The sequence below is a fragment of the Macrotis lagotis genome, chromosome X (assembly GCF_037893015.1).
Source record: "Macrotis lagotis isolate mMagLag1 chromosome X, bilby.v1.9.chrom.fasta, whole genome shotgun sequence".
In the NCBI taxonomy this organism is placed as follows: Eukaryota; Metazoa; Chordata; class Mammalia; order Peramelemorphia; family Peramelidae; genus Macrotis; species Macrotis lagotis.
The window spans coordinates 527532065-527593012 of NC_133666.1; the positions used below are offsets into that span (position 1 = coordinate 527532065).

Here is a 60948-nt window from a genome sequence, read left to right on the forward strand (position 1 = left end):
CATGATTAAATCTCAGCTCCTATGGTTAAATCAACTCAGTTTTGTCCAAATCCCCTTCTATCTGCAATGTCTCTTCTCACCCTATCCCGTGGACCAGATTTCTGGACCAGGCAGCTTCAGTAATCTCTCACTACTTCTCTACATCAAAGCCTAATGTCAAGTCCTTTGCCAGGCAGAGTTTGTACAGAACTCCTGGGTCTTTTGGAATTTAACCTGAAAATCTTAGAAACAAAAGCTTCCAGAATTTTGGAGCTCTAAGAGGATTCACCATCTTAACATCATTGTTTTCCATGATAATGATATCCTAGTGAATAGTGAGCAGGTTTTGAAGCCACTGTGATCCTGGACAAGTTACCCACAACTTGGAATGTTAGACTGCCCTCTAATGTGTTAAGTGGCTTAGAACATACTGACCTGCATAGGTAGAGGACATTTCCTTAATGTTTGTCTTCCTCAAAGATGACCATGATGTCACGGAGGTGATTCATGACAATCACATAATTTACATGTGAATAAGGGGGTGCTGTGTTAAGTCACCAACCTCACTTTCTCTTCTGGAGTCAACTGGGTCCAGTGGCTAGATATGAATCAGGACGACTGGAGATGGCCCTTGATGCAAGGCAATCAGGGTTAAGTGACTTGCTCAAGTTTACACAGCTAGTAAGTATCAAGTGTCTGAGGCTTTATTTGAACTCCCATCCTCCTGACTTCAAGGCCAGTGCTGTGACCACCACACCATCTAGCTGTCCCAAAGAACCAATGAAATCTGAAACAGTCACTTTCCTATCCTCTATTAAACACATTTGAGAGAAAACCAATTTTTAGATCAATGCAGGACAAAAAGGAACTGTTAAGAGCATCACTTTGTAACACTAAAATTGCCCAGATTAAACTTTCCCACCATGAGTAAATTCAAAAAACAGCTCTTCTTCAAGATCTGACATGAATTTGCCTTTGAGGAGCTCAGGGTATTTATCTTAATAATATTGTTTATCTAGCCAGCATCTTGAATTTTTATCCCCAAACATTTTTATACTTGAATCACTCTTTTATTCATATTTATAATATAATTTTGTCATGAAGGATTTTTCAGGCTTTGTATTCCAGTTTTTGCACATGATTTAGTACTTAGAAAATAGTAACTATTCAGCATGCCATGAGAAAAATATGATCTTTCAAGTTTCCTGAAATCGTAGGGAATATAAAGTTTGAATACAGTTGTCCCAAAGTTGTTTGAGAGCTTTAAGTCTCTGTGAAAAACGGCATCTTTATCACTATAAAAATTCATTTTCTCAGTCTCTGATAAATGATTAATCTAAGTGGTGTTTTAGTAGTACTAAATGGGGTTTCTTTTATAAAAATCAATAAGTAGACTTATTTAGACAATTTAGGTGCTCAGACATGACTAGCTTCTTGGGCAGAGGGATTTGTCCAAGGTCTCTGTCCATCAAAGCAATACTAATATTTATATTGTTTACAAAGGGCTTTCCATATTCATCTTATTTGAGTCTCAAAAACCACCCTTCAAGATAGATGATGATGCTGATGTTTATCCTTCATTCTTGAAGAAGACCATGATATCAGGGAGGGTGAACATGAATTGGATTTGAGTGAGGGAGTGCTATGCTAAGTCAACAACCTCACTTTCTCCTTCAGAGCCATCTGGGTCCAGTGGCTAGATAGAATCAGGATGACTGGAGATGGCCCTGGAGGCAGTCAGGGTTAAGTGACCTTACCCAAGGTCACACAGTAAGTGTCAGGTATCTGAGGACAGATTTGAACTCAGGTCTTCCTGACTCCAGGTCTGGTATTCTATCCACTGTACCACCTAGCTGCTCTATATCTGTGCCAAATGGTGATCTTTTCTAGGAGAGGGTAGGAAGGAAGGAAGGAAGAGAGATAGTTTAGAACTTAAAATGTAACAAAATAAATTTAATTTTTTGAAAAAAGTCTCTTATCCAATGACATAGCTGACTTGATTATTTGGAAATTATCGATCTAATTTAATCAAATAGCTGACTTTTTCTCTTCTCTCATCTTTCTTGCCTTTTGTTATCATCTCATTAACTGAGAATAAAGAAATCTCACATTTAATTTCACTACTCATTGGCAGCTTTTAAAGAAGAGATAGAGGGGGTGGCTAGATGGTGTACTGGATAGAGCACCGGCCCTGGAGTCAGGAGTACCTGAGTTCAAATCCGGCCTCAGACACTTAATGATTACCTAGCTGTGTGGCCTTGGGCAAGCCACTTAACCCCATTGCCTAGCAAAAACCTAAAGAGAGAGAGAGAGAGAGAGAGAAACTAAGCCCATTTGAAACAGCATATGTCAGATATGTGATGTTCTGACTATCCACTGTCATTAATAATTTTTAAAACTTAATTATTATTGAACTAGTCTAACCATTCTTGAAAACAACTTAGAACTAAAAAGCTCTAAAAGTTTTGCCTAGTCACTACTAGGTTTGTATCCCCAAAGAAATTTTTTCAAAAAGAGAGAGGAAATGGATCTATATCTACAAAGATATTTATAATAACTCTTTTTGTGGTGACAAAGAATTAGAAAGTTGAGGGATACCCATGAATTTGAGGAGTGGCAGAACAAGTAATGGTATATGAATGTGGTGGAATTAAGAAATGATGAAGAGGATGGTTTTAGAGAAACCTAGGAATACATGTGTAAACTCATGCAAATTGAACTGAGCAGAATCAGTATAATTTATATGATAATGACATTGTAAAGATATGCAACTTTCAAAGAAAATCTGATGAACAAGATTCCAGAGGATTCATAATGAATTATGCTGCCCACTTCCTATAGAGAGGTAATGGACTTAGGATGCAGTTTGAGATATAACCCTATTGGACATGGCCAATATTAGAATTTGTTTTCCTTGATTATACATATTTATAAGAGGGACTTTATTTTTTTATTATTTTCTATTTGAGGTAGGAGAAAGTAGGCTGTAAGGGAGAGGAAAATAGGAGAGAGTGAATGTAGACCTTCATGAAAGTAAAATAAAATTTAACTAAGAAAAAAATCTCAAGCTTATAGGTTTCTAATTCCAACCCTACCACATTTAATTTGTTGAGATACTTATATACTGCATACTTTAAGGATCTATGATTTCATCATAGTCCCTGAACAGAAGAGCATTGAGTAGTTACCTGAGATGCTGGGATACCCCAATGGTTACTGAACTATTCATCAACATAATAGACAATCCATGAGCAGGCCCTTAATATACTCTACTAAGCACTCCTAAGAGCACAAGTACCCCTTTACAACATGAAGAGAATTTGAGTAGAAGTTATTGATATACAATCATACTGTAGTTATAAGTATAATCTGTAAGAAATTAGATCAGTTACACAATCTGTACTTTAAAAAATTTAGTCAGCAACTATAATGATCTTAGTAGTATATAAATCCAAAATATATCTTATATTCTTTAAAACTGTAACCTATTAAGAAATAATTCATATTTAGGGGTGGCTAGGTGGTGCAGTGAATAGAACACTGGCCCTGGAGTCAGGAGTACCTGAGTTCAAATCCTGCCTCAGACACTTAATAATTACCTAATGATGTGGCCTTGGGCAAGCCAATTAACCCCATTGCCTCACAAAAAAAAAAAAAGGAAGAAAGAAACAATTCATATTTAGCTGTGTTTTCAAAAAGAAGCTTAGGGTGTTCATTAAAGAAATATATTACGACTCTGCAGTGACCAACACTTTTTTGCTGGAAATAAAAATAAAAGCAGAAAATAAGGTGGTTGTTACCCTTGAGGAGTGTACAATCTAATTAAAGAAACAATACATACATACATACATATACAAAGGAACTAGAGGAATACAAAAGTTATCTCTTTGAAAGTATGATATGTTATTTTTTGTGGTTTATGTATGACAAGAATGAAAGAAATGAAGTAAAATATATAAATGTTTAATATGTTTAAATCATTTCCATTTGGAAGTTAAGAGACTAGGTAGGCAATCTATACTAGTTGCTCTGGGGCCTTAGTTTCCTCATCTATATAGTGAGCATTTTGGACTATATAATCTCTAAGGTATTGTCCAACTACAAACACCATAGTCTATACACAGAATATTATATACAACATGTTATTTCATTTATGAGGAAAATGAAGCTCAACTCCTTATCATCACAACCAAGACAAGAATCACCCCTCCTGATTTCTAGTCTCATGTCCTTTCCAGTACAACATACTGTCTCCTACAGTAGAAATTTCCTCATTATTGAATTTTGATGGAATATCAAATACTAACAACACCCAATTTCACTGAGGTTAATGTAGGTTGATGAGTTAATCTTGATGAGTTATCCAAGTTTCTCTATTTTATTACTTTCCCATCTGGTCATTTTTCTTTTATTTAAGGTAATGGGGTTTAAGTGACTTCCCCAAGGTCACACAGCTAGGCAATTATTAAGTGTCTGAGGCTGAATTTGAACTCAAGTCTTCCTGACTCCAGGGTGGGCACTCTATCCACTGTGGTCATTTTTCTGCTCTTTGGTGTTTCTATTAGCTGATAATTAGATGAAACTCAAATCAATTTTGCTTCTTGTTAGTAGGTACTGATAGAAAAGGAGGGTGGGGTAAAAAACTTTACCATTAAGTTTCCATATTACAAGTTACATGACCCAGCCATGCTTTCAATATGCCCAGTTGCTTGCATAAAAAGTCAGTGAGCTCTTCAGTAGTCTGCCTTTGATAGTTAAAAAAAAATAGATATTGAGAAATACTGACTTTTTTTTTCTTTCCTTTATAGATAGACAGTATCTTACAAGTAAAGCAAAAAGACTTAAAGTCACCAAAACTGAAGATTAAATATCACCAGTCATACAGCTATCCCGTGAACAGACTGGTTCCAAAGTGAAATGCCTGAATGATAGATGTAATATGATGTATTAAAGTTAATGTAAGACAGAATATGGAGAAAATTGTTCATGTTTTTTTTCCATTTTATTTCAGTGGGGACTTGTGGATAGTCTCTTGTTTTTTGTTTTGTTTTCACCTGTTTGTTTTTGCAAGGCAATGGGGTTAAGTGGCTTGCCCAATATCACACAGCTAGGTAATTATTAAGTGTCTAAGGTCAAATGTGAACTCAGGTCCTCCTGACTCCAGGGCCAGTGCTCTATCCACTGCGCCACCTAGCTGCCCCCATATGGATAAGCTCTGAAACACAGACTCCATCTTAGTGTGAGCTTTTATGTAGTAAGTTCTTTTTCATCCCAAGTTGTACTTGCCCAATTCACACTGAATAATACCAAAATAGTCATTGTTGGGGTTCTAATAGTAAAGTTGGAGAAGAGTTTGAAAAATCACTGTCACTTTTTTTCCCTATGGTCTTCTTCTCTCGGTACCAACCCCCCCCCCAAATAAATACCATATCTGAAATTCAGTGACTGAAAAATGTTAACAACTCCTCCAGTTAATCAGCAAGCCTTTCAATATACCACAGATTATACAAGATGCCTGTCATTTAGTTGAATGTGAGCTGCTAAGTCTGATCAGAAGTTGAGAAATGGCCCATTTGTTTTCCCTCCCCTTCTTTTCCTCCCCTATCCCTACTAGAGAGAGGAAAAAGGGGAAGGGGCAAAATGAAGAAAGAATAGAAGGAACAATAGAAAAGGGAAGAAGGAAGAAATGGAGGAAAAGAAGCAAAATTCACTTTTATATTATTCCATTATAAGAAGATGGGCAGTATTCAGCAGTCCTCTGGAATCATTTCATTGATCAGAGTTCTTAGGCCTTTCAGAATTATTCATTTTTTCAATATTGTATAAATTGGTTCTGTTCACTCTGCTATGCTATGTATGTTCATACATGTCTTCCCAGGTCTCTATGAAACCATCTCCATATCCTACAGCACAATTTTGTTTGCTCTACATTTTTGAAGAAAACCTATAATAGTACAGATAATGGCTTGGATGTGAATTGGATTTAAGTGAGGCAGAATTGCACAAAGTCATCAGACTCACTCTTTCTGAATCATCATAGTTGAGTGCCAGGACAAAAATCAAGATGACTGGTCATGGCCCAGGATACAGTGAATGACCTTGGTGTTTTCAATGGCCAACCAAGCTATAAACTCTCTATAGTTACTGTTTCAACCATTGAAACAAAATGTTCTTAAGCTGCTGTTTCCACTGAGGGAAGTCTTCATATGCTTGAAGTAGACATCACTCTAACTCACCAACATGTATGAACCCTGTGTGTTATCTTCAATAATATCCCATTATGATGTTGTTATACTGTGATATTCAAATGGTTTGCCATTTTCTTCTCCAGCTTCTTTTACAGATGAGGAAACTGAGGCAAGCAAGGTTAAGTGTCTTGTCCTGGGTCACATAGCTAGATTTGAACTCAGGAAGATGAATCTTCTTAATTCTAAGCCTATTGTTCTATCCACTCTATCAAGATGATGAGTCTTTTTAATACCAAGCCTAGGGGTGGCTAGGTGGCACAATGGATAAAGCACCGGCCTTGGAGTCAGGAGTACCTGGGTTCAAATCCGGTCTCAGACACTTAATAATCATCTAGCTGTGTGGCCTTGGGGCAAGCCACTTAACCCTGGTTTGCCTTGCAAAAACCTAAAAAAAAAAATACCAAGCCTATAACATACCAATCAAACTAGCAAAGAATTGTAGGCCTAGAAAAAAACATAATTTGGTCAAAAGACCATCAATGGAATCACTAGGGAAAAAATAGGATGGGTGCCTAAGCAGTACCAGATCTCAAACTATACCTCAAAAGTTGTAATTGTCAAAACAATCGTGTACAGGGTAACAAAAAGTATGATCAGTGGGACAGATTAGGCATACCATATATAAAATCAAGAGCACAGTAACCTAGTGTTTTGAATTCAAAAATTGCTAGGAAAATGAGAGCAGTCCAGCAGAAATTAAGCTTAGATCAACACTTTACCTTCCACACATTTTAAATGAACATGTGACATTACTATTATTGATCATACTATTAAAAAATTAAAAGAGCATATAGACCTCACAGCTGTAGGTATTAAATTGCCTACAGGTAATTATAAAAGATAATTTAAGATTACATGAAACTAAAAAGATTTTATATAAAAATAATGGACATAGGATAAGAAGGGAAGTGATCAAGTGTGTAAAAAATTTCTCTGATAAGGTTTTAGTATCTAAGTTATGTAAGCAATAAATATAAGACCAATAACCATCCCCCTAATAGATGACTAGTCAAAGGATATGAACAGACAGTTATCAAAAGAATTGCAAAATAGTCACAATGACAAGAAAGAATGCTCCCAATTACTGATAAGAGAAACGTTCATCAAAACAATCTTGAAGTTTCTCCTCCCACCTGAAAATTGGCAAAGATAGCAAAAAAAATTACAATATCCTGTGTTGGTTGGGTTATGAAATAAAAGGCATGCTAATAATTTTGTTAACAGAACCATGAAATGGTTCAATTCTTTTTGAAAGCAATTAGGATTTATGCAAATAATGCCCCTTGAACCAGAATCTATCATTAGGCTTCTATCATTAGGAAAATATCAATAGGTTCCCATATATATATATACTAAAAATATACCAGCATTTTCTGTGATAGCAAAGAATTGGAAATAAGGTAGATGTCCATTGACTAGAAAATGGCTAAGCAAATTGTGCTACATTAATACAAGAAATGATTTTATAAATACTGATGAGCATAAAAGTTTTTCATGAACTGAGCAAAGCACAAAAAAGAAAATATATGTAGTAACTAATAAATGAAAAGAATAACCACACAAACAAAAAATCAAAAGTGAATGTAACAAAACTATAAAGCAAATGAATACAAGAAGACAGCCCCAACTCACCATTCATGAAAGTGGTAGGTACTATACATTGCACATTTTTGGACTTTTTTCAATGTATTGATTGGTTGTGCTAATTTCTTTCCTCTAAAAAAAATTGTTAGGGGGGCAGAGCCAAGAAGGCAGCATGAAGTTAGCATTTCCCAGGAACTCCTTGCCCAGGAAACTCCAAAAGCCATCAAATTATGACTCTAGCCAAAATTTAGAGGGGGCAGAACCCACAGAAAGACTGAGTGATACATTTTTCCAGTCCAAGATAACTTAGAAGTTCTGCAGGAAAGGTGTTTCACCAGGACCAGGGTTGGAAAAAGCCCCGGTCATGCAGCCTGGGAACAGCTTGAAGGGGTGGGGAGAGAATTTGGCTAGACCAGAATGAGTGTGGAGTGAAGAGCACTGGCTGTAGAACCTGCAGCGAGAATCAGGAGAAACCAGCCTACACCTTCAGAACAGCCCACAGACAGTAAAGGGGCCAGGGGAGAAGGCAGAAATATCTCTGCTCTCCCTGGGGGCAAGACTCTGCTGTTTGCCCACACTCAGATTCAGATGGGAGTTTGGACTTCCATACTAAGATAGCCCAGCAGGGCTCCTCCTTACAGCTCCAGGGAAGAGGGTAGTGCTGTGGTCATCTTCATATTAAAGCACAGGCAAGAAAGCATAAGACCTTGGAGGAATAAATGTCCCAGTGGGGTGTCCCCCCCCCAAAAAAAATCCCAAAGCCTTGGAAGTGCTGTAAATTAGTCTTGGGCTGAGGAAATGAATAAACAGAAAAAAAGAAGAATCTGACCATAGAGAATTATTAATCCCATGGAAGACCAAAACACATACTCAGATGACAACAAAAATAGAAGCTTCTATATCCAAAACCTCCAAGAGAAATAGAAAATGGGCTCAGACTATAGATGAGCTCAAAAAAGACTTTGAAAAGCAATTAAGAGAGGTGGAGGAAAAATAGGGAGGAGAAATGAAAGTGATGCAGAAAAATCATGAAAACCAAATCAACATCTTGGTGAAAGAAATACAAAAAAATACTGAAGAAAATAATATGTTAAAAACCAGTTTAGGTCAAATGGAAAAAAGCAAAACAAAAGGCAAATGAGGAGAAGAATGGCTTAAAAAGCAGAATTGGCCAACTGGAAAAGGACATAAAAAAGCCCTCTAAAGAAAACTCCTTCAAATGCAGAATGGAACTAAAGGATTTGCAAGAAATCAGGAAGAAATAAAACTCTTCCAAAAAAAAAGCCAAAAATTAGAAGAAAATGTGAAATCGGAAAAATAACCAACCTCAAAAACAGATCCAGAAGAAATAATTTGAAAATTATTGGGTTACCTGAAAGTCACAACCAGGAAAAGAGCCTAGACTTCATTTTTCAAGAAATAATATAGCAAAATTGCCCTGAGATTCTAGAAGCAGAGGGTAAAATAGAAATTGAGGGAATTCACCAGTCACCTTCTGAAAGACATCCCAAAAGAAAAACTTCCAGGAATACCATAGTCAAATTCCAAAACTACCAAATCAAAGAGAAAATTCTAAAAGCTGCCAGAAACAAACAATTCAACTACCGAGGCTCTATAGTCAGGATTACACAGGATCTGGCAGCATCTACATTAAGAGCTTGTAGGGATTGGAATATGATATTCCAGAAGGCAAAAGATCTTGGTTTACAACCAAGAATCAACTACCCAGCAAAACTGAACATCCTCATTCAGGGGAAAAGATGGACTTTCAATGAAATGGGATTTTCAAACTTTCCTATTGAAACAAACAGAGCTGAACAGAAAGTTTGATCTCCAAGTACAGGACTCTGGTGAAACATAGAGGGGGTGGATAAAAAGGACTAACTATGAGGAACTTAATGAAACAAAGCAGGAAACTGGAGGGGAAAAATCTTTGCAGCAAGTTTCTCTGATGAAAATCTTATTTCTAAGACATATTGGAAATGGAGTTATAGTTACAAGAATAAGAGCCAATCTTCCATTGATAAACAGTCAAAGGACACAAATAACCAGAGGAAGAAATCAAAGCTATCGATAGCCATATGGGGGGGGGGATGTTCTAAATCATTAATTGGAAAATTGGATTGGCAAATTATGGGTAGTTTTAATGGGTTACCCAAATTAGCTAAGGAGAAAAAAGAAGTAAGATAAAGTTAGCAGGGCGATGAAAAAAACAGGAACTCTCTGCACTGCTAGAAGAGCTTGTGACCCAGCCCAACCATTTTGGAAAGCAAGTTATAACTAGACTGAAAAGAGTTTTAAACTGTACCTAAAACTTTGATTGAGAAATACAACTACTGGTCTAAACTCCAAAGAGATCAAAGAAAGAGAAAAAAGGGACTCATATGTACAAATATAGCAACTCTTTTTGTGGTAGCAAAAAACTGGGAATTGAAGGGATACCCATCAATGGGAAAAATGGCTTAACAAAATGGTAAATGGAATACTGTTGTTACAAGAAATTATAAAGGGGATTGTTCCAGCAAAACCTAAAGACTTGTATGAAATGATACAAAGTGAAGTGAGAAAAACCAGGATAACAATTCATACAATAACAGCAATCCTGTAAAGATAATCAACTCTGAAAGAATTAGTAAATGATAAACACAGTATCAACTACAATTTCAGAGGACTCAGGATGAAACATGATATCTACTCCAGATAAAGAGCTAACAAACTCAGTGCAAATTGAAGCTATTTTCTTCTTTTTCTGTCTCTGTCTTTCTCTCTCTTTCTCCCTCCCTTCTCTGTCTATATGTGTGTCTTTTTATCTTGACTAATGAAATAATTGGTTTTGTATAACTATACATATTTGTAGTTGATTTTGTGTTTCTTGCTTTCTCCATAAGTGGAAGGATGGGGCAGTGGCAAGGAAGAAAATTCAAAATACAAAATAGAATTTAAAAAAAGTGTACCACTATGCCCATTTTCCTGTCTCTCCACATTTTCTTTTTTTGCCGGGGAGGGGGGTATTGTCAACTTTGCCAATCTATTTGGTGGGATGTGGAATTTTGGAATTTTCTAATTATTATTAATTTATAACTTTTTTTACCGAGTTATAGATTACTTGATTTCTTCAAAAACTACCTTTTGATATCATTAGAATATCATTTGGGGATAGTTATTCTTTTTTTTCTTTTTTTTAGTAGGGGATAGTTATTCTTATGAACATGAGTAAATACTGTATACATCTTAAAATCGAGACAGTTGACCAAGCAACTTGCTACAAAGATTTTCCATTTGTTTTTGCCTTCTAATTTTAGCTGTATTAGAGTTATCTGTCTAATTTTTTTATGTAATCAAAATTGCCTAATTTATCTTTTGACCCCCCCAATCCTTCAGGACTGAATGACCCTCCCAGTTGATTTTTAATACTACTTTCTTGAATGGCCCTTTATTTAAAATAATTTTATTACATTGTGTCCAGCAATTTTAATTTAATTTAATCTTTAATATGTTTTTTCATGTGTTTGTGAGATTCATATGTCCTAAAACATGATTAGTTTGGGTAAAGGTACCATGTCCAAATATTCCCATTCAGTATACCAGAAAACTATTTTGTGTAATTATTTTAAAATTCTAATCAGATCCTTGTCTTTTTTGTTAGTTTTGGTTAGATTGTCTAGTTCTGAGAAGGGCATACTGAGATTTCCCCCGCCATTATAGAATATATGTATATTATATGAATATATAGTATGAAATTAATTCTCTATTTTCCCTTCAACAAAATATAGTAATCCTATTTATCTTTTTTAATTTTACTTTTGCTGATTTTTAGTTTGAAATTAAAGCAGTTCCAGCTGAGACATAAATTTTGCTTCAATCCTTATTTTTAATCAGTGTCACTTTTAAGTAAGTTTCTTGTAAACAACATTTTACTGGATTCAGCTTTCTAATCCATTTTGTTATCCTCTTCTCATTTTATAAATGAATTCATCCCACTTTCAGTTATGATTACTAACTGTTAACTTCCCTCCATCCATTGTTAAACTTTTTTCTTTGCTTTGCTTTTGGTTCTTTCTTTATCCTTTCTTTCTTTCATTATAATCTCTCCAAATTTAGGATTCGTTTTGCTTAAATTCTCTCCCTGAATCTATCTGGCCTTTTACCCCTTTCCTGTTCCTTCCTATCTCTAAAATGAGGTGTATGTGTTCCTACACCAAAATTGGAATGTGTTTTCTGCATTTTTCATAATAGTTCAGAGGAAAATGAGTTATAGACTTCTATTTGTGCACCCCAATTATGTGAGATAACCTTTCATATACTCCTTTCCTTTTTACTCTAGATAATTCTTCCTTTACAGTTTTTTTCATCAGTTCCTTTCCTGTTCTTACCCTTTTGTGGATCCAGATGAATCATGTTACTATTTTTTCTAGCTCACTAAAGTAGTTATTTGGTAGTTTGATGGTATGGCATTGAATAAGTAATTTAATTTGGTTAGAATTGTCATTTTGAATATATATTAGCTTGACCTAACCATGAGCAGTTGACATTTTCCAATTATTTAGATCAGATTTTATTTGGGTGAGCAATCTCTGGGTTTCTCTTGGGAATGTAGATTCCCAAGTATTTAATGTTGTCTATAGTTATTTTAAGTGGAATTTCTCTTTCTATCTATCTCTATCTCTTACACTTGGGCTTTGTTGTTCATATATATGGGAATGCTGATGATTTATGTGGGTTTATTTTATATTCTACTACTTTGCTGAATTTGTTAATTATTTCAAGAGTTTTTTTAGATAATTTTCTCAGGTTTTCTAGGTATACCATCATATCATCTACAAAGAGTGAATGTTTTGCTTCTTTATTGCCAATTCTGATTCCTTCAATTTCTTTTTCTTCTCTCATTACTCTAGCTAGCATTTCTAATATTATATTGAATAGTAATGGTCATAATGGACATCCTTGTTTCACCCCCTGAATATTCCAATATTTTATTGGAAATGCTCTGAGTGTATTCCCATTACATATAATTTTTGTTGATGATTTTAGATAGATACTATTTTTATTTTAAGGAAAACTCCATTTATTCCTAAACTTTCTAGTGTTTATAATAGGAATGGATGTTGTATTTTATCAAGGGCTTTTTCAACATCTATTGAGATTATCATATGATTTCTTTTGGTTTTGCTATTGATATGTTTAATTATGTTGAGTATTTTCCTAATGTTGAACCATCCCTACCTACCTGGTATAAATCTTACCTGATTATGGTGTATTATTCTAATAAAGGAAGGTGGCCTAGTTCTACAATTCTAAAACTGTACTATAAAGTTTCAGTCATTAAAACTGCCTGGTACTGGTTAAGAAATAGAGTAATGGATCAGTGGATTAAGCCACAGTTCAGCAATCTAATATTTGACAAACTCAAAGACATCAGCTTCTGGGATAAGAACTCACTATTTGACAAAAATTGTTGGGAAAACTGAAAAATAGTATGGAAAAAACTGAGCATAGATTCACATCTCATAACCTATACCAAAATAAGATCAACATGGGTACAGGATTTAGACACAAAGGGTGAAACCACAGACCAATTAACAGATCTATGAATCTATGGAAAGGGGAGAGATTTATGATTAAACAAGAAACAGAGAACAATATAAAATGGATGACTTGACTATATTAAATTAAAAAGGTTTTACACTAATAAAATCCATGCTGCCAAAATTAAAAGGAAATCAGAAAGCTGGGAAACAACCTTCACAACTAGGAGTTTTGATAAAGATCTCATATCTAAAATATATAGAGAACTGCATCAAATTTTGAGGTCATAAATCATTACCCATTTGATAAATGGCCAAAGGATATGGACAGACAGTTTTCAAATGAAGAAATTAAAGCTATATATAATCATATGAAAAATATTCCAAATCATTATTTATTAGAGAAATGCAAAATAATACAACAATAAAATATCATCTCACCCCTATCAGACTGACCAAGATAAGAAAAAGGGAAAATGCTCGATGCTGGAGAGGTTGTGGGAGGATTGGGACATTGATGCATTGTTGGTGGAGCTGTGAATGGATCCAACCTTTCTGGAGAGCAATATGGAACTATGCCCAAAAAGCAAAAAAACTATTCATACCCTTTGACGCAGTAATTCCAATTCTAGGTCTATATCCAGAAGAAATTATTAAAAAAGGGGGGGAGTCTTACATATTCAAAAATATTCATAGCAACTCTTTTTGGAGTGGCAAAGAATGGAAATTGAGGGGATGCCCATCAATTAAGGGATGGCTAAACAAGTTATGGAATGTGAATACTATGGAATACTATTGTTCTATAAGAAACCACAAATGGTCAAACTCTAGAGAAGCATGGAATGATTTACAGAATCTGATGCTGAGCAAAGGGAGTAGAACCAAGAGAATAATGTACACATTAACAACACTGCGAGATGAACAGCCTTGATGGAAGCAACTCCTCTCAGCAGTTCAGAAAGCTAGGACAACTGTATTAAATGGACTATGGAAAATGTTATCTTCATCCAGAGGAAGAAAAACAAAACAAAACAAAACACACTCACACATAAAATCAATCCTTCAGAATCTGATGAACACTTTATAAAAATTACCTCTTATGTATCTTTCCTTAATCCTAATTTCTCATACCAAAAATAACTAAATCTGTAAATGTGTTTATCAAAAATATATATGTACAATCCTAACCTAACTGCCTCTGGGGGGAGGGGAGTGAGAAGGGAGGGTGGAAGAAAATTTTATAACTTAAAAATATACATGTGAATAAGGATAAAAATAAATAAAAACCAAAAAAAAGATAAAAGATTCTTCCCACTTTATCCTTTTCTTTCTTCCGAGTATTATCAAAACAAAACTATTCCTATGGCCTCTATCTCATTTGACTCCCTCTAAGACCCCTGATCACATTAGAATTCAGACACTTTAATTCCCCTAAACCTGATTAGAATGTTAAACTCCATTTTGGGGTTTTCTTGGCATAGATACTAGAGCAGTTTACCATTCCTTTCTCCTTTTTATAGATGAGGAAGCTGAGGCAAATAGGGTTAAGTAATTTACCCAAGATCACACAGCCAGTAAGTGCCTTAGGCCAAATTTAAATTTAAGATGAAGAGTGTTCTTGACTCCAGGCCAGACACTCCATCTATTGCACAATCTATCTACCCTAGAATCTAAACTGTCTACCTTGTAAAGTGACTGACTGTTCACTTGAATTTACCTTTTCCTTTTCTCTTGACTTCTCTGTTTATATTTCAAAGTCCCTACTCAATTCTAATATTTTTTAATAGATTGGCCTGGAATCCTCTATTTTTTAAATATCTTCTAATCTTAATCCTGTACTAAATCAGGATAGAGTTAATGAATTCTAAAGATCCAATGTACTATAATGTAGTTAGTGTTTAATCAGGTATTCCTTCAAATCTAGAGTTTTTAATTAAATATTCCCATCAATCATCACTGGTTTCACTCACATCTGAAGAATTTCCCATTTGGGACTTCCAGAATTTATATGTTGACAAATCCTCTGACCAGGCTAAAGTCACATCCATCCTACCATAAGATATCGAAGTGAGTCTTTTTTTTTTTTTGCAAGACAATAGGGTTATGTGGCTTGCCCAAGGCCACACAGCTAGGTAATTAGAAAGTGTCTGAGGCCAGATTTGGACTCAGGTACCCCTGACTCCAGGGCCAGTGCTCTATCCACTGTGCCACCTAGCCGCCCCCAAAAAGTGAGTCTTAATGAATTGGAAATTGAAAGGATGCCCATCAGTTGGGGAATGGTTGAACAAACTGTGGTATACAAATGTAATGAAATATTATTGTTCTGTAAGAAATCATGAATGGAAAGCATTCAGAACTGATGTTGAGTAAAGTGAACAGAACCAGAATAATTGTACACATTGACAGTAACATTGTGTGATTATCAACTAGCTCTTCTCAGCGTACAATCATCAAGGAGAATTCTTGTGATGGAAAATAATACCCACTTCCAGAGAAGAACTATAGTCTGAATGCATATGAAAACATAATATTTTCAATTTTTAAAATTTGTTTTATTTTTTTTACCTCTCATGGTTCCACCCCTTTTGTTCTGAGTATTCTTTCATAACATGACTAATATGGAAAAGTTTAACATAGTTGTTGTACATGTATTCTTATATCAAATTATTCACTGTCAAGGGGAGGGGGGAGAGAGAGAGAGAGAGAATATGGAACGCAAAACCTTACAGAAAAATTAATGTTGAAAACTTTCTTTGAATGTAGTTGGAAAAACAAATATTTTTTTAAAGGTCTTTATTGTAGTTCAATTTTGAACTACATTGTATCTGTTAACCAAAAATAAGCCTTGTAACATTTACACATTAGCTGATGAACTTTTTGATGGCCATAAATATAAATAGTTGTTTCGTAAGTTGCATCAATTATGATCAGCGCTGGCTAAATAAAGGGAGGATATTCTTAGGAAGATCATTACATATTCTTCCTGAGTCTATCATCATTTCTTAGTATTCAGTGTCCTTAAATTTTTAATAGTAAACACAATCTTAGCATTTTTTTCTTAGGCTTTTGCAAGGCAATGGGGTTAACCAGTGGCTTGCCCAAGGTCACACAGCTAGGTAATTATTGAGTGTCAGAGACTGGATTTGAACTCGGGTCCTCCTGACTCCAGGGCCAGTGCTCTATTCATTGCGCCACCTAGCTGCCCCAATTTTAGCACTTTGAAGGGATTTTTTTTTAAATAGAATTAGACAGAAAGAAACTTGAAAAATTCCAAATCTGAAAGTGAATTCCATCCATCTCATAATGAAAATGTTTTCTAATAAGTTGCATAAGTCATACACTAAATAGGGAGAGGATTCTGGGAAACCAGCAGTGTGGGTCAGAAAAACTGTTGGCTCTCCAAATTTCCTTGACAAAAAATGTCAGAACATCACTTTGGAGGGAATGTAAAGTTGTAAAAATAAACAAATTTAGGGTTAAGCAGTTGAAGAAAACTTCAAAAAGTCCCCAGGAAAATCGCTAGGACTTCCAGAAGTCAAGATTCAGCCTAAGTGAAGTGCAAACATCTCCAGGCAATCTCTGTTGAATTAACAAACAACAAGCCCTGAAGCCAACTAGTTTGGAAGGTAGCCTCAGACTTAGAAACTGTCATCACATGAACTTCATGAGAATCTGATGACTGAATAGAAGATTGAAGGATCTTCCACTGTCAAGGGATGCCAAGCACAACTGTGTTAATCAGATCTGTCCCAGGCTGTGTGTGTATGGGGCGGGTGGGGGGGTGGGAGCTAGCCCATACCTGGTGAGAGCAGCAGCAGTGAGAACTTGCAAGAGAGCACAGTCTGGTTTCAGTTCCAGGGGAGAAAGGACAGCTGTAGTGTGTAGCCACCTGAACTTTTGTGGGACAGTGTGACTTGGGGCCCTAGTCATGGCTTAGGAGTTGTTAGGAGAAACTAAGGTTGAACTCTGGGACAGACCTCAGAAAATAAAAGTAAGAAGGACCTGAGACTTGGGACATCATTCCCCATACCTCGGGACTATTACTTAATTACACTACTAGTTTCTAAAAATGAGATAAAACAAAAAATAAATAAAAATGAATAAGGAAAGAAGGAACCCCACCAAAGACAGTTATTATGGAAGTAGAGAAGATGTGAGTTCATATTCAAAGAATAATAATGCAGCAAGAGAAGTCATTCCATTTTCAATGAGAAATGTCAAATGGTCCTAAACCCAAAGAGTTCTTGGAAAAATTTAAAAAGGACCTTAAGGGGCAGCTAGGTGGCATAGTGGATAAAGCACCAGCCTTGGAGCCAGGAGTATCTGGGTTCGAATCCAGTCTCAGACACTTAATAATTACCTAGCTGTGTGGCCTTGGGCAAGTCACTTAACCCAGTTTGCCTTGCAAAAAATAAACTAAAAAAAAAAAATTAAAAAAAAATTACCTAGCTATGTGGCCTTGGGCAAGCCACTTAACTCCATTTGCCTTGCAAAAAAAAAAAAAAGAACAGTTAAAAAAATGAAATGAGAGATCAAGAAAAATTAGAAAAAAAAATAAGAGCAATCCAAAAAAGCAAAATGAAAAAAAAAACTTAAGAAAACTAGAATTGAGTAAAAGAAAGGTAATGACATTCTTGTACACCAAGAAATAATAAAACAATTAAAAGAATGAAAAAATAGAAGAGAAGGTGAAACATCTCTCAGAAAAACAACTGGTCTGAAAATTAGAACAAGGATAAATAATATAAGAATAGTTAGACTATCTGAAAATCATTATTATTTAAAAAATTTCAAATAGCAGAATATATAACAATATAATAAAACAAGAAATTATAAAGGAAAATTGCCTTGAAGTTTTACAACAGGGCAAAGCAGAAATAGAAAAAAATCCACCAATCACCACCTGAAAGAAATCCCAGGAGTAAAATTTACAGGAATATCATGGCCAAGTTTCAAAGCTCCTAGGATAAGGAGAAAAATATTAAAGGCAATAAGAAAAAAGTCAATTCTTAAAAATATTTATTTATTTAACATATTTCCATATTAGTAATATTTTGAAAGAGGGATTAGAACCAAGAGGGAAAGAAATGACAGAAAGAAAAAAATTTTTTTTAAATTTTTTAAGTGAATATAGTATCATTTGCTCTAGGATCAGACTGTGTAGTGTTCTCTGTAGTCTGTTTGGCAAGCACATGTTTGCATTCTAACAACGTGGCCAGTCCATTGTAGTTGTACTTTCTGTAGTAATGTTTGAATGTTTGGCAGTTTAGCTCAAGAAAAGACCCCAGTGCCTGATGATCTTCAGAATCATCCAGAAAAACAAAAAACAAAAGAATACTATTAAACATAGAGCAAAATATAATGATAATATTTTGTCCTTCATTCTTGAAGAAGACCATGACATCAGGGAGGTAGTACAGTGGATAGAGCACTGGCCTTGACGTCAGGAGGAAGGGAGTTTAATTCATTCTCAGACCCTTGATCCTCACTAACTGTGTGACCTTGGACAAGTCACTTAACCCTAATTCCCTTGCATCCTGGGCCATCTCCTGCATCCCTAGGCACTCTGGAGGAGAAAGTGAGGTTGGTGACTTAGCACAGCACCGCCCCCACTCAAATCCAATTCATATATTTGTCATGGCATCACCTCCCTGATAGCATAATCTTCTTCAAAAATGAAAGAAAAAACATTATCATAGCAGCAGCATCAGAACAAAACATACTATTTTCACTTTTTTAAATTTTTAAAAATTTTTCAATCTTATTGGTTTTTCCCTTTGGTTCTAATTCCACTTTCAGAACATAACTAAGATGGAAATTTGTTAACCTGGCCTTCATTTGCCTCCTTGCTATTTACCTGTAAAATCTGGACAGTCTACCAGTGCCATGCCAGGAAACTGAATTTCCTGTAGCTCATGATTTCTTACAGAACAATAATACTCTATAATGACCATATACCATAATTTGTTCATCCATTGCCCAACTGATGGGCATTCTCTCAATTCTCATTTTTACAAAAAGAGTTGCTGCTAGTGGGGAAGCTAGGTGGCGCAGTATATAGAACACTGGCCCTGGAGTCAGAAGAACCTGAGTTCAAATCTGACCTCAAGGGGCGGCTAGGTGGCAGTGGATAAAGCACAGGCCCTGTAGTCAGGAGTACCTGGGTTCATATCCGGTCTCAGACACTTAATAATTACCTAGCTGTGTGGCCATGGGCAAGCCACTTAACCCCATTTGCCTTGCAAAAACCTAAAAAAAAAATAAAATTGGCCTCAGATGCTTAAACCCTCCAATGCCTTAAAAAAATAAAATTTAAGAAATAAAAAAAGTTACTATTCTAAATATGTTTGTACATATGGGTTAAAAAAAAGTCAATTTAAATATCATGGAGCTATAATCAGGATTACACAAGACCTAGCAGCTACTATGTTGAAGGACCATAGGCCCTGAAATAGTATATTTTATAGAGCAAAACAATTGGGGTTATGACCAAGGGTAACTAATCTAGAAAAGTTAACTATAATCATGAAAAAAATAAATTGAGTGCTTGTGGGTCATTCACAGACCAGAGCACAGACCAGAAGTATAGTAAAGACATACTCCATAGAGCATAGCATCTTAGAAGAACTGAAAACCCCCAGACCCCTACAACTAGCTCTGAAAATAGGGTAAAAAAAACCTAAAGTTACCCTGGAGACAAAACCCAACTTTAGCATAAAATTAACAATCAAGAAATAAGTTGGAAAATGAGCAAATAATAGCAAATTGGACCAGAGAAAGTTACTATGGAAGATACAAACACAAATTCAAAAGAAGACAACAAGACAAAATTGCTACATCCAAATCCTCAAAGAAAAATGTGAATTGGCCTCAGGACCAAAAAAGAATTCCTAGAAGAGCTCAATAAGGATTTTCAGACTCAAATAATAAAGACAGAGGAAAAATTGAGAAAAGAAATGAGAGTGATATAAGAAAATCATGAAAAAAGAGTCAACAGCTCATTAAAGGAGGCACACGCACGCGCGTGCACACACACACACACACACACACACAATATATATATATATATATATATATATATATATATATATATATAAAGAAATAACACTTTAAAAACAGAATAGGCCAAATGGAAAAAGATATACAAAAAAAAAAATCACTGACGAGAAGAATGTCCTACAAAGCAAAAATTGGACAAATAGAAAAAGTAAAAGAATTCACTGAAGAAAAGAATTCCTTATAAAGTAAAATCAACCAAATGGAAAAGGAGGTTAAAAAGCTTACCAAAGAAAATAATTCCTTAAAAATCATAATTGAGTAGATGGAAGCTAATGACTCCATAAGATATCAAGAAACAAGAAAGCAAAACCCCCAAAAATTAGAATATAGAAGAAAATGTGAAATATCTTATTGGAAAAGCAACTGACTTAGAAAGCAGATTCAGTAGAGATAATTTAAAAATTGTTGTACTACCTGAAAGCCATCATCAAACAAGAACCAGGACATCTTACTTCAAGGAATTATCAAGGAAAATTGCCTGATATGCTAGAACCAATAGAAATTTAAAGAATGCATCAATAACTTTCAGTCAGAGATTCCCGAATGAAAACTCCCAGGAATATTATAGCCAAATTCTAGAGCTCCCAGATCAAGGAGAAAATATTGTTAAGCAGCCAAAAATAAACAATTAAATATCATGGAGTCACAGTCAGAATAATGCAAACTTTAGTAGCTTCTATGTTAAAGAATCAGAGGGAAATGTTATCTTATTATATAATTTTGCTATCTCTTTTTCTTCATGTTTCTTCATTAAGGAAATGATTTCTCTCTCATCACATTCAACTTAGATCAATGCATACCATGGAAACAATGTAAAGACTAACAGACTGGGGTGGCTAGGTGGTGTAGTGGATAAAGCACCGGCCTTGGAGTCAGGAGTACCTGGGTTCAAATCCGGTCTCAGACACTTAATAATTACCTAGCTGTGTGGCCTTGGGCAAGCCACTTAACCCCCATTTGCCTTGGAAAAACCTTAAAAAAAAAAAAGACTAATAGACTGCCTTCTGTAGGGGAGAGAAGCAAGATTAAGGGGAAAATTGTAAAATTCAAAATAAAAAAAAAATCTTTCTTAAAAAAAAGAATTAGAGGACTTGGAATATGATATTCCAGAGGGCAAAAGAATTAGGATTACAACCAAGAATTATCTACTCAGCAAAACTGAGTATAATCCTTCAGGGGAAAACACAGTAGGGGGGGGGGGTGGGTTCAAGAATTCCCAATGAAAAGATCAGAGTTGAAAAGAAAATGTGACTTTCAAATGCAACACTCAAGAGAAGCACAAAGAGGTACAGGAAAGAGAAATCATAAGGGATTCAATAAGGTTAAAATGTTTACATTCCTATATGGGAAGATAATACTTGAAATTCCTAAGAATTTATCATTATCAGGACAGTTAGAAGGAATGTACATTGACAGAGGTCATGGGTATAATTCAAAAATGATGGGATGATGTCTGAAAAAAATTGAGAGAAGGGAAAATAGAACTGGTCAATTATCTGACATAAAAGAGGCATGAAAGAACATTTACAGTGAAGGAGAAGAAGATGAGGGAGATGGAGAGGAGGAACAATATTATTGCCAACCTTATTCTCATTGGAAATGGTTTCAAGAGGGAATAACACACACACTCAGTTTGGTATAGAAAGCTATCTTTCCACGTACAAAATTAGGAGGAGAATGGAGATAAGAGAAGGAGGAAGGATACTGATAAAAAGGGTGAATTGGGGGAAGTAAAAGTAAGAAACAAAATATTTTTGAGCATGGACAGGGTGAAAGGAGAGAGAGAGTAAAATAAAAAGGGAAAACAGGATGAAGGGAAACATACTATAATCATAAGTATGAAAAACTGGTTACAGCAAGTTTCTCTGATAAAGGTCTTGTTATAAAAAATAATAGCCATTCTCCAAAAAATAAATCATCAAAGAATATGAAAAGGCAATTTTCAAATGAAGTGATCAAAACTATCTATAATCACATTTAAAAAATGCTCTAGGGAAATCTGGGACACTAATACATTGTTGGTGGAGCTGTGAACTCATCCAACCTTTCTGGAGAGTGATTTGGAATTATGCTCAAAAGGCAACAAAAATACCACTACTGGGCCTATACCTGAAGAGATTATGAAAAAGGGTAAAAACATCACCTGTATAAAAATGTTCATGGCCGCTCTGTTTGTGGTAGCAAAGAAATAGAAACTGAGGGAATGTCCATCAATTGGGGAATGGCTGAACAAACTGTGATGTATGCATGTGATGGAACACTATTGTTCTATTAGAAACCAGCAGGGATGGGAATTCAGGGAAGCCTGAAAGGATTTGCATGAATTGATGCTGAGCGAGATGAGCAGAACCAGAAGAACATTGTACAACCTAATAGCAACATGGGAATGATGATCAACCTTAATGGACTTGCTCATACTAACAGGGCAACAATTAGGCACAATTTTGGGATATCTGTGATGGAGAATGCTATCTGTATCCTGAGAAAGAATTGTGGAGTTTGAACAAAGACCAAAGACTACCTTTAATTTAAAAAAAAAAAAGGTGTCTTATGTAATTCTGCTGTAACTCATTCTATATGTTTCTTCCTTAAGGATATGATTTCTCTCTCATCACATTGAACTTAGATCAATGCATACTATGGGAATGATGTAAAGACTAACTGCCTTCTGTAGGGGGTGGGGGCAGGGAAGCAAGATTGTAAATAAAACCTTTCTGAACTTTAAAAAAATGCTCTAAATCATTATTGAATATAGAAATACAAATTTAAAAACTCTGAATTACTACCCTACACATATCAGATTGGTTAATATGGCAGAAAAGGAAAATGACAAATGTTGGAAAGGATGTGGAAAAATTGAGGTATTAATGCATTGTTGATAGAGTTGTGAACTGATTCAACAATTCTGGAGAAAAATTTGGAACTATGTCTACAGGATTATGAGTACCCTCTGACCTGTATCCCAAAGAGATAAAAACAAATAGGATCTATTTGAACAAAAATATTTATAGTTCTTTTTATGGTGGCCAATAATTGGAAATTGAGGGAATGCTCATCAATTGGGGAGTAGTTGAACAAATTGTAGTATATGATTGTGATGGAATATTATTACTATATGCAATGATAAGCAGGATGTTATCAGAAAAACCTGGAAAGACTTATGAGAACTGATGCAAAGTAAAATGAGCAGAACCAAAAGAACATTGCACATAGAAACAGCAATATCGTAAGATGATCAACTGTAAGTGATTTAGCTATTTTTAGCAATAGCAATCCAAGACAATTTTAAAGGACTTATGAAGAAAATGCTATTTTTGAGAGAAAAAACTGATGGTGTCTAAATGCAGATGGAAGTATACTTTTTTAAACTTTATTTTTCTTGGAGGTTTTTTCCTTGGTCTGTTTTCTTTCACATGACTATTATGGAAATATGTTTTGCATGACTGCACCTGTATAGCCTATACCAAATTGCTTGCTTTCTCAATGAGAGGGGAAGGAGAGAATTTGGAACCCAAAAATTTAAAAATATAAAATAATAAAAAAAAAATTTAATTTTAAAAAATAGAAAAACTGAGGGAAACTAAAATATTAAATATATATATATATATTTTTTAAATAAGCTTAGACTCCTTAGCTTCTTTCAAGACTACATTCAAAAGGCAACATTTGTATCAGTTTTTTCCCCAGTTCTCTTCTGATGGTACTTTCCAATCCTTCCATCTACTATATATCTATCTCATATAAACCTATTTATCTATATGCTGTCTCCCCTGTTAGACTGTAAAATCCTTAAGTTTAGGGAACTCTGTTGTGTTTTGTTATCTCCAGTGCTCAGCACAGTGACTGCCCCCCCCAATAAACATTTAATAAATACTTGATGATTTCACTGATTGAGGAAGGAGGCTGATAACATTCAATGTGTAAGAACTGGGGTTCAGTTTTGATGTCTTGGGAAGAGGAAAAGATTTACAACTTGATGTGAAGAATGAAAAAAATTAGTCAAAGTTGGACAGCCTTAAGAGACTTGAGGTTAAATGTTAATGGAGGGGCAGCTAGGTGGCACAGTGGATAAAGCACCGGCCCTGGAGTCAGGAGTACCTGGGTTCAAATCCAGTCTCAGACACTTAATAATTACCTAGCTGTGTGGCCTTGGGCAAGCCACTTAACCCCTAAAAAAAAACCTAAAAACCTAAAAAAAAAATGTTAATGGATGCATAGTTTCATTAAGTTGGGAGCTCCTTTTGAAGTAAGGGAAATATTGGATAGAGAAATGTTTTAAGCCAGTTTTAGTTAAAGTAGAAAAGATATACCCCCAGGGACTATTAACCAGGTTGCTCCTTTAACACAGTCCCAAAAATGCAAGCTTGGAGACCTACTAGTTGAGTGGAATATTCCCAATAAAACCATTTTAGGGTTAATATTCCTAGGGAAGTCCTCTCAGGGTTAAGAAATATTAAAGAAAGAAAAAACTATTATTCTTAAACTATTTCTAGAAGAAAGCCCCTTGTACTCCAAACAGGTAACTCACTCTCCTAACTATTGATACTGACTACTAGAAGGATAGTAGACTTTTTCCCATAAGAAAAGCCTTGCATTCCAAAGCTCATAAGACTCCTCTTGTTTGATGATGATGTTCCTAGACCTTGTGTTCCAAGACAAGTTACATTACTTCAATAAGATAGTTATAATCCTGAAGATTATTCTCACCATCTGGATGGTAAGGTAATATTTTATGAAAACCTTTCATTCTTTTCTTAGTTGCTGGGGTAGATTTTCACAAGTAGAATGTAACTCTGAAGACTAACCAATGAGTTGACAGAGGGGGACAATAGGGAGGAAGAGGGGATTGCATTAGGCTATATTATCTTTCTTGATTGTCAATTGGGGACAGTTCCTTGATTGTCACTATCTTTGTGAGACTTAAGAGTGTGCCCTTTTCTCGAGAAAAGTCAAAATAAACTTTTTTTTTTTGCTCAGAGGAGTTCCTATATTTTTTTAAGTGGATTTTTATCCCACATATAGTGAAGAGTCTTCTTTTAATATGCCAGCAATAAAGGGAAAAGGAATTAATTTCCTAGAATGCTAATTCTTATTGGGAGAAGAAACACTCCAGTTCCAGTGTGGTCATGTGTACCTATGGGGGAGAATAACTGTGTCCAGTGATTGAGGGAATATAGGCATGAAATGAACATTTTCTGTGGGGTTGGGATCACATGGATCAGAGAAAGAAGAGGAAGCTATATACTATGTTGGGAATTTTTAATTTCCTTTTATTAATTTTTATTACTGAGTTCAGGGCCATTCCTTCTTCAACTTTGAGTTAACTAAGTCTGTCTTCTATTAATACTAATTTCATCTGACCAAAATTTTTCCCATGGGATATGAAAATTTACTTAAAACTTTAAACATTCATTAGATAAAAAGTCAAAGGAAGAATTTTACTTCTGATTCCTTGACAAGTAAATCTTCCCCATCAGTCAACCTATTTGTGAACAGTATAAATGTAATTTAATCTATAACTTGACTTGGAGTCTATTTAACTAGATTTGTTTCTGCATGAGATTATGGTTCTGTTTAACCAAGTTTACAAGATTCCAGTATGTAAAAGAATTATCTCCCTGTCACTATAATATTTTTTCCTATAAGAGATCTTATTAGAATTATAATCTTTGTTTAGGCTTAATGTCTGAATCTATGCTTAAGCATAAAAAAAATCTAGGTTTTTTTTTTACTTCTATAATTTCTGCATTGTTGTAATGTATTTTTTCAGCAGTTGCCTACCATGAAGTCAGAAAGAAATGCTTTCTTCCATACAATAGAAATGGGAATAACTAGAGAGGTGATAAGCAATGGCCATCAGAAACCATTAGGAGCAATTTCTAGTCTTTTCAAAGGCTTGAGCCTTTTATTTCAGTTTCAGAGCATACTGGCCCATGTTTTCTCTAATGAATTTTATTTCTTAAAATACTTTGGGAAGAGAGGGAAGGAAAAGAAAATTGAAATTGTTCTTGCTGAAAATGTGTTGAGATCATTTCCTATTGCTTTACTCTTATTTAAAGATGCTACTTGCCAGTTGTTAGCATGATGTATACTTAGAGAAAAATTAACTTTAAAATCTCCCATTTTTTAACTAGATGGGGAAAAAGTCAGAGAAATTATATACTGTTTGAAATTCTTGTAGAATGGGAGTTCAAGGAGATACAGAACTAGTTGGGCCATAGATATATCTTGCATTACTCAACAAATCTTAGGTGCATATTGTGTGCAAGGTCCAGTATTAGACCAAAATTAAATAAATCTCAAATCTTATTCAGTGGAATATTCCCTCTTAAGAGTTAATATTCCGGGGGCAGCTGGGTGGTGCAGTGGATAGAGCACCCCAGCCCTGGAGTCAGGAGGACCTGAGTTCAAATGCGACCTGAGACACTTAATAATTACCTAGCTGTGTAGCCTTGGGCAAGCCACTTAACCCCACTGCCTTGCAAAAACCTAAAAAAAAAATACCTTAACATTCCTAGTGAAGTCCTCTCAGGGTTAAAAATCATTAAAACAAAGACAATTACCCTTAAACTATTCTTAGAAGAGGGAGAGAGGCCTTGCATTCTTAGTCAGACACCCTCCCGATTCTGTTAGGGTGGGAAATAGAAGAGACCTTGCAATCTTAGTTAGCCACCTATTGGATAATAGACTGTGAGAACAGTAGCCTGGCTTCTCTTGATAAGTACTAAACTAAGAAGATAGTAGAGTCCCTTAGAAGACCTTACATACTCAGTCATTGATTCATTTAACAAAAGTTCATTAGACATCTTCTGATACCCTCACCATCTGGATGGTGAGGTAATATTTTAGAAAAACCTTTTATTCTTCTCTTTGTTGCTGGATAGATTTTTCATGTAAAGATTGTAACTCTGAAAACCTTAACCCATCAGGTTGTTAGAGAGGGGGCTAGGGAGGGGGGGAATCGAGGTAGGCCCTATAATCTTGCTTGACTGTCACCTGGAACAGCTCCTTGATCTTTGCTACCTTTGTGAGACTCGGAGTATGCCCTTTTCTGGAGAAAAGCCAAAATAAACTTTCCTTTTTTTTTTTGCTCGGAGGAGTCTCTCTATTTTTTTTTAAGTGGATTTTTATCCACACTATCTACTAGTTGTTGTTTTAATCTGGCAATTTGTGTAAAGTGCTTTCTAAACCTTCATGTGTTCAAGATGAGAATTAGGGCTGGGGACTGGGTCTGTGAAGGAGGACATCCTCACTCTCAAGAGTTCTTACCCCAGGCTCCTTCCACCAGCAATGAAGGCCCGCAACTTCTCTGAAGCCCAATTGTAAGGGCGCCCACAAGTTAAATGCCAGCTCAGGGTCATGGCCAGGCTGGGTCAGAAATAAAACTGGGCTCAGGCTTGGTTCAGGGCTTCGGCAGCTGCTTTACAGCTATTGCTCATCTTCATCATTTTCTTCTTCCATGGTTCCTGCTAGGCTTTAAGAAGCTTCCACAGGGGAGGGAAATGCTGTAGCCGCGCCTTGCACGCCCCCAGGGCTGTGTGCGCTGAAGTAATGGCTACAAACTCGGGTCGTGTTGGTTCAACCACACACGTTAAGTCGCGCCAGAGCGCCGGGTCACCAAGGGCCCAACAGAAAATGGCGAACCGAGCCGGAGGAGGCGCAGCCGGGAGCGGGCCGCTCACCTCGGGGAGGGAACACGTCACTTTCCAGCCCGTCACGTGGCCGCTCCCAGCCCCACCCCCAGCCCCGGGCTTCCCCGGCCACGTTCACCGCGGAGCTAGCGACGGGGAGGCGGGGCCGCGTCCCCGTGGACGCGTGCGTGCGTGCCCCGCCCACTTCGGGGCCCGGATGAGGAGTATCGCCATTACCGCCGAAGCCGCCGTGAGAGCCTGCGGAGGCGAGAGAGCCCTCCGGCTGCACCATGAGATTCCTCCCGCGGTTGGCCCTGCTGGTGCTGCTCGTCTTCCCCTCCGCGCTGCTGCTCGGGGGCGGCCCCGGAGGTAGGTCGGCGGAGGGGCCGGAGGCCTAGGACGGGGGGCGAGAGGGGCGGCGCGCGGGGGCCGCCGGTCTGCGCCCCTTCCTCCCCTCCCCCCGCGGCAGCCCCGGCACGGGGGCCGGGGGGCACGAGGAGGCCCGGCGGCGGGGCGCTGGCGGGCCCGCGGCTGGCGGAGCGCAGCCGCGCCGCCCCTCGGCCGGCTCTCCCCGCCCCCACGCGCGGCGCCGGCCCTGGGCTGACGTGTCACTTCTGCTCCGGGGGCCGCTTCATTCATTCCCGGGGTCCGGGTCTCTCGGCGCCCGGGCGGCCCCGCGCGGGGGGCGGCGCAGCCTTTTTCCCGGGAATCTTAACCTTCTCACTCGCCCGGTGACGGGTTTTCCTTACCAGCCCCTTCGTCTCCAAAAAAGCGACGTTTTCCCCTTCTTCTGCCCCCGAGCCGCGTTGGGCCGGGCCATGCTGGTGTGAGGTGGTGTAGCCCTGATCCCTCAGTCACTTCACATGTCATCTCAAAACCACTTGTGGACTACTGACCTCAGGTCCAATTAAATAAGAGACCCTGGACTCTGAAACTTAGAAGAGGTTGTGAAAGATGCTTTAATAACGGCCAAAGCAATGAAGGGGATGGAAAGAGGAATCTGTGAGAGCAAGGCACAAAGTCGCTTGTGGTAGTGGAAAGAGCATCCTGAAACCTGGATTCTCAACCTTCTATAGAACCGTGGACAGGTCGCTTCATTTTTCACTTTGTTTCCTCTGTCAGAAGAGGGGTGTTCTCTGAGGTTCTCTACAACTCTAAAAATCCAATTCCAAGAGAATGTCTTGATTGAATTTTAATGATATAATCCCACGTTTTGCAAAGAAAGTAAATTGACAGATTTTGACACAATGTGTGGAAAGATCACCTTCTAAGAGAACTTAATCTTTTTCAGCTGTGGGTTATAAGAAAAAAATTGTTTGCCTTAAGAGCTGCTTACAGCTCTCCTTTCTTTCTACCTCTTAAAGATAGCTTAATACAAAATTCTGATTCTGACCTTTTACTTTGGGTTTTAATCTTTCTACAAAAATTGACATTGGAGTCATACTTGGATTCTCTTCCTCCCTCCTCCCACACAGGGTTATATTTCTCAAACATTTTCTTAATTTTTTTTGCAGACAATTGTTAACTGAGATTTTTTTTTATCAAAGTGTTGTATCAGTAAATTTATGTGATTTAAAATCTTAAGTTAAACTGAAATGAATAAAAAGTCTTCATTTTTTAAGGGTGCTTCATTTTAAATTATTATGACATACCACCGGTTTGAAAATCCGAGTACTTTTGTTTCATAGAGTACTGTTCTTTCCATTTTGCAAAGTTTTTGACTGCCATCAACATTTACATAGAATCCAAACTCAGGATATAAGAGACTATATATGTGTTTTATACATATTTCTGTGTGTGTCTACACGTAACACTTTTCATCCTGGACTTTACAACATGTATTTTTGCTTCCCTTTCCTATGTTTTTTAAACTGAATTGCCACATCATCCTTTCCTCAGATCATTGGTATATTCGTATACTGTCATCCTAGAAATTGTAATCAGGGTCTGTTTTTAGAAAATCATGTGTCAACTTAGAAGTTTCTTTGTATTTAAATTTTTTAGATAGAAAATCACCATTGTTTTACTTTTTTTGCCTTCTAACTTTAATCTGAGCTTTCCTCATTTTCTTGTTTAAGTATCTTTAAAATTTTACATTGAAACTCAGAGCAAACAGAAATAACAAATCTTTTTTCTCTGTTTACTTGCTTTTACTATGACCACTATATTTTTCACAATGTAAAAAGTGTTTTACATGCATAAGTGTTCTTTTTTGACTGATGTGATTCTTTCAAACAATATGGTAGCAAACTCTTGAGTGTCTTGCCCTTAGATGCACCTTTAAAAACACTTTTTGTTTACATTGTTAGGGTCATTTGCTGTAGCCCAAGATGCTACAGAGGATGAAGAAGCACTGGAAGATACAATAGTTGAAGATGAAGATGATGAAGCAGAAATTGAGGAAGATGAGCCAACAGATTTGGTTAGTAATAGATTGTATTTGTACCTTGAGCACATGGTTTTTTGGGAAGCACTTGATAAAACTTGTTATAAATTGATTACAAGTTCATAATTTTGAGAATCTAATTATGTGGGTTATAAAACAATGTCTTGCTTTGACCATCAGATTTGAAGTTGACAGATCTTAGAAATCCTCTTGTCATTTGTAGTATTAGGGGTTCTAGATGGTAGATTTGGATTCTCCTGCAACAGACAAATTTACGGTAGTAAGAACCCTAGGATGGAACTCAGATGCACTCTACCAGTTTTTCCTTTTGTAGGTGATAATTTATCTCTTTTTCACTTCCTACTATAAATACAGATTTTTTTTCAGAGTTAGAAAGGAACCTCAGGAGTCATCTAGTCAGACCTAGGCTTTAAAAAGGAATTCCCATTCATTTAGCAGTCACTCTGCATTTGTTTTCATGGGTACTTTTTGTAAAGGGGAACCTACCATCTGGTTCTGGAGTCAGAGAACCCTGCATGACCAGAATCAAATCATTTAACTTCCCTGGGCTTCATCTGTTAAATGATGAGGTTAGACTCAAGAGCCTCAATGGTTCCTTCTAGTTTCAACTTTAGATCAGTCATCTTTTAACTTCCCTAACAAACTGAATAGCTCCAAGCTTTTCTTTATATCCAACTTAAATTTGTCTCCTTGCTACTTCTGCTCAATACTGCTCGTTCTGTCCTCTCCAAAAAAGATGAGCAGGAGAACAAATCTAAATTTTATGAACTCTGTCATGTCATTGTGCCTTCTCCATTTCAAAATGTCCCTATTTTCTGCAACTGATAGGGAATATGGATTCAAGACCCTTTTATAATTCTGATTGCCTTCCTCTATATGATCTCCAGTTTATCAGTGTCCTTGCTATATTAAGGTACCCTAAACTAGTTCCCTTCTCCCCTTCCATATCTTGGTTCCTCTAAAGTCAAGAAACAACACAGACTAGAATAACAAATTAAAAGAAGTCTTAAAGGAAGCCAATCCTGAGTAACTGTAATAATCAATCTTGGTCCTGAAGAACAAATGATTAACATGTCTTTCTCCTCTCAGGAAGAACAGAATATAGCATATTTTATCAGATGCAGTTATTGTAGCTATGTTTTGTTTGACTACTTTTCTTTGTTAGGCAAGAAGGAAAGGGATTCATATATATCCTGAAATAACTGATAAAAACAAAAGCAATCAGTTTTTTTAAAAACTTAACATGAAATAATGTAAAATTTTACATTTAGAAAACATCATTATCATTCCATTACACATTAATCTTGAATCTGCAGTGTTTCAGACTTCATGTTTTCATATGTAGATGAAGGACACTGGCTTCCATTCTAACAAAAACTTTCTTCTCTCTTCCTATTTATATTCTACTGATTTCACTTATTGTTACTTGAATTTTAAGACTAATAATTAATTTTTTTGCATTTCCCAATCTAATTGGATAGGTTATTTGTTTTAATGTAGTCCATTCATTTCTTTATTGGTTCTGGTGATGAATTTATGCTATTTTAATTTTTTTTAAAAATATCAGTTTCAGATGGGTAAACCTGATGAGAATAGAGAAGCAGTCATAATGATTGACAAATAATATACTGAAATACTATTTAATGAAGATTTGGTTTCCTTTTTTTCTCAAGTAAAAGAGAGAAGAGATCTACTGATAGATGATTGGTTTCCATGTCCTATTCAAGAGCATGACCAATTCATTAATCACCCTAACTTTGACATCCTTTGTCACTCAGCCCAAGAAATAGGTACAGTTTTCCCTTCAACATTGCAGAGGTTAGGGGATGAGACAGATCTAGAAAATCCATGTAAAATCTGAACTCTGTAGCAGTAAACCCTTCCCTCATTTTCCCTTAGGACATCATTTAAGGACTGAACTTTTTTCTCATTTTGCCAAAAGTGTATTGTAATGTTTTTCACAGTCCTGCATTTCTGAGTTTCTAAACATTTTGTATCATCTGCAGCTTCTGCAAAATCCCCCCCCCAATTTTTCATTTGATTTCTTATCTCAGCCTAAGATATATCAAAACCTTCATGTGGAAAGTCATGATGTAGAATGGATAACTAGTACTAAAATCAGACAGCATGACATATCCATGTACTTTAACTATAAAATAATAAAGCAAGCTTATAATGCTCAAAATGACTTCCAGTTTCTTCAGGATCGCTAATCCTAGGAATTTTCTTGAGTCATGTATATGTTAAATTGTTTCTATATAACTACTAAGTACTAGAAATATGACTTCAAACCCAGTACTCTAGCCATCTGCTTCTAATAATAATAACAATGCTGTTCTACTAAGAGGAAATGGAAGGTAGAGGTTAGAGTGTTAAACTTGAAGTTAGGTAGTCTTCCAACTTTTGAATTCTACTCATCATTTAAAAAAATAACTTAATTACCTCTGTCAATTATGTTTTTCCCAATCTTTCCTTCCTCAGTCCAACAAATCTATTTACTGTGACCCAAGATAAATCACTTCTTCATACCTCAGATTCCTCATCAATAATTTTATTGATTTCCCTGATTTTAGTTTTTCTGTTTATCTTTCCTACTCCTGCCAGATAAATATTTCTAAAACATAGGCTCAACTAGGCCATTCCACTGATCAAGAGGGACTCCCTCTTGCCTTTAGGGTAAAATAGAAATTTAAAGCCCTTAACAAACTGGCTTTAAACCATCTTTCTAAGTTTACTTCCCAGTATTCTGCCTAACATTCTATGCTCTGGCCAAACTAACTTACTTGTTATGCACTTCTGTGCCTTTTCATAAGCTATCTTTCCTGCTTGGAGCATTACCTCACAGAACTTCTGCATCTTTTGAAATCTGTTTCTGCTATCTGCTGTCACCAAGCATTTGTTAAGTACTTATATGTGTAGGGTAAGCCCTGGGAATACAAATACAATAAAAAAGAAAGACAATCCATGCCTCAAAGAGTTTACATTTTAAAGGGGGAAGATAACCTAAGAGAGCAAGGAAGCTAGAAAAGGGGGCCAGAGGAGTTGCAGTCTGGTGGGGCTTGAAGAGATAGCTAACTTGAGTGCCCTCCTTAAGTAGAGGTTCTCTATGAATTCAGGGGCTGAAATGATGATAATCCAGAATGAAGAGGTTGCTGGAGCAAGATGGAGAAGTCCAAAGGAGTGCAGTCTGATGGAAAATGAAGAAATAATTGGGCACTTTCCTTAAATGGAGATTCTAAAACATTCCTTCAATTAGAATGAGGGGTCCCAAGGACAGACAGTACCCAAAGGTATTACCTGTTGCCCCTAGTTGTTAGTGTTCCCCCTATTTCTGAAATAACTTTTTATATATCTTGTATCCCCCCAGTAGAATAAAAACTCTCTGAAGGCAGGGGACTAATGCTTTTTTGTATTTGTTTGGTTGTTCTTCATGACCACATTTGGGATTTTCCTTGGCAAAGATACTGGAATGGTTTGCTGTTTTCTTCAACTCATTTTACAGATGGGGAAACATGGGCAGATAGGGTTAGGTGATGTACCCAGGCACAAGGCTAGTAAATATTTGAGGCCAGATTTAAACCTAGATGTTCCTGATTATGGACCTGTTTTTTTTTTTATCTACTGTGCCAACTAGCTGCCCTTTTATATTTATATTCTTAGTACCTAGCTTAGTGTTTCAATACAGCAGCTGCTTAAATGATTGTTATATTGAATCTGTATAAGTAGGGATGTTAGCACATCACAAATGAATTGATAGAAAGAACTCTGCAAATCTTGTGGCACTAAATAAATGCCAGCTGTTATTCTTCAAGGACACAAAGTAAACTATAAAGCAAAAATTTTAACCCCAGTCTGTAGTCTTAAAGCCCATTATTCTTTACTTCATTCTGATTACATTTCCTTATAATGATTTCTTAAATAGTAATCCTCACAGAGAAGAATTTGTTTAGAATCAGTTAGAAAGAAGAAATAGTTAGGCATCTGATATGCCTAGTCACTTCTTATTCTTTTGATGATAGAATAAAAGCCAGGAAGATTGTGTCAGTAATATGACTTTTTTGTATATAATATAACCCTTTTTAATATTCTTAGGCAGAAGAAAAAGAAGACGACCTCTCTGGTGAACCTGAAGCTTCACCAAGTGCAGATACAACCATCTTATTTGTAAAAGGAGAAGGTAAAATAAATATTTTTCAGCACAACAAATAAAAATATTACTCAGTAATCATCATAAGTAGGGAGCAGAGCTAGATGTAGAAGTCTATTTAAAGCAGAGGTAGTAAACCTTTCCAAGGGCCAAAACTTAAAAAGTAGCCTGTTATACTTGGCCAAACAGTTAATTAATTCATCCGTAAAAAGCTGCCTAGATTTACTGAATTTCAAGTCCTGTTTGCAGTTTCCATGGCAGCATCAGACCATGGTTTTTTCCCCATCCCTGATTTAAAGAACGACATATAGAACTTTAAAAGGAAAAATAAACTGAAGAAAAAAAACACAGAAAAAACCTATTTGACCTAGGAATTAAATGCCTGTAAGCATTTTCAAAGATTCTCTTTTCAGAAATTTTCAAATTGTTGTATTATAGTATTGTATAATATTTTATGTAAAATATTGAGAAATATTGTTTTGCAGTTTAGCTCTCAATTGGATCAGTGCCTCCATAAGTGAAAGTTGCAAGATTATCTTAAAAGTGATTATTTTTAAGCATGGATTTCTGAAAATTTCTCTTTCGTGCTGGTGTACTTTTTTGCTTCATCTAATTGTAAGATGATAATGATGATGTTTGTCCTTCATCCTTGAAGAATATTATGACACCCAAGGGGGTGATGTCAGGACAAGCACATGAATTGGATTTCAGTGAGATGGTGCTGTGATAAGTCACCAGCCTTACTTTCTCCTCCAGAACCATCTGGGTCCAGTGGCCAGATATGAATCCAAACAACTAGAGAGGACACCAGATACAAGGAAATCAAGGTTAAATGACTTGCCCAAGTTCACACACATTTGTCTAGGGCCAAAATTCAAACTCCTGTCCTCCTGACTCTAAGGCCAGTGTGCTATCCTCTGTGCCACCTAACTGCCCTTCTATTTGTAAGAGTATTAATTTGAAGGAAGGATTTGTTTTTCCACTCGTTTTGTAATTTTTCCTTTTGGCTTTTTTATTTTACATTTTTATCACTCAAGGTCTTGACAATACTTTTGGTTATTATAACTTGCCCTCACGTGTTTGTCATGGTATCACCTCTCTTATGACATAGTCTTCGAGAATGAAGGACAAATATCATCGTCGGATATGTAAAAATAAAACTTCCCCTTGTCCTCAAGAAACTTACATTCTACTGTAGTAGGTGATAAAACATGTTCACAAGTGGAGGTAGTGCTTAGGGTGCTGTTAGTATTTACGCCAGCTTCCAGATCATATATTCATAACTGAGATTTGACTTCTATAAATGTAGAGAAGTGTAATTTTTAAGGTTGGAATTGTGTGTTTTAGACTTTAATTTTATATCTTGTTGAAAGCTAACTTATCTTCATATTCTTTTGGTAGATTTCCAGCAAAATAACATTGTGATGTTCCTGGTAGGCTTTACAAACAAGGGCACAGAAGACTTTATTGTTGAATCCCTAGATGCCTCATTCCGCTATCCTCAGGATTACCAGTTTTATATCCAGAATTTTTACAGCTCTTCCTCTGAACACCGTAGTGCCACCGCAGAGGCAGGCAACATTTGAGTACTCTTTCATCCCTGCAGAGCCCATGGGTGGGCGACCATTTGGTCTAGTCATCAATCTGAACTACAAAGATTTAAATGTAAGAGCTACTTATGCTTCTCCCCCCCCCCCCCATTTGAAGTCATAACCCAAGTGAGGAATGACATTTTGCTTGATAAATAGTCATTCTGGATCATAGGCCACTCATTAATTGGTGAATTATCCAAGATTTCCTTCTTCTCTAGTCCCCTACTTTTAGGCTGTTTTTACAATTTATTATAACTTTTACTTATCTCAAAAGTTTTTTTAAACATGAATTTCCAGTGCACTGGGAACAGAGAAGCCTAACATACATAAATCTTGATGTCTTTTGGTTCACATTATATGTATATTATATGTTAAGCAACAGAATAGAACTGATAACCTAGAATTCTAGCATTCAACATTAACCTAAAGGATTATGTCAGGTTTTTTTTTTTCCTGCCTTCAAATCAAAACTTATAACCTTTAAAAATAGACAGGTGTCTTATAATACTTAATGAGACATTTAGTGTCTCATACCCTTAATAGTGTTATCTTTTCATCTATAAAATTACAGAATAAGATGATACCCAATCTGCGGATATAATTTTTATCCAGTTCAAAGATCTTCAAAACAGATAAAAAACAATATTTTTTTCACATCTGAGACTTGTTGATTGGCAAATAGTTTCATGTAGTAGTATAGAGTACTATTCTTCATTTTACAGTATTTTAGGGAAAAGTGGTCATTAAATTATCTTTGTTAATGGATTTTAAAAGATCTCTAAATTACTTTTATGTTTCTGAGTTGGATATGAGTTAAATATGAGGAAGTAGAAGCATACCCTTTATAAAGTTGTCCCAACAATAATGTCATTTGCCCAAGAGGAAATCAGAAATCATATTGTTGGTATTGACCTGAGCTAGTCCTAGTCCTAGACCCATGAGTACCCTTATAACATTGTTTTGCCTGAATCAGTTAATTCTATTAAACCAGGTTTGATGGTATTCTTGTTAAATTGGACAAATATGATCTTTGATGCATGAAACCTGATGCTAAAGTGACTTAAGTGTCTCATTGATAACATTTTCACTAAAGAAAGTTATTCGTTTTGAAGTGATTAATTTCTAATCTTTTGCCATATAGAAGATAAATTTGAAAATTTCCTTTCCTTTTTTAAATGATATGTTGCTATTAAACCCTCTATTTTTCTCTTCACTTAAGAGGGAAAGAAATTAATATGATGAAAAATGTTGTACTGACAGTTTTTTAATTATGTCTCTCTTCTCCTTTTCACTAGTGTTGTCATTCCTTCATTTTCTTTTTCCTTTGGTTCTCAAAGAGGCAATATTAGCAGTGGTACAAGTATCTTTATTATAAGTGAAATAGAGGAGAGATACTACATTGTAGTATGTGTGATTCTTCAGTAACAATCATTTGATTTTTTGAATTGTATTTTTTTGGGTGGGTTTTTTTTTTTTTGCAAGGCAAATGGGGTTAAGTGGCTCGCCCAACTTAGGTAATTATTAAGTGAGGTCGGATTTGAACTCAGGTTTTCCTGATTTCAGGACCAGTGTGCTCTATCCACTGCACCATCTAGCTGGCCTATAGTCCTTTAATTTTTTAAAAAATATTTAGTAGTTTATTTTTTCCAGTTACATATAAAATCACTTTTTTAAGATTTATCTTTAATTTATGAGTTCCAAATCTCTCACTCCCTCATTAAGAAGTCAAGCAATTTTATATAGATTATATGTGTATGTAAAGCATATTTTCATATTCATGTAGTAAAAGAAACTCACTCCCCCCAAAACAAAAAAATCCAAGAAAAATAAAGTAAAAAAGTATGCTTCAATCTATATGCAGACTCCATCAGCTCTTTCTCTGGGGTTGGATAACATTTTTCATTATAACTTGTTGTCTTGGATCCTTGTATTGTTAAGAAAAGCTAAGTCATTCACAGTTGATTTTTCTTACAATATTGCTGTTACTGTATACAATGTTCTCCTGGTTGTATTCATTTCACTTTGTATTAGTTCATTAAAGTCTTTTACAGGCCAAAAACCCATCCTGCTCCTCATTTCTTGTGGCACAATAGTGTTTTATCGCAGTCAAACCACAACTTGTTCATTCCTCAATTGATGGACAATTTTTCGATTTCCAATTTTTGCCAATTGGTGGTAATTTTAAACTAATGAATTACAATTAAAATTTGTTTGTATCAGTCCTGCTGGCTACGTATATTGTCCTCATCAATTATGAGAATGCTTTAAGATCATCTAATGTGACTTTTAAATGGATTTTAAAATCTCTTTGAAACTTTCCTCATTTCAACTTTTCATGTTTTAATAGGGCAACGTGTTCCAAGATGCTGTCTTCAATCAAACAGTTACAATTATTGAAAGAGAAGATGGGTTGGATGGAGAAACGTAAGAGAGAGTTGTGATAAAAATAAATCATAGGATCATAAATCTAAAGCTGGAAGGGACCTTGGAGGTTATCTAGCCCAGCCTAAACTGAATTGCAGAAAAGTTGAAGTGACTTGTCCTGTTTCACCCTAGTAGTAAATGAAGAGTCGGAGTGAATCCAGGAACCTTTCTGTTGTACCATGCATTCACTCCTGATAGGCAGTTTTTCCTAAATATGTTTCTTAGGTGGCCATGTCATTCCCAAAATGATAGAGGCAATATGTTTTACTTAGGGAAATTCAGACTGCTTAGTTAAAATGAGAGAGAATGTAATCTTTATAGTTGAAGTAAAGCCTTGATTCAATTTTATTTCTGTATATTTCATGTATGTGCTGCAAAAAAACTTAGTTTATAAGGAAACTTATGATTTACTTTGAAACACATGCTTAATATTTCAATATTACTATGAATTGGGGATTCATGTAGCTTAAAAAGACACACTATCTTATGAAGAGCAAGGAAGTTGGCCAGCTTGTCTTCATGCATAATTTCCTGGAGATGTCATAAAATAATTTATTAAACCTTCGTAACACCTTTTTATAAATAAAAAAACAGACTTGTGATTTCAGTGGTATAGATAACTTCTTGTAGGGGGAAAATCCTTTGCCTATGTATATTATATTTTCTTGTAGTTTGGGGGTTTTAGACAGTTGTCTTAGAATACGGAGATCTATTCAGGGTTACATGGTCAGTATATGTCAATTTAATTGAATTCTTTAAAATTCCATTTCTGGACAGCTAGGTAGTGAATAGAGCACAACCATTGAGTCAGGAAGACCTGAGTTCAAATCCAACTTCAGACACTTAATTATATAGCTGTGTGACCTTGGGCAAGTCACTTAACCCCATTGCCTTGCAAAAACCAAAAAAAAAAATTTCCATTTCTTTTTCATAAAGTTACATAGAGGATTTATGGCATGTATCAAAATATAATAGCAACCATCTGCATTTATGATAATTCCTTGTGCTTTTTTTTTCCTTCCTTAAAATAAGGATCTTTATGTATATGTTCCTTGCTGGACTTGGACTACTAGTTGTAGTTGGGCTTCATCAGCTTCTCGAATCTAGGAAGGTAAGAAATTGCTCTCTTCCAGATTGTTAAAGTCATGAAAATCACTTAATCGTGAGTTATAATAACTTGATACTTTATGTTATTTATGAGAAAAATCTTTTTTTATGTGGTCTGCTTATTGAAATTGAAGATTTTCTTAGATTTTTGTAATGAAATGGATAGTTGTTGGTTATAATTCTAATAAATTTTATTTGTGGATTGATTTATCTAAAATTATTTGTGTGTTCTTTTAGAGAAAAAGACCGGTCCAGAAAGTAGAAATGGGTACATCAAACCAAAATGATGTTGATATGAGTTGGATTCCCCAAGAGACTTTGAATCAAATCAGTAAGTATGCATAAAAATTTTGGTGGGGGAAGTAACTGAGAAGCTTGAGGTTGACCTAAATGTCTTCATAATTCTTTTCTAAGGAAAACTTAATAAAGAAGTAAATGTGATTTAAAAGTCATTTCTTCCTGTTTACTGTTCTCAAATCTTGTGTACAACCTTGTATATTTTAAAAGTTGATTAAATGCTTTGCTTTTTCCATGAAAGTGGTAAACATTCACATCCTTCTTATAACTCCCTTTCTACCAAAAGAAACCCCATAATAAAAATAAGAGTGGCCAGGGTCTGTGTTTTTCCTAGGAGAGGAAAGGAAAAGTAGTAACTCTTTTTACATAGTATAAGTATAAGGTTTGTCTGAATGTTAAACATCTATTTTTACTTTTAGGTGAGTTTTCTAAAAAAATCTGTCTTTAATTTTATATTTAAGGATGTGTGTGAATTCTTTATATTCCTAATCTTTTCCTATCTCTTTTCTTTCCTGTTGCTTCAGTGCAGAGTAGACGAGGGTGAGGCAATTAAACTTTGTTGATGATGCTTGGTAGTAATGGGAACTTTCCTTGGATAGCAACACATCATTTCAGTTAGTTATGAAATCCCAATTAATGGTCATGCAGTTTTCAGCATTATATTTCTTAGAGAAAATTGATAAATGACCATAGTTTGATTTTTCAGGAGGAAGAAAAGAAAACTTTAACCTGATTCTTTCGCATTTCCCTCCTCAAAAAAACTCCAGTGGCTCCCTGTCACCTCCAAAATCAAAAATAAAATCCTCTATTTAACATTCAAAGCTTGTTGTAATGTAGGCCACCCCTCCCACACCCTTCTAGTCTTCTTTACCCCACACTCACACACACATATATACTCTTTGATCCAGTGACACTGGCCTCTTTATTGTTCCTCAAATAAGACTCTCAAGGTCCTCAGATAAGACTCTGAATGGTCCATAGGCATGGAATATTCTCTCTCCATCTCTGCCTCCTGGTTTCCTTCAAGTTCCAACAAAAATCCCACCTTCTACAGGAAGCCTTACCCAATCCCTCTTTTAGGACTTGCCCTGGGTTGGTTTTTCCTATTTATTCCATATATAGCTTGTTTATACATAGTTTGTTTACATGTTGCCTCTCTGATTAGATTGTGAGCTCCTTGAGAGCAAGCACTTCTTTCACCTCACTTTGTATCTCCAGTGCTTGGCACATAGTAGTTACTTAATAAATGTTTAATAACTGATAAAGATATTATGTATACATTTATATTGCAAATTTTTGTGAAGATGAAAACTTTTTCTTTAACAAAATTATGGTACCAAGTAGTTTTTATATTCAAAAATAGCCTAGTTTTTTTTAATCACTATTTTTAAGTATTTCAGTAACTTTAGCATGAGCTTATAGTTGGAGAAAAAAGATGAAAAGGAAAAAAATTGGTCTTTTAAATCTCATAAGGGTTAAGATGGTATGAAAGAGAGAACAGAAGTTTTATGCTTTTTCTATTGAAAATCTGAACCTAATAGTTTAGAACACAATTGTTGTTTTAAAATGTAATCAGAATCAATTTAACCAGACCTTCTAAGATTTTTTTTCTTCAAAAGGGACAGCTTTTTATTAAATTTCCCCTTTAAACTCCCCAAATGCAGATGTCTGGTTAACTTATCTGCTTTGGTTTTACATATCAGGGCATCCAAAGTCTAATCTGAACTACAAACATTCATTTCCAGGGCTCTGTCTAATTTTACCTGGATGTCCTATTTCCACTTCCAATTCAGCATAACTTTTCTTTTTCCTCCTATGCCCACCAACTGCCCCTCTCAGCTTTGGCATATCTTCGTGGTACCATCATATTTCTGGTTTTCCAGGTTGTTAACCTGTGAGTTATCTATGGTTTTCACTTTCTCATGTACTCTTAAATATCAAATCAGGTTACCACTCTACCTTTAATATATCATATAGACTTATAAATTATCATTAGAACTGTAAGAGACTTTAGATTATCCTCCATCTCCTTTCCTTTTGTGCTACTACTCTGGCTTATATCTTAATTTCCATTAGACTTATAGTTTTAAAGTTGTTCTCCTTAGCTCAAGGCTTCTCTGCTTCCCAATCTTATTCATGTGCCAGGCACTATGTGGAAATTTATCTTTCACACAACTGCCAGGGTAATCTTCCTGTTATACAGACCTAAATATATATTCTAGGAAACTTCAATCTACTTCCCCATTACTGGTAGGTTAAAATATAAACTTTTTAGCTTAGCATTCAGAACCTTCAACATTCTTGGCCCCAGACTTAACTTTTCTGGCCTTACCTATTACTATTCCTTCCTAAGAAGTCAAACACAACTAATTAGCTATTCTCATTGTCATTCTTTGCTATTCATCATTTTCATCTTTTTCTTTTCTACCTTAATGCATTTATGTATTTCCTCCTCCCCAAGCTGAGAATGTACTACTACTTAAAATTCTCTTCCTTTCACATGGCTTATCACTTTTTAATCATTTTGTAACTGAATGAGGAATTGATGTAACAATCCAGAAGTGACATCAAACTCAAAATAGAAATGGAATCATTAATCTGTTCATTAGTAATTTTCAGGACCTTATCTTAGTTTTAAAATGTATTATCTGTTTTTTATTGTCTTTTTATTTTGTTAAATGTTTCCCAGTTACATTTTAATCTGGTTTAGTAGTATTTGAGAGTATTGCAGGTTGTGTGTTTGGTAAGTCTACACTAGAAAGTTCCTTTCAGGATGCATCTTTCTGTTCCTCAACATTCTTTTAGTATTGTTCAGACAACTCCATATCTAGCAAACGAATATACACTCCATATTTCCCCATCTCGGTCCACAAAGGTATTATCATCTACCTTACTGAAATTCCCATGTTTGTAGCCTTTCTCATCTACTAATTGTAACTGACAAAAAAGGCAAATGAAATTAGTTTGACAGTTTTTTTTTTAATTAAATTTGTCCTGGATCCTACTAATCATTGCTTCCTTCTACCATCTATTTAATAAAATAGATCTAGAATTTTGTCTGTGTTTCTAGTCAAGGTTCATGAGGCCCTAATTATGGGAAGTAACTTTTTGAAAAATAAAAAAAAAATTTCAACTTTGGGCTTTTACAAGCCTGTGAATGCAATTTGCAGTTTCTTCATTGAATACCTCTTTGGTTAACTGATCAGAACTGGGAGTTTTTTCAGTACTCTTGAGATGTCATCTGAACCTAGAGACTTGAACTCATTTAAAGCAACTAAATACACTGCCTATTTTGAATTTCAGTTAAGGATATTTGTCCTATACTCTATAGTTGAGATTTTTCTCTTTAATGGAAAAAAATAGAATTTGTACTATATTTGTAGTTGAAGGATTAATAGCTGGTTGAATGATATATTTTAAAAGAGTAATAAATTATTCACGTACCATAATGATGGTTCACATTTATAAAGTATTTTTTATGATTTGCAAAGAGTTTTCTTCACAACAACTCCATATAGTTACTCTACTGGTAATAGTTAAGAAAGTGAAAGCTCAGAGTATTTTACTAGTTTGCCCCTAGTGGTACAACCTGGATCTTTCTGAATCTCAGTCTAGTATTGCTTCAGATATATTCACAATCTCTTATAATTAGGATATCCTTGGCAGAGGAAATAGAAGGGAATTGTACCATTTGGGACCTGTGTCTAAAAAGCTTAGGAGGATCTAATTCCTGAAGTAGAAACAATAGGAGCCTTAGGGGAAGTAAACCTTTAATCTTACAATTTTTTATACAGAAGAGGAAAACCAGTTATAAAGTCCAGTGGCTCCCAGTTATCACTAGGATGAAATAAAATCTTCATTTTAATTAAAGATTTTATTTATTTTGAGTTTTACAATTTTTCCCCCAATCTTACTTCCCTCCCCCCACCCCCCAAGAAAGCAATTTGTCAGTCTTTACATTTTTTCCATGTTGTACATTTATCCAAATTGAGTGTAATGAGAGAAAAATCATATCCTTAAAGAAGAAACATAAAGAGATAATAAGATCAGACAATAAGAGATAGCAGGGTTTTTTTCTAAATTAAAGGGAATAGTCCTTGAACTTTGTTCAAGCTCCACAGTTGTTTCTCTGGATACAGATGGTATTCTCCATTGCAGACAGCCCCAAATTGTGCCTGATTGTTGCACTGATGAAATGAGCAAGTCCATCAAGGTTTATCATCACCCCTGTGTTGCTGTTAGGGTGTGCAGTGTTTTTCTGCATTTTGGCTTTTAAAAATCCTTCATAATCTGGTAGGTCTTTTTGCTTTTCCAGTCTTGCTAATACCATACTCCCCTCCACCAATTCTGCAAACCAGTAACATTGGCCTCCTTGTTGTCCCTCACAAACACTAGGTAACACCCCCATTTCCTCACTGAACATTTTCACTGACTGTCCCCATGCTTGGAACTTTGCCTCCTCATCTCTATCTCCTGACTTCATTGGCATCTTGTTTGTATATTGTTCTTTCCCCCATTAGACTGTGAGTTCTCTGAGAAGAGGAACCTTTTTTTCTTGTTTCCCCAGCACTTGACACAATGCTTGATACATAGTAAGTAGGTGGTTAATAAATGCTTGTTGAATTATACAGTATAATTTTCTGGTTTGGGGCTGCACTGAGAAGAGAAAGCTTTCAGGAATAAGAAGTCATAATCCCACTGTACTCTGCATTCATCATAAATCATCTGAGGTATATTGTGTATTATACTCCTCAGAGTTTTAGGAATATGGATAAGCTGGAAGGTGTCAAGAGTAAGGTAGTAATCAGATATCTTCAGGACTTTGAATCTGTATCATAGGTAGTAGATTGGTTGAAAAAGACTCAGGAAACATAACAACTGTATTAATTTATTTGAAGAACTGTCATGTAGAAAAGAGATTAGTCTTTTTCTGTTTGACTCATTGGGTAGAATCAAAAACAATGGGTTGCACTTTTCCTATCCAGAAAAAAATTCCTAACAATTCATTGTTGTTCAGTCATTTTTGGTTATGTCCCACTCTTAGTGACTCCAATTGAAATTTTCTTGGTCTACCATTTCGTTCTGCTTATTCAAAGATGAGGAAACTGAGGCAAATAGGATTAAATGACTTGCCCAGGGTCTTACAGCTAGTATCTTAAGCCAGATATAACTGAGGAACATGAATTTTCCTGACTCTACGACTGGTTCTGTATCCACTGCCCTCCTAAAAATTGGGATTTCTAAAAGGTAGTGGATTCTCCCTCAAAGGTTTTTAAGCAGATGCTCCGTAATATTAGCCTCGGGTTTGGTATATGATAGGAGGAATTGCTTTTGTGTGTGACCTTTTCTAGACCCCTGGTAGATTGGGGGGGGGGGGTAAGACCTTATATCAAAAGGGATTCTTGAACTGAGTTTTGTTTTTTCTTTTTTATAAAGATTTTATTTATTTTGATTTTACAATTTTTTCTCTGATCTTACTTCCCTCCCCCACCCCCCACAGAAGGCAGTTTGTCAGTCTTTACATTGTTTCCATGGTATACATTGATCTAAATTGAATGTGATGAGAGAGAAATCATATCCTTAAGGAAGAAACGTAAAGTATAAGAGATGGCAAAATTATATAATAATTTTTTTTTAATTAAAGGTAATAGTCTTTGGTCTTTGTTCAAACTCCACATTGCTTTCTCTGGATACAGATGGTATTCTCCATCGCAGAGAACCCCAAATTGTTCCTGCTTGTTGCACTGATGGAATGAGCAAGTCCATCAGCTTGATCATCACCCCATGTTGCTGTTAGGGTGTATAGTGTTTTTCTGGTTCTACTCATCTCACTCAGCATCAGTTCATGCAAATCCCTCCAGTCTTCCCTGAATTCCCATCCCTCCTAGTTTCTAATAGAACAATAGTGTTCCATGACATACATATACCACAGTTTGCTGAGCCATTCCCCAATTGAAGGACATTTACTTGATTTCCAGTTCTTTACCACCACAAATAGGACTGCTATGAATATTTTTGTACAAGTGTTGTTTTTACCCTTTTTCATCATCTCTTCAGGATATAGACCCAGTAGTGGTATGGCTGAATCAAAGGGTATGCACGTTTTTGTTGCCCTTTGGGCATAGTTGAACTGAGTTTTGAAGAAAACTTAAGAAACTCAGGAAGAAAGAAATTATATTCAGGAACAGTTGAAGACACAAGTAGGAGGCAATGTCATGTGAGGAACAGCAAGAAAGCCAATTTGGCTTTAGTTTTGACAGTATGAAGGGAAGTGATGTATAATAAGTTTGGAAAGGAAGGTTGGAACTAGGTTTGAAGGTCCTTAAATGCCAGGAAGGAGAGTTTGTATTTAGTCCCAGAAGTAATAAGTTGACACTGGAATTTATGGAGTGGCAAAGTTAAATGGTAAGAGCCCAACATTAGGAAAATCAAAATTTAAGGGAGACACATGAGGGAGGTATTAGAGAAGAGGAGCTGAATTAGTATGGTTGCTATGTGACTAGCAATATGCACAATTAGTCATTGTTTTCGCTCTATACTAGGTTCATAGAGAAAGAACTCTCATTTCACAGAAACAGAGTTGATATGAACCTCAGAAAGCAAGTTAATAATACCCTTATAGAAATAGGAACCAAAGTTATTTGTCTTTAAGTGAACAGTCTGGGTTTTGTTTCTTTAGGTTTTTTTGCAAGGCAGTGGGGGCTAAGTGACTTGGCCCAAGGTCACACAGATAGGTAATTATTAAGTGTCTGAGGCTGGATTTGAACTCAGGTCCTCCTGACTCCAGGGCCCATGCTCTATCCACTGTGGGACCTAGCTGAACCAACAATTTGGCTTTTAAAAAGACCTGTTCTAAAAGTAGAAGCAAGAGCAAATAATGGAAAATCAATACAAAAACATAGTGTAATTGTCCTCTTAAGAAATAGTGTCAGGGGCGGCTAGGTGGTGCAGTGGATAAAGCACCGGCCTTGGAGTCAGGAGGACCTGGGTTCAAATCCGGTTTCAAACACTTAATAATTACCTAGCTGTGTGGCCTTGAGCAAGCCACTTAACCCTATTTGCCTTGCAAAAACCTAAAAAAAAAATAGTGTCAGAAGTGTCTGTCAAGCTGCAAAACATTTCTCAGCAGGCTAGAAAAGTTAGGCCAAGTCTAATAGGGATTAAGTTAAAATCTTATGCTCAGATTCAAAAAATTTACAAAAAATCTGGGAGAATTAGTAGGTTGTAAGCTTAATATGAATAAATAGTATGATTAAAAACTAGTGGTGGTATGAATGTAATATTTAGGAAGAAAGAGGTGAAACAATACATACAAACATGTTCAGACCAAATCTAAAGTATTATGTTCACTTTTAGACACCACTTTTAGGATGGATAATCTTAAGTTGAAGAGTATTTGATGGATATATGCGTGCTATTTTTATTTGTTTTTACATTGCTTTCATTTCTGCATATGTCCCTTTTCCCATTTCTCATAATAAAAAGGGAAAAAAACAACACCAAGTTAGACTAAGTATATAAAATGTTTCCCACCTGCTTTAACTCCTCCCCTTAATTTTTCAAGAAAATGGAGAGAGGAATATATTTTCTCATCCTTAGGGGAAAAGCTTGGTCATTATAATTAGGTAATATTTGTTTGCATTTGGTCAGAGAACTGGATTATTAAAGGAAAGAAAACTTAAGGGTGAACTGAGGGAGAGGACATGTTCTATTTGGCTGTAAGAGCACAAATTTAGGAGCAGAGATTTGGGAAAGTCACAAAGTAGATATTTGTTCAGGTAGGGTATTGCCATTGTGATTTATGAGGTCTATTCCACTCTGATTCTGTAAATTGGGACTTCTTTGCCTATGATTTAATACAGAACCTTGTACTTAGAGTACTGAATTTTCATAGTGGCTTATCTTTTTTTGACCATTCTTAATTCTTAATAAAAGTGTTATGGTTTTTTTTTTGTTTTCTTTTCATACATTGTCCTCTTCCTTTTTTTCTTATTGAAATTATTTGTGAATCTGTTTAACTGTCAGAATTTCCATTTAGAGAACCTCCTGTTGCCCTGTTGAATTGTTATGTAGAATCTCTGATCTTCTATTCCTAGTTTTTCCTTGAGATTAAAAAAAAAGATCTATATAATTATAAAAAATAACTTCCTGAATTTATTACATTTTAAAAAATAGAAAGTGGTATCTGATAGTTGTGATTTTTCATATCCTATTTTTCTTAGTATATGGGAATTTTTCTCTTTGGAGGGAGAATGTTAAATCGAGATTTTTGGTTACAAATAAAATAAACCTTTCTAAGGTCTAAGGTACATATCTGATGCTATCTAGTATCTTTTTGTTACAGTTCATTTCTCTTGGACCATTTGGTAGTTCCTTATTTGTAAAAAAATGCAAGCAAAGCAAATCAAGGGTTTATCTATTTTTCTTTCAACAGAATGATTTATCTAGCTACATCTTATCATTCTATTTATGTTCTTACTTTGACTATATGACCCATAGAACATACTACAAATATCCTTGTGTTTATTTATTCTCTCCTAAATGCTTTCTACCTTTTCTTGGTCCTGTTATTTTTAGGGTGTTTAGATTTCAATGTAAATTTATATGTTCTTGACTTAGGGTTTTGCCCATTTGTCTTCTAGTCTTTTGTGGGCTGGGAAACCAGATAGTCAATTCTTACATTTGTGTGTAAGATAAGAATTAGTAAAGTAATCGACATATATTAATCTTTCAATCCCTATGATAGGGCAGATAATTATTGTATAGTTTAGGAAACTGAAGTTCAGGTGAGCTTAAGTGACTACTGAAGATCATATAACTAGATAGGGAATGATAGGAATCCTCATGGCCTAGGTTCAGGTAAGTAGGAATATTACAGTAAAATGAGATAATAAATATATGGGATGAATCATTATCATTATGTGCTGGCAATACATCATCTAAAATTCAGTAAAAGTTGATTTGTTAACATCAATAATTGAAAATTTAGGTAACTGTCCTATATCTGTAATATTATTGATAATTTATACCCCTTATAATGACTCTTGAGTATTTACTTGATTACGAAAAACCCTGTCCTCAAAAATGCAATCAGGTTTTTTTTTTATTGTTTTTATGTATACGGTTGTTAAGTATATTTTGTTGTATTTCACTTCTTTTAAAAACTTGGTATTATGGGGGCAGCTAGGTAGCGCAGTGGATATAGAGCACTGGCCTTGGAGTCAGGAGGACTTGAGTTCAAATCCTGTCTCAGACACTTAATAATTACCTAGCTGTGTGGCCTTGGGCAAGCTACTTAACCCCACTACCTTGCAAAAACCAAAAAAAACTTGGTGTTATACATGTATGATACACATCAAGCATGGCTATAAATGAAATGTTTTATTTGTGTAGTTTATAAACATGAATTCCTTACTTGCAATCTTACCATATATAGATAGATGTCCATCTAGATGTTTGATTAGCTGGCAGCTCATTCTGCATCCATGCTATATTAAATAATTTATTTTATATGATAAAAGTATTGATGCTTGTATTTAATACTTTATTTTCCTTTTCAATATTTAATAATAACCAATGTATGTCTGTTATCACAGACCTCTATAACTTGGGTATTTTTAGATATATGTGTGCTGATTCTTGTTGACTGAAAGCAAAATAATTTTTTAATGCACTCCTAGTTACCTGGATGCTGTTAGATACCATGACAAATAAAATTGTCAAGAATTGAAAGAGAGGAGAGAGAGAAAGGGAAAATATGGCTGTATGTAACATTTTGGAGGAGAGATTTGAAGTCTTTGATTTTATTGGTAGAGGGTCCATCTCATTGGCAAGCTTCTTCTACCAGTGCTAGTGGTTAACTTTGTCCTTAACTTATGATCTTTGGGTTGCTTAGCTAACTGAGAATTTAAGTGACATGTCTATATGCAAATGGATAGTTATTGTTAAACAAAGAATTTAAATTTAGGTTTTGTTCATTTCAAGTTCAGTCCTTTTTCCACTAAACACTATGGGCTTCTCTAATTTAGTACCAAGTTTGTTGAGTTTATTGTTATTTTTAATTCTTTTAGTTCTGATTGGGATAGGAACTGGATTTGTAATTTCATTGGTATGGGGAGCATCCTGGCTAGAAAGCTTTCTCTAACAATGGATTAGCACCCTCTCAGCAGCTCAGAGTTTTAGAAAATTGCCTAGAGGTAATTAAATGGCATAGCTGCTTTTCTTAGTATATGTCTGAGGCAGAACTTAAACCCATGTCATCTTGGCTTCCAGGCTGGCTTTTATAACCGTGCTGCCTTTTTTGATTCTTGAAGTGTTGCTCCATTTCCTTTACAACCTGCTATTTCCAACTATAAGATGATCCTTTTTTTTTAGTTGGGTTTTTTTTTTTTTTTTTTTTTTTTTTTTGGTAAGGCAAATGGGGTTAAGTGGCTTGCCTAAGGCCACACAGCTAGGTAATTATTAAGTGTCTGAGGTTGGATTTGAACTCAGGTACTCCTGACTCCAGGCCCAGTGCTCTATCCACTGCACCACCTAGCCGCCCCTTAACTACAAGATAATATTAAAGAAAAAGTGGGATTTGGAAAAATTGTGGCTGTTTGGTCATGTCTAAGTCTTCATGATTCCGTGAACTTTTATAGCACACCAATATGGTCTGTGGGGTTTTCTTGGCAAAAATACTAGAATGGTTTGCCCTTTCCTTCAGCTCATTTTACAGATGAGGAATTTGAAGCAAACTTGAATTAAGTGACTTGCCCATGGTCACACAGTTAGTGGATGAGAGAAAATTTGACCTCAGGTCCTCATCTTTCCAGGCCTAGCACTGTCCACTGAGCCACCTAACTGCTTCCCATTAGATGGTAAATTAAGAAAATTTAATTTGTAACAAGTGAAATAAATTTGAAAGCTTTTTAATCATCAAGGTCAAACCATTTTTAACATGTATAGATTTTTTAAAATGTTTCTATCTTTATCTATGTTGACCACCAAGAGTGAATTTTTCTTCCCTATTAAAATGAATTTAGAGATTTTTTTTTTGCATGCCCCCCCATTAGAGTGACTTTGAAATGCAGCAACTTCAAATAAATTTAAACAACTATCCTTCATCATTTTATACTATGTATATTTTGGAAAAATTAATAGCAGTCTTCTGTTGAAGGAAAAAGTAGACTTTTTTAAATATGCTCTTGAATTTGATTCAGTTTTGATTGTGGGTTAATGTGACCTTTATACTTCTTCTCTTGTAGATAAAGCTTCTCCAAGGAGGTTGCCCCGGAAACGGGCACAGAAGAGATCGGTGGGATCTGATGAGTAAATGTTCATTTGTGCAACAATTCAATCTTTACTAAACCTGCCCTAACATTTTTTGGCCTGATGGGAATTAGTGCAGAGAAGCCATATCAACATATGAGGAAACTACTACTTCTGTTTGGACTGAGTAATCAGAGCTGTGGCGATAATGTTGCTGAAAATGCACTGCATATGTTTTTTCTAAAGTAACAAATTTGGGTTTTTTAAACCATTAAAAACTGTGTGCGTGTGTGTGTGCGCGTGTGTGTGTGTATGTAAGCAGTTGGTCTTACCAAAATCATTGTTGTACTACCTGAAATGTGCCTTTAGAGTGCTAAATGTAATGCTGGCATGTCTGTATCCCACTGAAAATTTGTGGTGGGGTTTTTTCTTTTCCAGAAAATGTAATGAATAATTGCCTCTTCATATTGTATAAGGAGTTTCTCATTTTTCTATCATGCCTTGAACTGTACAGCAGAAAATAATTAAGCTACTCTGTTCCTCAGAATAGCTCCTAATTAAGCAGTGATGGCACAAATTCTCTGGGTGTTTTTTTTATATCTGCAAATAGTATTCTAAAGGCACAAGCAGGAGTAGCTGCTTTTAGCAATATAGTATTTTATTTTGGTATTTTGCTGCTGTTTACTACAAAACGCACATTGGGAGAACTTCCTTATACTGATCAAAGAACCCAGATAAGTTTATATCAATCTGAAATCTAGCAGCAAAATTGTGAAGCATGAGACTATGTGCTGAATTTGATATATAAATTCCAATTCTCAATACCCTTCCTCATTTTTTTAACAAAAAGAAAATAGCACACTTGTGTGAGCTGAATTATTGTGTTGTGTGTCATTGTTGTGTTGTGTCTAATCCAAAAGGTGACTTTGGAATGATTTTAGACCTATTCAATATTTATGAAACAGTGATTTTCCTCCCTTCCCTTTAATGGAAATTACAATGGCTAGAAATTTCCTAATTCTACACTAAATAGAAGAAATAAACCTCCAGGCTCTTTGTAAAACGGGAACTCAAACTATAGGGCATAGATCAAAATTGTGTTCCAAATTTTCATTTCTGCAGATTCATAAAACAGATCTGAAAAGACCTTTCTACAGCTTCTAGGCCATCCTTCTCATTTTACAAATGAGAAAACTGAGGCCCAGACAAAGTAATTAATCTGTATCAATACCAATGAATAAGTTGAATTATATATATATGTGTGTGTGTGTGTAGTCATGCTATAAATATATTCTATAGGTAGACATAGTTAAATGGTTGATTTATTTTTTAACTTTGTAAGTAGTTTTGTGAGTATTTTTGAAGTTGCATGTGATTTTTTTGAGTAAATCTGTTTTAGATAGTAGAAATCAAAATATTTAAGAATTGAACTTCGTAAAATTTTCTTTGAACTCTTCCTCTATTTTTTTTTCTTGTTTTGCTGTAGTCTTCTGTATATTATCAGGCATCATAGTTGTTGTATGTTTGAGAGTCCTGGTTTAAAGATAACTGATATTGAGGTTATTGTCATTAGACCTGTAATGAAATTGACATTTTTGTTAGGACTTGAGTAAAGGAAGAACTTTTAAAAGGCTTTTTTTCCATGCCATGAAGCCATTATCCCCTACATGTCTTTGAAAATGGAAGATGAGGTTTTAGCAGCTAAAGTTTACTTTAGCTTTTTTGCCTTTACCTTTCTTTTTCTCCCCCTACCTCTTTTGAAATCTGCTTTTAACCTGCCAAGAATGAACATCTGAGCCAATGACATTTGTATAATACCTATAGCAGGTTAAAATAGGGACTAAGGTTCCTTAAATATACCTGTATTGGTGGTATTGTACTATAAACATCCCATTCCTAAAATTCAAAGTGTTTGGGCTGTTATCTTGGTGTGGATAACCAATAGTTTATTTTAAAACTATGGTACTTACTATAAAAAAAATAGCTTGGTTTTTGACAAGCAATATCAGTGAGTACTTAGCAGGAACTAACTGTACAGTAAATGGAATTAAATTCCACACATGGTATATTCAAGCACACTTAATAACAAGTAGCCTATTTTTTAAATAACTTTTAAAAATGTAAATATCTGGATGGGTTTTGTTTTTGGTGTATCTACTTAATTTGCAGACCATGATTTCAGACCCAGATGTTGAATGTGGGTTTTATGATTAATGATAGCTTTTGAAATTCTTGGTTTCATACTTCTCTAAAACGGGATTAAGAAGTTGCCCCTTTCCTATCCCCTAGGGATGTGAGGATTAATGTGTCTGTAAAGCACAAATTCTCTCAGAATATTTAAGATTGTTATGTTATTTTCTTATAAAAGTGATTTTCTAAGGTATTTGCCTACAATCTGTTGTCCAAGGGAGATTAAGAATGTAGGTTTTCAGAAAACTGAAGCCTGTAGAAGAATAAGGAGTAGGAATAACAGCCACTGTAGCAGAAAGAGACTAAGAAACTTAGCTTGAGTGAGAGTTAAATTCAGAATTTAGAAATTTCAAAATAATTGACTTTGAAGCATAAAAGGGAAACCTAATTCAATATTAATGGGAAATGTTTGGGAACCACGCCTAAAAATATTTCATATGTTAAATGGGAAAGTTTTTGTAATGATCTTATACAATCTTATAGACTTTAGTGGTACAAAGTGGGATTTACACTTACCCTTATTGCCAAGTTTAAATAGTAGGCCTCGATTGTTCATAAATAGGTAATGTGTAATTCCCCTAGCACCTAACATAGTGCCTTGCAAACAGTAGATACTTAATATTTGTTCATTTGAATTATAGTAGCCATCATTAATACCACATTTGATACTGCATCTTCTTAATTCACATTTAAGTTAAGAGAATTAAATTGAATTCTGTATTTGAAATAAGACATCCTTCCCTGAAATCTCCCTGGTACTATCTGTGTGATGTGAGATATATATATATATATATACACATATATGTATATGTATATGTACATATATATACATATATATATAGTTTTAGTTCATAAACCACATTTTTTTATTCAGTTTATGCATTATTTTAGTTCTAAAACAAGGTGTTTGCTAAAATTTAACAGCTTCCCAGTTCTACTTGAGGTGTTCCCCTTATTTGGATAGATGTGGGACGCTTGGTACTGCTTTCTAAGGGTTTTAAAACAACAAAAAACCTTGTCATCATTGTGAGTTAAAAGCATTAGTTTGTGTTTTCTAGATTGAATCCCCTATCAAATTTGTGAAATCATTTTTTTTAAAAACGAGGCTTGAGCTCTATGAGTTTAGTGAAAGGCAAGAATTTTAAAGTCGGATTCAACATGTTATTTGATGTCTCAAAATTACCTGCATTTTGGTCCCTATTAACTTTGTTAGATAATAACATTTGTATTGTTTTTTAAAATTATTTTTTACTTGTTAGAACTGTTAGCCTAATTGTATTTGAAGTTATATTTTTTAGGGTTATTTAATGATGTACTAATACTGCAATAATACTTGCATCACCTACCTCATAGGGGTGTTGGAAGCAAAGCAATTTGTTATCTTAAAGCAGTATATAAATGTGAGTTATTACTACTATCAACTTTCTGGGCTTCAGTTTATCATATGTATAGTTCAGTATTTGGAGCCCCTAAGTAGATGCTGCTTAGGAATATTTTGACATTAATTCAAAATCAAATTTTTGAGCAGCTTACTGAAACAGAATTATTTCCCAGGAATCTTAACAACCAGAACAATATTTTAACCAAGGTTTTTTGGTTTGCTGTCCATACTTCTGATAATCTACTGCTGCCCTCAGGATACTGTAAGATCCTGAGGAGTGCTGACTGAAGACCATCGCAAAAAGATGGTGTTCAGGCATAGTTTTAGTGCTGTTTGTGTTCTAATTCTTGGAAGATGGCAGTTCATGTATGACAGACAGTAACTCAGTCAAGGTATTCGACTACTCTTTCATCATGGACAAACAGTACTTGGCCAGGGAGCTAAAACCTGTTTCCAGAGATATTCTTTTATATTCCCACCTCCCCTAACATGAGCTTCAAATAATATTTGTGTATAAGATATAGAATTCTTAAATATTAGCTCTAGTTAATTAGAACAGTGAGGTCAACCTTAAATAGAAATGGGGGGGCCAACGAAATCACATGTAAGAATCACTGTAGGCTGCATATTAAAACCACGTGTGTGTGTGTGTGTGTATGTGTATACATATATATATATGTATGTATGTATACACACATACACACACACATTGTATTAATACCACACCACATTACAACCAGATAAGAACTACATTTTAATCAACTTCAGGCTGCACTTGAGATTGTGGACCACATGTTTAATACCTCTGCCTTAGTCAGGATATATAGGCCATATTATGAAAGAGTAAACCGTCCAGTGTCTGAACCCAGGTTTCCTAACCCATGCTATATCATGAACTACAGAATACAAGCCCCCTTCAAGTTCATAAGTTTTTTCTTTAAATTACACAACTTAACATAGATTCCCAGTCATTTAACACACACTTATTAAGGGCACATTTCATAAAACAGATACAATAGAGTAGACAAAACAAAATAATCCGGAGTGGATACATTTTAAAGGGGCATCTATTTAATGTAGTCTTTTACAATTCATTTTTACCATTTGTTAGTTTCGTTTAATTACAGTCAGGGATAGCCAGGCAAGCAGAAGTATGGGCAGATTGTATGTGTTAAATAGAAAATTGATTTTGAAATTTCCATAAAGGTGTAAAGGAAGGTCTTTGACAGATTATTTGACCTAAAATTATTAAAATAAAATCCACTCATCACATGCTACCTCTTATTATCTTATTATTTGAGATCATATTGAACCAGGCATCTTTCAGCACCCTTTTGTAGGCAACTTTTTATCTGGAAAAAAAATATTGTGATAATTATTTGCAAAACTAGTACCATTTAGAATTGAATCCTTTGAACTATTAATGTGAGGACCCAGGCATTTTTTGCATTAACAAAAGACTTTAACTTAATATCAATAATGTAGGAGATTCAGTTACATAAGGTTTTAAAAAGGATGCTTGAGGTTTTGGAAGCCTAGGTTCTAATCCTAGTTCATACTAATTAGTTGTGTAGTGTGTTGGGTAAGTCATTTAATCTGTCTTCAGTTTCCTTATCTGTAAAATGTGAGAGCTGAGTGAGATGATTAGCTCTAAAATTATAATAACTACAAATCCTTAATCCTTTCCAATAGGAAAGAAAAACATTTAATTGGATATATTTAGTTTTGGACTGATTCCTTTAAAAGCAGTCATAATTCAGTGCAACATTCATTGAGCATCTACAGTGTGTAAAGTACTTGCTGGTAATGTTTTACATTTGTGTAGCATTTTTCAAATGTTTTCTTAAATACTACTCATGCTATTCTAGTCAAAAGTGGAGGTACACTTGTATATACAGGCTCCACAAAGCACTTATTGTGACTTGCTAGTTTGCTATTATCCAGAATGGAAAACTGTAAGCAGGTGGTCTCCATACATAAGAGAACAGGCTTTATTCCACTTGAATTGCTCTCATGTGCACTTTATTATTAGAATTGTATGTAATACAAGGCTTTGCATTTCATGTCTCATTCTATTTATAATTAAGTGACCTTGTTTTGACTAAAAGAACCTGGGCCTGCTTTTTATCTTATTCTGCAACCCTGTGGTGTTCTTATTGCCTCCATTAAATAGAGAACAGGCTGTCATACCATTAGCATTCTACCAAATGAAGCCAACTACAAATGAAATTGTTAACATAGAGAATGCGCAGCTTAACGATATTAAATAGCAATTTGAGTTGGAGTAATTTCTTGAAGTTTTACTATACTGAAGACTACTTAAGTAATTCAGTTTCCCAGCAGATATTCTGTTTGTGCCCAAACTCCGGACTCACAATTCTTTATTTAGGACTTATTTATTTAGGACCAAGGTCAGCTTGCAATGAAAAACTAAATCTAATTTCAAAAAATATAGTAAAATTATTTCCACAGCCTAACAAAAGGGCACTTAAATCTACTTCAGTATACAATCAAATTATAAATTATTCTTTGCTTATGAGTCACTGTCTATAATTGTTTCTATCATCCTATTTCTCCTTGATTTCATTGTTCAACTTGAACATTTATACCTTTGCTCTACCTGCTATCCACTTCTTAAAAACCTTGTAAGCTATTATTCATTCACCAATCTACTGAAACTACTCATTTCTACCCCTTCCCAAATGGAATTATCTTTTCTCAGTTCTCATCCCATTTTGCATCTTTGATGCATTTGACTACTCTCCTCTCCTTGAAATTCCTTTGATACTGTTAATCCTATTTTTACCACTCATTTCTTTTGCTGACTATTCTCTTGTTCCCTAAATCATTATTCATTCCTTGGTGCTTATTATCCCTCCACATTCTTAGGAAGTTTATCTGTCTAGTTGTTCAGTCGTGTCCAATTCTTCATGCTCCTATGGGAACTGTTGTCCATGGAATTTTCTTGGCAAAGATGCCTTCTCCAGATCATTTTACAAATGAGGAAGCTAAAACAGACAGGGTTAAGTGACTTTCCCAGGGCTATACAGCCAGTAAGAGAAACCAGATTTAAATTCAGGTCTTCCTGACTCCGGGCCCAATTCTAGAGTAGTTTACATTGTAAACCAATACTAGTCATTTTTTAAAAACACTTTGAATATGCTATTCTTCTATTCAAGAATCTAATGTGACTTCTTGTTGTCTATCACATCCAAACTCTTCTTGATTTTTCAAGATTCTTAGTATGTTTTCTTTTTCCATCCAACTTATTTCTCCAAGATTTTTCCTAGACCTAATTTCTTCCCATTTATGCTTGTCCATATTAAATTTTTTACAGAAATATAAAGTGCCTTACCTAGAGCAGCCCTGTCAGATAAGTAGTACAAGTATCACTCCCATTTTACTCTATTGCTATATCTGTCCTTTAATACAACCTAATACTCTGTCTAAAATTTGCCCTGTTCTAAGCTACAGTGAATTCCTATACTTTTATTATGTACCTCAGAATTTAGTGCTTGATTATATATACTGGCAGAAGTCATCAGATATATAATGCTTTTGAGGGCTCACAAAACACTTCACAATTTCCTTAAGTAGATATTGCAAATATTGTTAACATTGTTCAGACAAGGAAACTCAGAGAGGTCAAGTGACTTGAAAAGTCACATGGCTGGTAATTATGAGAACTTGTATTTAACATTAGGTCTCTTCTTATTTCCTAGCCCAACTTCCTATTTACCGTGCTATCCCTTTAGGTCATATCCATAACTGTATTCAGTGAGTAGAAGAGACAGATTTTATCTCATGAAGAACTTCCACAGAAATAGAAAGGGCTACCTCATTAGCTTGAAGAGACTGGATAACCATTTCTCTCAGGGATGTTGTAAAAAAGGGGTTTTGAATTAAATAGTGTATAAGGTCCCTCCAAGCTAAAGTCTACTGTTATCTTTGTACTACTACCACTCCAACCCCCAAACTATTGTTCAATAATTAGATGTTGCGGTCAAGATAAACAGAAATCCTTCAGTTCTTTTCATATCCTCCTAATCCCAAGCATCTTCTAAACAAAGCCCTTCTGAACTGTATAAGTATTCACCCAAACAATATATAAAATTACCCAGGAAACTAGACCAAGGTGAAGACTGAAGATAGTTTGTGTGTGACTTGAGCACACAGTTGTGGTCTTCAAAAACAGACTGGTTCACTACTAGTCACGGTTAATGTTGTGGGGATTCTTGGTGAAGTTGAAGTTGTACTGGGTGGCCTCTGAAGTCCTTCCAATTCTGATTCTGGAAATTGAAAACATTTCATTTCACTCTAATTCCCTTCGGCTCAATATCTGCTTTAGGGTTTTCATTTTTCATGTGATCTGGGACTATTCATTTCAAGAAGTGTATGCTAAGATTCCATTTCAACAAAATAATTTGGCTCTTAGAATATATTTTTAAATTAAGTCATGCTAAATTTTACCTGTAGCAATTTGTGAAACTGTGGAAACCTTTTGTTGTTGGTTTCATTGGGAAAAAATTATATTAATGAGTGTTAATAAAATTCTTGTGCTTGGAAAAAAGCAGCAGAGGCTGAGATCTCTGAAGTAATAGAAATAGCTTTCTTTTTCTTGGTAAAGCATCAGTTTCCCTTATTGCTTTTTATTCAAATTATGTATTACTATGAGCCAACTGCTATCCTCTCTCATTTGTATTTTTAGAAACAAATACAGCTACAACTTAAGATAGCTTCGTCTGAGAATGTTCACATATAGTATGAAAGTTGCCCTTAAATGACAATGCCAAACTAATAATAGATCTTGGAGCTGAGGAGGAGAGTAAGATCAATCATGCTTCAAAAGCATTCATGCAACAATTCAGTCTTTATTTAATTTTCCCCTTCAAGTTCTGAGGGAACTCTTAATTTTCTGGAAGCAAATGTAAAATCTGGACATTTTAAATTAAAAGGTAGTATTATAAGGAAAAGGAAAAATAAAAATACTTTCTAAAACAAAGTTCATATGTTCTTTTTGGGTTTTAGTTATGATACTTTGCAAATAATGATCACAAAACCCCTTTCTTGAATTGCTGTAATCTATATTCTCTCATCTCTACATCCTATTATACACCTACTACTTCATTATTAACAACTGTAAGCCTAATGTTTTCAAAGGTACCATAAACATTTAATTCCTCAGCTTGTGACCCTAATTAATTGGTATTAATAGCCAAACCAAAACAAGAATCTTCTAGAGCAGTGTACTTCAAAATTGGTACTGTGTGACATCCCCTAGATTGTGGGATCACTTAAGATGGAGTGGGTAGATGGATTCAATCTCCCCCTCCCCATGATAGCCAGTCATAGACCTAACTCTTAACACAACTGTACCCTTAACCCATTATTTCTCAACATTGCTTCCACCTTGCCCTGTCCCACACTACACTGTCTACCCATAGCAATTGCAGGGACAAAAATTCCCACTCCCCTGAACCTGCTGTCAAAATAAACAATCCTCATGACACCTTTTTGTTTTTGATGAAGTGTGATGAACAAGATGAGTAGGCATGGATGGATTGCCATTGCAAGTCTTCACATTTTGACTTCAAATTTACTCCCTTTTTCAAGCTTCCTCATTATTCTGAAGGGCAGTATCACAATTCTAACATTGCCCAGGTTCCCGGCCTCAGTGTGATCATTGACTCCACTCTCATGCACATATTTCAAGCTTCCTCATTATTCTGAAGGGGCAGTATCACAATTCTTCCATTGCCCAGATTCCCAACCTTGGTGTGATCATTGACTCCACTCATGCACATATCTAGTCAGAGGCCAAATCTTGTAATTTCTGCTTCCACAGCATCTCTCAAAGGAATTCAGTGCTGTCCACACAGCCACCATGGCAGTTCAGGCCCTCAGCAGCTCTCATCTAAGCTATTACAATAGTCTCTTGATTGGTCTCCCACTCTCAAATCTTTCTTTTCCATCCTCCACTCAGCTGCCAAAACAGTATTCCTTAAGAGCATTTCCTAGCCACCTTACTCCCTTTTAAGCTCCAGTGACTCCTTATTGGGGTAGCTAGATGGTACAATGGATAGAGTGCCAGGGCTGAAATCAGAAAAACCTAATCTTACTGAGTTCA

At 35.4% G+C, this 60948-nt stretch overlaps 1 protein-coding gene across 1 annotated transcript; it reads left to right on the forward strand.

The window, feature by feature from the left end:
• Positions 1–28230: 28230 nt before the first annotated feature.
• On the forward strand, positions 28231–59823 carry LOC141503104 (translocon-associated protein subunit alpha-like). Its single transcript, XM_074208273.1, is given in 9 exon segments — positions 28231–28395; positions 30336–30448; positions 34526–34610; positions 35982–36109; positions 36111–36245; positions 38520–38596; positions 39629–39707; positions 39941–40034; positions 51247–59823. Coding segments are annotated over 9 exon segments (858 nt in total). The 5' UTR covers positions 28231–28316; the 3' UTR covers positions 51315–59823.
• Positions 59824–60948: the final 1125 nt, after the last annotated feature.